The sequence below is a fragment of the Cryptomeria japonica genome, chromosome 5 (assembly GCF_030272615.1).
Source record: "Cryptomeria japonica chromosome 5, Sugi_1.0, whole genome shotgun sequence".
Classification (NCBI taxonomy): Eukaryota; Viridiplantae; Streptophyta; class Pinopsida; order Cupressales; family Cupressaceae; genus Cryptomeria; species Cryptomeria japonica.
Window position 1 is genome coordinate 742,644,791 of NC_081409.1, and position 72,089 is coordinate 742,716,879.

The following is a 72,089-nucleotide window of genomic DNA, read 5'->3' on the forward strand; positions in this document are numbered from 1 at the left end:
AGGTTTGTTTCATGTGCAGGATTAGGAAAAAGGACAGCTTGCTGGTCATGAAATTCACAAAAATGAGTGGAGATGAATGAGGCTCCCACAAGGGTTGAGCCCAGCTCATGTGAAACGATAGCAAGGTCTCATACAATGAAAGTATATTAGAGCTGATGATAAAAAGAAAAAGAGTAACAAAACGCAAGTATGCAATCACATGATGAGCCAATAAGCATGATAGGACTGTCCTTTTTGAAGGACGTGGACAAGGTATTCATGCATCCTAATGAGATATGTAGTGCATACAGAAAGCTGTACACTAAGTATAGAAAATGCAACATTCAGTTTTTCAGTTTCAGTGGGCAGCGAATAATGAGGAATACAATGCATTTTCGGAATCATGACGAAGACATTTTCTAACACAATGCAAGATACCATTAAACACAATTATGGAAGGAATGCATATAATCAAAGATACAATCACAGTGATCAATTCACAAAGGCATGCAGTCATATTTCAGAAAATGATACAGACAAGAAATAAAGTCAGTATGGACAGCAATCAATCACAGCCATTTAGAGTTTTTCAAGACTGTTATTTAAAAAGGGCAGCATGCATGAAGATAGTCCACGTGAAAGTCTGAAGGACTTAAAGGTCACCCAAGGAGCTCAAACAAGCACAGAAAGGTTCAGTCCTGAAGCTTGTAGAGGATAGCAAATGAACACACTGCCAAGCAAAATTGTTAGATGGATCGAGGAAGCAGTCTTAGGTTGTGAAAGGAGTTTTTCCTCTTAGGACTGTGATTATCCAGCCTTCTTATGAAGCATTGATGCAAGGATCATGGGTTGTTGGTTAGTGTAAAAGAGTTTTATTATCACTGTTATACTGTGCATCTTTTGCTTAGTTGGATTTCAACATATCATCTGGTGCAATCACCTTAGATTTAGATTTCAGTTTTACATGTTCTCCTCCTTACACTTTTCCCTGAAGAAATTGTTAGTTTAGGTGCAGAATTTGAAAAGAACCAGCTTACTCTGGAGGTTCACTCCAATTTTTAGGCAACCCACAGGCCTAGGAGGGTTGCCATGTGTCACAAGCCTGCTGAGTTGATAGCTTAGCAAACAAGGGTGCAGGTTCAAGTGATAACAGGAGCTTTTGCAAGCTTCTTCTATTTTCGCGTTTTACCTTTGAGTTTGGCGAAATTCGGCCTTTATCGCTCTTTTTGTGAACTCTTTCACTTTTAACGTTTTGTCTCTTATCGCCAAACTTCAAGCTATATGGATATTTTGCAAACTTTCTTTAAGTTTCGCATTCTACCTCTTATCATTGAACTTCGGCCTAAAACGTTTTTTTGCAAACTTTCTGGAGTTTTGATATTTTGCCTTTGTTCGCCGAACTTCGGGCTATATGGATATTTTGCAAACTTTCTTTAAGTTTCGTGTTTAGCTTTTAGCCGCCGAAAATCAGCCTTTATCTCTCTTTTTTTAACATTTGACATTTTATCTCTGACCCCCGAAAATCGACAAATTTAGGTGCTTTGAAAAGGTTTTGAACTTAGACGCTTCACTTGGGTGGCGAAAATCGGTCTAAAGCGGGATTTTTAAAACTTTTGAAGTTTGCGTTTTCCAGAGTTTAGGCGATTTTCGGCCTAGGGATAACTTTTACAAAGGTTTCAACTTGAACGTTTTACTTCAAAGCGAAAATCGGCCTCCTGAGGGATTTTGCCAACTCTTTATTTAACTTGTCTTTTCGGGTCATAAGGCCTTTTTTGCGAGCTTTTCAAAACTTTAACTTTGCCCTCAGATTTGGCAAAAATCGGCTTAGAAGTGATATTTGAAAAGTTTTCAAGTTAAGCGTTTAACTCACCTTGCAGATTCCAGGCTTATGCTATGACTAGATCTCCCTTGGACTGAATTTGGGCATTCAAAAAAAATGAAATGTGAGACCCTCCGCACAGAACTTCCAGGCCATGCAACTCAAAAATCCAAACATGCCCTTTCCTCAACGACTGCAAAGGTTACTGCTTCACCACTTCTCGAATCCCAACGAGAGGGACGACTGACAAAAATCAAAATTCTAAACTCAGCAGGATGAAGGCTGAAAACCAAAAGAGGAGGACCCTTTCGGCGACAGGGAGTGTGTGCAATGCACAACACTTCCCAAGATGTGTCTCATTGTTCTCTATCTCATAGGATCCCTAAAGACAATGTTTTGCTCTCAGATCATTGAGCAAATGACTTTAGGAATGACAACTCCAAGAATGAGTGATATTGTGATCTATATGCATGAATGCATTCTAAGATCTATATGATATGTTCAAGCTATGATATTAAGCTAGGATGAAGATAATGATATGATAAAGATATTAACAAACTATCCTAACATGATATACTAACATGGATATGCTTTGATATGAAATGCTTCTAAATGCTAAAATGTTATTCTAACAAAGAGAGGCTAAAATGCTTGATATAATTAGACTATAATGAAGATGCATAAAACTTGGATAAGGAGAATGAAGAAAGTGAGGTCTATTTATAGGAAAAATAGGGCAATGTATGGTTAAGATTGAGAAATATTAACAATGTTTGGGATTCAAACTTACTCAATCCATGTTTACAATTTTCACCAATGAAATGGTGACAGTTGTCAACAAGAGGCGGCTTGAGACGAGATCTAAGAGGCATTAAATGCCTGAGAAGACATGAAGGTCACCTTAGGAGGCTGCGGTTAGGGTGAATTAGGATTAACCAATGGATAAAGCTTTTACCCAAAGGGTAAACTCTTGTGCAAGGGTTAGATGGGATAACTAGGGTCAAAGCCATGAGTGCTTGATGAGACCCCTAAGGTAGATGAGAGTTAAGTTAGAGAGAAAGTTTGTAACCATGAGGGAAGGTTGAATTGACCATTAATGGTTAAAAGGACTTTGGGGACAAATTTGTAAGAGTCCTTACAAATTTGGGGAACTCAACGAGTTAACTTGTTGAATGAATAAAATCTTTATTACATTTAGAAGACTTTCTTCCAAATTTGAGAGGTGACCTCCTCAAATTTAAGGATGTGATATGATTGGAATATTTTAAGGCTAATTAATTGGGATTAGAAAGATTCTAGAAGAATGATTAGAAGGCAAGTGGGAAACGTAGGAAAGTGTTGTTGCGACATGGACCAGCTAGGACTCAAACCTAGGACCTTCCATATGATGCTAGAGTGCTCTACCATTGAGCTATTGGCCCCTCTTGGACCAGTCCATCGTCGGTCCGGGTGTGGCTTATTTCCAACACCACCACCCCGCCTTAAGCCACACCTCTCGTGTGCTTGGGGCTCCTAGCCTGGACCTGGCTTTGATACCATGTTGAGACATGGACCAGCTAGGAATCGAACCTAGGACTTTCCATACGCTGTTGGAGTGCTCTACCACTGAGCTACTGGCTGGCTTATTTCCAACACCAACAAGTGCAAGCGGGAGAAATAGGATTTTAATTAATATAAAATGTTTTATTTCAACTAAAATAGATGCAACTTGCATTTGTAGGAAAATGCAAGTGGGTGGGGGGGTTATAAATAAATTTGATATATTTATATGCAAGGATGAATTTAATTAAATGTAAATTTTAATTAAAATGGTGAAACAGGATTTAATTAAATAAAGTGATTTATTTAATTAAAGGCTAGAAAGGGTTTAGATGAATTTAATTAAATAAATTGAATAATTCATTTAATCAAATAGATGAAAAATGGAGAAATTAATTAAATAAAATTTAATTAATAGGGGGATGTGGCTTAAATATTTATTTAACTAGATGGTCAAATTTATATGTCTACTGGTGTAATAGACCTATTGGGTGGCCTTGTTTTGTCTTATCTTTTTGGCATGTCATACATTCTTGTGCATGCTTAAGGACATCCTTCTTTAATCCTTTCCATGAATATATTTCCCTAAAGAGACAACCTGGCATAATCCCCATAATCAAAATCATAGTAACTTTCAAGGCTAGGATTAAGGAAAGAGACAACCTGGCATATTTCAGGCTCAGATGGCACTGCATTGTCGGAAGCGAGGTCACCAGCTGCTTCAGGAGGTCGCCATTGATGATGAACTATTCCACGAGCATCCACAACATGTTGATCCTGATGTGGAAGTTCTTGAAACAGGCCCAGTGCCCCTTCGAATAGCTCAACATTCTTTGTTTGCATGGAGATATCTTGTATAAACCAAGCATCTTCATGGAATTTTGTTAGCATATCCTCAAAAATGAGAGTCTCCTTGATGGATTGAGCTTCGAACATCTCCTCTAGCTGATCAAATATAATCTCTGGTGGCCTCTCTTTTCCAGGCATAGTCTCAAGAGGTCGGAGCTGATGATGGATCATATCACTCACAGTAACTTGCCTATCTTGAAAAAAATTTGGCAGTGATTCCATTTGTACTTCTTCTATAAGGTCCTTCAATGCTTCCTCAAATAGTATGATGGTGATGAAATCTTTAAGCGCCCCTTTGAATTGTTCTTCATACCTGGGCTCACTTATGATGATTTGTATTTCTTTGTTCAACATCTCAACTTGATTGTCCTCTTTAAGAATGCCATTTGAGACCCCTTGCAATTCAATCTCAAGGATCTCCTTTTGTAGCATAAACGAGAATTCTTCAAGGAATGGGTCATCTTCTCCTTTAATTGCTTGTTCAACTCCTGGATCTTCCTTTATCACTGCTTGAGTATTCTCAACTGATTCTTCAACTTTTGTTTCATGGTATTCCTTTTCAGGTGGAAGGCATGGCGAGCTATCTATACATTGATCATCAAGTGTATTTGCATCGTCAACTTGCAACTAGTCCTTCTCACAATCAGATGCTGGAGCAATGTCCTTTTCATAGGTTCTTCTGAATTCGGCTGCGAGATGTGCACCCCAAGATCTGTTCACGATGCACTCTTCCTCGGACAAAGTCGGCATTCCAAACTGATTTCTGACTTGATTGATGGCCATTTCACATACTGAGCAAGTAAATTCAGAGTGAGGTGCATTATGAATCCTACACCATAATGGTAGTAATGTGTTCTCTAAACGCATTTCACCAAAAATGAGTTGACTTTCGATCATCCACAAGAAGCTTAGAAGAGGATCCTTGCTCTCTGGGACACTGAAGCTGCCTTCTTCTGTTTCTGGCCTAGGGACATCTCAAAAGCAGATTTTTCCTTGCGCTGCCGATTCCATCCTTGATAAGTACTTCAAGCAATGCATTTCATCATGTTCATATGTCTCATGGATTCGACACTGCCCTGGCCTTGCAAACTCGGACAATCTGCGTGGATAAAGCTGTGTATCTAATCTCCACCAAAGTTCAAGAAAATCAACTTGTTGCTCCTTGTGAAACTGTAGCCGCTCCATTGAGAAATATTTTCTTCTGATTTTTCGATTTTTTGGTTTTTTTTGGATTTTCACCTTTTCACTTTTTTTGGATTTTCTAGAATAAGAGAGATCTTGAATATCTCAGATTCAACTTGAACGTTCAACTGGTTCCAGCTTGCTTCCTTGTTTTCACAAGTCCAACTGACGATCCAGCGATAACCTTCCTTCTCTGTATCACTTCCGTCGAGCATTGAAAAAGGCTTTCCATTGATCTTCCTTGGATTCAAGAGTTCGTGTTTGGTCACCTTTCTTCTGCTTCAATTTTGTCGAGCATGGAGGAGGGTAAAAAAAATCTTTAAGATTTCTCCTTGCAAACATAAATTGATAAAATTTTGAAGTCCAACTGTTTACGTAGTCATTGCATTCAAGCCCTCCTTCTAGCGCCAATTCTGTTGATGTGTATTTTGTACACGACCAAACACAGAATAAAATACCTAAAAGGTTCCTTATCGTCTCTTGAACAAAGTTCCCGATTGCTGAAGATCTTGCCGAAGGATCAGTCAGAATAACTCCAAGGTTCTTGTATGTAGGTTCTCTACGTGTGGATAAGCTCTTTGTGGTATGATGCGATTTTGCTGGAATCACAAGGGGACTTACACTTGACGACCTAAACGTCTGATTTGTTGGAATCACAGGTCCTATTAACTAACTGGAAGACAAACAAATGGCAAAAGATGTAGGGTTGAGGAAGTCTCTTCTACTACCTAGAATGCGAGAAGATGGATGAACGACTAGGTGCAGTCCTACTAGGCTGAGTCTCACCATCAGGCTTGAACAATCTGATATCAACTCAGTGCGATCTTCTAAGGGATGCTTCCAATACGTTCAAATTGTACACCATCAGACACTGATCACCATTCAAGATAATGCATGAACAATGGACGTGTAACGACTTAAGATTAAGCTCATTTTGTGCCAGTTGACCACGCAGGGTGCACTTACAATCAGTAAGAGGCTAGTGGTATGGACTAGACGGATTCCACATAGGTACATTCAACAACTTCTTTCATTCAATTTAATTTTCTATCATCTAAAATGAAGATTCAACAAGAGACCATGCATATTGCAATGAAACGACATATTTCACCATATCTTCAATGAAAAAGAAGTCTTTACAATTGAGGCAACAATGTCTTGTCTTCTCTTCCTAGTCTACTCTAATTGCTATTCTATTTGCTATTCTACTACCTATTCACAGACTATCAACTATTTTCTCACTATTGTCTATTAGCTCTTTACAAATGAGGAGCCAAGGCTTATATAGTGCCCTCAATACAATTCAATGGCTCAGATCAATTTGAGATCAATGGCCGAGATTTTACAATGAAAACCCTAATTAGGGTTTGTTACAACAAACTCAATTCCGGCCAATGAAATAATTGCATTATTTGGACACATGTATTCTCTGGAATATTTGACCAATGGATAATCGAGGTAGGTACCTCGAAGTTTGTGCCATCTCCAATGAGTCAAGTGTTGGGTCTCAAATCAACAGATTGGATAGGTTCTAAGGAAATGCCAACTCCTATGATCAAACCTTCCAATTGACTTGGCCAACTTATAGAGTGAACCTATTTGGTTACTAACTCTCTCACTTTAGGCTCTGCAAAACCTAGGCGGGTATACCTATTCACTAGTTCTTTTCAATGACTAGTGCTTTTTATAGCAGATTAAGTATCTTGATCTGGCTTCCTCCTATCTCAGAATGGCATAAGTTCCTAGGATGGAGATATAGCAGATGAGTTCAAGATTGTTGTTGTAGAAGCTATTTGATCTTTGTGCTTAGAATTTTATATGTATACACTATTGCCAACTTACTCTATGCTTCTTACTCAATTACTCCTATTGTTTTAAAATAAAATGTAATGAATATGGTGATAAGTTGTGACTTATAAATGGCCAGTGCCTTCTTTGCTGTCTGGGCTACAGAGTCTTTATATTTCCTTAGGACTTACTGTGTGAACTTGTGAGACAGTTTTTAAACCCACCCCTTTATGGATCTGTCAGCTACTATTTCTTATGAGATCAATTGAATGCCTATATCATAAGTTGCTTGAATGAATTTAACCCTACCTTTAAGGGACCATCCAAGTAAGCACTGCAAAGAACAATTATAATTCGCAAGCAGAACTTTTATTTCAACCTTATAACATACAACATAAATTTCACTCAAAGAATATGAATAACCTTATCTCCTTTAGATAATATCACAAGTGACTGCCAATAACAAAATGAAATAATCCACAACACATATGCAAAAAAAAGACGACTGATTACATTATGTATCGGTCAAAATTTGTATAACAGGAAACTTACAAGTTGTCATATATTACTGTCTTCTTCCTACGATATCTCTTGAAAACAAATTACAAGAAACCTCTCTCATATATATATGAGAGCAAAAGCTATCTATGAAAAGACGTTTCTTTTCAAAATACTAATTGTCAATTTGAACACTCCTAACAAACTGAAGTAAAAAGAGATTAAGCATCCCTAAATGATGAATGTAATCATTTCTTTAAAAGTCTTGATCTTGATGCTCTGTTTCTTTAATTCTTCTCCCTGTGAAAGGTATTCAAATATCATCTGGTTGACGGTAGGGGCCATGTCTTTGCTTCGATCCAATCTTGACAGAGCCCGATCCTTGACGCTTATAAGTTCACTCCACCATTCCTCCATTGGAGCTTTTAATTCCTTTGCGGGAAGTACTGTTCAACTGAAATGATTGTGAATCGATTTTTCGATGAAACCCTTGTCTTCGGTTGAATGCTTTAATCTTTCATCGAAAGTTCACTTTCCTCGATATCACCTTATCGATGAATGGCCCTTGTCGAAAAACCATCTTCTAGTCTCCCCGAAGTCATCCTTTCTTCGATGAAATCTTTATCGATGAGTTATTCGTGAGTTTCATTGAAATCATATTTCGATGAGTTTTACTGTTCGGTGAAAGTTCACGCAAGCCCTCCGAAATCCTTTTTTCTTCGATGTCCTTCTTTTATCGATGAAACCCCTCTGTTTTTATCAACATATTGTTGTCGATAAGATTTGTCCTTCGACGAATGTTTTTTAAGTCTCCTCGGCACTTTTATTCCCTCGACTTCACCTTTTGTTGGCCTTTCGCTTTTCGATGAAACTGGAATATCGATGAGTGGTCTCTTTCATTTACCGAAAGAGATATTTTGCCGAAGTCATCTTAACTTATTGTTTTACACTTTATGCTTTATGTCGATGAAACTATTCTTTCGGTGAAACTCTTTCTGAGATGCTCGACATGATATTTTTGGCCGATAATCTTTTAGCTCTCAGGCCTTTGGGAAGATTTTTAAGTTCAAACATATTGTTCAACAATGGCTCTGACTGAGGATGGAGGCATATTGTGTATGTCTTCAAGAATTCAGAATCTCTGGTTAGCGAGGATACATTTTGACAAGTTATGGTATTTACAATGGAAGTGGATCCTAATCTACTGTACATATAACATAATATATCAAGAAAAGAAGTTTTTCAGGAATTGTCCATGTACTGGCAATTTTTGGATCTCCCCTGTTGTATTTTGGAGAAGGTAGGAATCTTCTCCTTTCTTATCCATAATCACATATGGTCCGATCCATAAAGCCTCAAATTTGCCATGCTTGCCTTTGTCTTGACTCCTGGCATTCCACATTAAAACCCAATCACCCACACAAAATTTCCTATTTGCTGTCCTCTTGTCATACAACCTCTTCATCTGATTTTGAATTTTGATATTCTGCTTCTGAGCCTCTGCTCCGACTTCATCAAGCTCCACTAACTACATCATCCTCTCTTGTGAGGGATCTTCAATATCTATCCCTTCTTGAGTCATGAATCTATGTACAGGCAAGAGATTGTCCAGAGGCAATCTGGCTCTTTTGCCATAAACCAACTCAAATGGAGACTTTCCCGTAGATTTCTTCACTGTTATTCTATCTGCCCATAATGCACAACTCAACTTTGAATCCCATGCCTTCTTGTTGTGTCCTAGCATCTTTTTAATGATCTTTAGGATGTTCTTGTTGCTTGATTCAGCTTGCCCATTTCCTTGAGGGTGGTAAGGAGAAGAATGAGATATTTTGATCCCATATTCTTCACAAAAAGTGTTGAATTCCTCAGACCTAAAGGACATACCATTGTCTGAGATGATCTTTGCAGGAACACCGAATCTAGTGATAATGTTCTCCATTATGAATTTTATTACCACTTTGCTAGTAGCCTGTCTAGTGGGTATTGCCTCTACCCACTTGGTAAAATAGTCTGTGGCGACCAATATCCATCTATGTCCTCTGCTGGATTTTTCTGATATCTCTCCTATGAAATCTATTCCCCATTGCTGAAATGGTTCTTCAGCTAGCATTGGTCTTAATGGGAGTGACCCTTGATATTTCATTTTGCCTGAAAATTTTTGACAAGCTTCACATTTTCTGACATTTCTGTAAGAATCATTGAAAACACATGGCCAAAAGTATCCAGCTCTCAATATCTTATGTGCAGTAGTCCTAGCCGAAAAATGACCACCACAAACCCCATCATGCATTTCTTGAAGAATTTTCTTTGCTTGGTAATCATCTAGACATAATAATAATATCCCATCTTTGTTTTTCCAATACAAGTCCCCATTGACAATCACATATTTTGCAGATTTCAACTTTAAAGTTCTTCTTTGATTATCATACCATCCGGACATTTCAAGTGCTTAAGGTAATACATCATATCAGTGTACCATGTTGTATTCTCAATGCTGAAGTTGGCTTCTTCTGACCCTACTTGATTTACACAAGACTTCTCAATCTCAGTTCTTGTCATGAGTTTGGCCAATCCTTGACCTTTGATAACTCGTGAAATTTTGAGTTCAATGTTGAACTCTTGTATTTGGTTTATCCACTTACATCTTCTGCCCGTGACCTCAGTTTGTCTGAAGGTATCTTTCACTGCTGCATTGGGAACATATGCTATAACTTCAGCCCCTACTAAGTATGGTCTAAACTGTTTTACTGATTTGACCAAGGCATAGGCTTGCTTTTTACTCAACTCATATTTTATTTCTGAGGGGCTCAAAGACTTGCTAAAATATGCAATGGGCTGCTCATACCCTTCTTGATTCTTCTATAGTAACACTGCCACTATTGTGTGACAGGAGGCGAATGAGAATATTATAAAAGGCTTGCTAAAATCTGGAGAGATTAGTACTGGTGCTTCAAAAATTGCTCTTTTGATTGCTATAAAGGAGTCGATTGCTTCCTTAGTCCAATCTATTTGGGCTCCTTTCTTTAACATCCTTACTATAGGTTTTATTATGTCTGCAAAATTTAAAATAAACCTTCTTACAAAATTTATTTGTCCCAAGAATGATTGGATGGCCTTGATGGTTCGGGGAATGGGAATCTCATTGATAGCTGCCACCCTTTCAGGGTCAATTCTTACCCCTTCCTTGGATACTATGTGTCCAAGTAACTTTCCTTCTTCGACACCAAAGTGGCATTTTTTAGGATTCAAAGAAATCCCATACGCTAAGGCTTTCTTGAATATCTTTTCAAGGTGTTCACAATGATCATCAACTTTCTTTGAGTATGCAGTTAAGTCATCTTGGTATACTACCATGATTACATCAATCAGTTCTGCAAAAGCCACATCCATTGCCCTCTGAAATGTAGCACCAGCATTTGTCAATCCGAATGACATTCGTGCATAGACATAAGTGCCCCATGGAGTTGTAAAGGCTGTCTTATATTTTTCAGTTTCTTTAACTTTCACCTGATTATAACCTGAAAACCCATCCATCATAGACAGTAACTCACACCCTGTCACCTTCTGCAACATGTTATCCATATTTGGCAATGGATAATTGTCCTTTAGAGATGATATGTTTAGGTTTCTAAACTCCACACACAATCTAATATCCCCACTCTTCTTTCTGACCAGCACCAAGTTAGAGACCCATGTGGAATATCTGCAGGGTTCAATAATCCCTACGTCTTTCATTTTTATGATCTCTTCCCTCATTTTTGGTAACAGTGTTGGATTAATAGGTCTCTGCTTTTGTCTGAATGGTTTAGCTTCTGGCTTAAGTGGTATCTCATGCTGAAAAAGATCTTCCCTTTAAGCTTTGAGATCTTCATAAGACCACGCGAACACATGTTTATACCTCCTTAGCAATGTTATCAGTTGTTGCCTCATGGCAGGAGTTAACCTTTTCCCAATGAAAACATTTCTAGGAGTTTCTTCACTTCCTAAATTGACTTGTTCCACATCACTTTCTTTAATAGTTGATCCTTTAGTCTCAATCACATCCTGAGTATTGAAAGCCCTTTCCAATGCTACTAGGCCTTTTGGTAATTTGTTTGACTTCAGTTGTATGATCTCATGTCCAAATAAAGTTTCTTTACCTTCAGTCTCTTCCACAAAGTCATTGAAATTTATCGCCTAAGTCTGATAGTGATCAACACACTGTAGGAATTTCAGCAGGTCCGCATCATCTTGAAACACTTGCCAATTATATAAGTTGTCAGGAACAGATGGTCTTACTTTCATCTCTACTTCAGATATCCTAGTTAGTGTTATATCATTATCCTTCAATGCAATACTGGCCAAAAAGTCTGCCATAATGTTCTTTGATCTGTCTATCCAGTTTATTTGAAAGGCATCAAAAAGTTCTATAGTATCCCAGACAGCATTTCTATACTGTTTCAATCTTAAACGCTTTGAAGTATACTTCTCCTTTACTTGTGAGACTATTAACTCTAAGTCACCAAACACGCTGAGTAATCTAATTCCATGTTTAACTACTATATTAAGACCAACGAGTAAAGCTTCATACTCTGCAATGTTATTTGTGCACTCAAATAACAATTTGAAAGAATATTTGTAGGTTTCCCCTGTGGGTGAAATAAATAGGATTCCAGCCCCACTCCCTTCCTTGCTACAAGACCCATCAAAGAACATTTTCCACACTAGACCTGATTCAATGGGGATCCACTCGTCAACCTTAGGTTTTGTCAGCTGCACTCGGAAATTGTCCATATCAATTTGCAAAAAGCATATTTGATTTGCTGATTCTTCCATGTCTTCTATGATATATGTGGACCGGGGTTCTCTATCAATTTTTACCTCCTGTCCATTGACTGGAATCGTAGCATATGATAAATCTAACAAGCTGCCAATTTGAATTCTACATCCTTCATGATACCAACCACTAGGACCGACCTGTTATCCATGGCATAACACTTCCCAAAGGTAGTATCAACTTCCAATCCAAGCTCTTTCATCACTCCAACAGGCATAACATTTATGGCTGCTCCTGAGTCGATCATACAATTCTTCACTTTCTTATTGTTCACCACCAAAGTGAGATAAAATGGGTCTACCTGTGTTGGGTTTTTGGTTATGGTGGACCCTAAATATATAATTGGGGCCATTTGTTCATTATTGTCACCTTTTGGAACCTCTTGTTTTTGTTCATTTACCTTTTCCTTTTGGACACCTGAAATCATCTCCAGAGTCTTTTCTCTGTATTCAGGAAACTTCATTATTTCCATTAATGGAGCAAAAACTTTTAATTGTGTTAATGCATTTGAAATATCAAATGAAGTGGAGTGTTGTGCTAAAGGAAATTTTGCTATTTCTTCCTTTTGGACATCAAGACCCCTCATATTATTCTTTGGTACAACTTCCTTAGTCTTAGTTGCTTTATTTGTTTGCTTGGGTGTCTCATTAGTTTCTTTTATAAAAAGACAAGCAAGTTTACCTTGCTCTGGATTCACCATTCTATTCCTCAAATCGTAAGTCCTTTTTGCTTGTGCAACGGCATAAGCTGTAATTCTTCTTTTTTCTTCTTTAGTGGGGATTCTGAGCTTAACACCTTCACCTATGTTGGTGATTATGGGTAACACAGAGCATTGATCAATGTTCATGGAATCTGATCCTCCTTCTTCTGCAAAGGATATCATGTTAACAGTCGGGTCGCCCATATGCTCTTCATAACTATTCTCTTCCTCCTGCAATCCTCTTGCTACAACACACAAAGAAGGAGCATGTGGCATATTGCAAGCATAACACCACATGTCATCATCTTGAGCATAGTTTACTATTCTTTTCAAGGGATCTGGGACTTGTTGGTTGTCTTTGTGGTTCCTGTCTACTGGTTTTCCATCTTTCCATGTAGTGTTATAGGGCATGTCATGCAGCCTGGGCCTTTCAGGACGATAGTATTGCTGCTTCTCTGTTTTGTTTACCCTCACAAATAAATCTTTTAGAGCATTCAAAACTTTGTCAAGCTTATCCTCATCCTTATTAGTTTTGGGTGCTTTAGGATTGTACAACCTTGCATCTTCTCTTTTTCCTACTTTACCAGCGGCCTTCCTGTTATTTTCTATAACAATGGCAGCTTTCATAACATCCCGGAGGTCTCTAGGATTTCTTGTTCTCAGCTCATAGTTTGTTTTACTATCATAAGTATTGATGTAGTATAGAATGCTTACCTCAGGTACCAGCTTCATCCTATTGGGAATTTTGTTTAGAACCCTGTTAAATCTTTTGTTAAAATCTACCACTGATTCATTTTGCTCCTTCTTGATGCTGATGATCTCATGCAAAGCAAATTCAAGGCTGTTATGGTCTCCATACTGTTCAAGGAATAAGCTTTTGAATTCTGCAAGACTTCTAATAGATGCATCAGGCAACGCTCTAAACCAATCTCTTGCATCTTCTGTTAATGACTGCATAAATAACCTGATCTTAACATCTTCATGCGGTAAGCCAAAATCCTCTATTACTGCATCAAAAGCCTTACAATGAGCTTCCCCTGTAATTGCATTACTTCCAGTAAATCTTGGTATTGCAGTCCTAATTTCATTCGGGATAGGATATGGGTACACCATTATTCCTGAGAAATCAAACTGCCTCATTCGTTCCATATTCATTAGCCCATGCCCCCCATGAGGATTCCTAAAGTTTTGGTTCATGTTATCATATAAGGGCATTTGATTTTGATAAGGAAAAGGGTATTGATTCTGGTATTGATATTGAAATTGATCAGGTGGTGGACATTGGTTATAAAATTGACCTTGAAGCGGAAACTGGTTATAAGCAGCAAAGTTATTATGTAAATTCGACTGGAATGGTGGTGCACTCGATTGCACATGATCATTCCTTTTGTCACAAAACAAGGGGTTCTCATAAGCCTTAAAATCATTATTCTTTGTTTTACTCACTCCCTGATCTGTCTGAGCATATTTTTTTCTGTAATTGTTTACATCTTGATTAAAGTCGTCCTCGCCAACATTTATGCCTAATTTAGCACATAGCTCCAAACATTCCTGAGTCCTTCCAGAATCTCTCATTTCAGCAGCTGCCTCCATCATCTTTCTAGTTAAATTTGTAAATCTATTTGCAGGATCTGCCATACCTGATCCCGATGAAGGCGATGTGTTTTGTCTGGATCGTGCTTCGTGATATTCAAAACCAGGGGGAATTTGATATCGCATTTGAAGATCAGGATGACATTCCAGACTTCATCACTCACCTACTTGACCTAGCTCAAGCAGAGCCTGCTATATAGGTGATCCCCCTAGCGACACTCGAAAAGAAAAGGCTAACAGACAAAACCCTAAAACCTAGAAAGATAGACCCCAGAAAGCCAAAAAAGCAGGGGTCCCCATTTGCAATGGGGCGATGTGTGAATACGTCACAACAGGTTGAAATTGGGAATAACTAGAACTGGGCATGAACTCATGGTTTCTTTCAACTATTGAAATGGTTGTTGTGGTTTGTCATTCCACATGAAGGCTCCTTTCTTGGTCGGGTCTATTTGTGAGCCTGCAATTTTGGAGGATCCTTTTACAAAGCATCTATAATAGCTGCATAATCCCACAAACCCCCTAAGTTGGGTCAAGGTCTTGGGTATGGACCACTCCTTAATAGCTTTGATCTTCTCCTCATCAGTGCTCACATCGTGTTCATTAATCTTATGGCCTAAGTAGAGTATTTCCTTCATGCCAAATTCACATTTTGAAATCTTAGCATATAGGGATTATGTCTATGATATGCTTCAAACTTTTTCAATGTGTTGGAGATGCTCCTCCCAAGTTTTGGTGTAAATGACAATGTCATCAAAAAAGACAAGGATTTCCTGTATTGATGACAAAGAAATATTATTCATACAAGACTAGAAGGTGGCTGGTGCATTTGTAAGACCAAAGGACATAACTAAAAATTCAAAATGTCCATAATGGCACCTAAAGGTTGTCTTGGGTACATCTTCCTTATCCTTATTTGATGGTAACCTGACCGTAAATCGATTTTTGAGAAATACTCCATGAAGCTCATCAATCAGTTCATCTATCCTTGGTATAGGGTACCTATTCTTAATTGTTTTTTTGTTGAGGGGCTTGGTATTCTATGCACATTCTCATAGTGTTGTCCTTCTTCTTGACTAGAACAACTAAAGATGCAAAAGGGCTACAACTTGGTTGAATGTGTCCCATTTCTAGTAGCTCCTTGATAGTTTTCTCAATCTCTTCCTTGAATCTTCGAGGATGCCTGTAGGGAGGGGTAATCACTGGCTTGGCTCCTTATTCAAGTTCTATTGAGTGTTCAAAACATCTCCTTGTTGGAATAGTTGGTGGGATATCTTCAAAGACCTTATTATGCTTCCTCAAAATGGGTTGAATGTCTATATGGATCATGGGTGTGTGGGGGGAAGATTTGTCTAAGACCACAAATTGTGCAATCCATTCCTCTTGTCCATGTTGAATGATTCTTTCCATTCCTTTGCATGAAACTACTCGTGGAGCTCTATTCAGTAGTCCCGTCAATGTTATCGCTCATCCATCATGTTGGAAGCATATCTCTAGATTTGGAATATCCATGGTGAAATGCCCCAATGAGTGTATCTAAGGTGTCTCGAGTATTACAGCATTTCCCAATGTTACTACATAGAAGATTCCTTGTATTGTATGATCTCCCACCTTAATTTCTAGTTGGGCAATCATTGTGGTATAATGTGCTATGGATCCATTTTCTAAGACCACCTTGAACCCCTTAATTTTTTTGATTTTTAGCTTCCTCTTTGCCACTAAATTGTTATTTATGAAATTGTGGGAGGCCCCACTATCCACCAAGGCAATTACTTTTTGCCTTTTTAGTGTCCCTTTAAGTCTTATGGGTCTATGTTCATGTTCTCGTGAGATAATTGCTAACGTTCCATGATTTTCCTTTTCAAACCTTGCCCTTTTGTATATGCTCCCTTTAGTTCCTTCATCTTCGGTTTCTTCTATTTGATCCATTTGACCTCTTTTGCATTGATGGTCAGGCATCCATGGTTCTTTGCATTTGAAACATAGATTCTTCCTTCTTAAGTCTTCCCTTTGGTCTAGGCCAGCTTTTGTTTGGCGTCTATGTCCAGGTTCCCATATTTCTTTACAAAAACAGCATGGTCTCCCCTTCTCTTTATAGTCCTCATCTCTACGAGGGTTCTTTGGATATGCTTTGGATATATATTTTGGTTTTTCTTTGGAGTAGTTGTCTTCAACCTTAATAGCCCTTTGTATTGCTTCACCCAAACTTTGGGGATCCAAGGGGTTCACTATTTTCTTAGTTGACTTTTTGAGTCCTTCCGTAAATGGATAGGTAAGACTTCCTTAAGAGATGTCAGGTACCATGACTGCTAACTTTTGAAATGCATTGGCATAATCTTCTATAGTCCCTTCTTGAGTGAGTAAAGTTAATTCTTTGAAGTACCATTCTGGGTGCCTTTGATCAAACCTTTTGATGAGCTTTTGAGTGAATTTTCCATAAGTCGTGATGTTTTGATGCCCTTGAGTGATAAGGCCATGATGCCACCAATCATGCGTTGTCCCGACTAGATGAAGAGTAGCAAACTTGATGGCATTTTCCTCCATCATAGGACTTAATGATAGATATGTGTCTAGTTTTTGGACCCATGACTGGGCGATAGATTTCCCTGAACCATCAAAGTAGGGTAAGGACATTTTACTTATCCTTGCCTTGAGGTCTTTGTCGGTGTGTCTTCTTCTTCTGTTGGAGTTAACTGGTGTCTTGACCTCATAGTACTCCTTGAAGGGAATATGTTCTTGTACTTCGGGATTCAATCTTGCATAGATTTCTGCTATTTCTTCTACACTATTGGTCATTGGTTCTTCTCCTTTAGGCATAGGTTCTTCTCTAGGCAAAAATGTTGGCATAGTGGGTCTAAGAGTGGGTACTTGGGTTGAGTGTTTGTTTACAGAGTTATTGGAGTGTGTATCTCTTCCTTGATTCTGATTAGTTCTTGTATTGTTGATGTTCATGCCTTGGATAGCTTGAAGGATCAGTTGGTTTGTCCATTCAAATTTTTCATTAGTTTGCTCCATGAATGTTCTTAGTTCATTAGCCATTTGCTCTTCCATAGTGGATTGGCTCCTTAGTTGATAAGTTTGCATGAATTGGATTTCCACATTTGCATGAATTGGATTTCCACAAGATGTCAGGATTATGGCTCTAATACCACTATGATGTCCTCAATAGAAACACCTTTTCTTGATTGATTGAAGAAAGATTATTTGAAGAGAATAGTTCTAGTTTAAGCTAATTTAGAGACTGATATAATCTAATAATATGAAGTCTGAAAAAAAAAAATTTATTATATGCAGAAATAAGTACATATGTAGATATGTTGATCACCCACTATATCACTGTCTGAATTTTATTGTTTACAATGGACAATATACCTGAATTGAATGGGCTATGATCACAATATAATATCATTCAGTAGTTGTGTTACTACTGCACCTGCAGGGGCTGATGATCCTCTATGTTGACTTCTAGTATTTGGGCCAATAGCATTTCCAGATTTTTCCTCCTATCCTCTTCGAAATGATCTTACTCTCCCTAAGTGCCTTCGGAGTTTGAAAAGATGCATCCTTCTAATGTAACCTTGGATCGCACCGTTTGACTTAAGGAATGGTTAATATTTGTTTAGTTCGTGCCTTTTAATTAATACGTGCTCTTAGACAAGTCCTATCTCTTCTTCCTTAACCGTCTTTGTTCATTCATGTTTGTTAATCATCCTCTTGACCTAATCGCTTAAGATGATAATAAATCACGCCTTAATCAACCTTGCTAACTTGTCTTCTTTAAACAATGCGTTTTAATCCATAGCGGTTGTCTATAGTGGCAATGTGTTAGACAGAAAGACTGCAATTTTGTCTCTTAGAGACTTCACAAAATTGGTTTGCATGTTATAAGTATGGGGATATCACAAAACTAAAACCTTTTTTTTACAAATCGCCGGTGAGAAGGAAGGAATAAAGAGTTTTATTGTTTTTTTAAGAGAAAAAAACACATAAGCCAACCCCCTTGAGAGAAGACTTGCAAGCTTATAAAAGAGACTTAAGGAAGAGCAATTTGACCATTTAAGTTCCAAGATCAATTGTCTCTAAGGTAGAATGAAGATCATAACCATTAGGCTAGCAATTTTCAAAGGGAATTACACGAGTTCAAATAGCAAAAAAAAGAAAAGGAGAAGGGCTGATCAAAGAACAAAGTCCTCATCATTTGCAAACAAGGATTATCAAAGCATCCTCCCAAATTTCGGCAATCAGATTTGAGGATAAAATCAGACCTTTGTTAAATTATTGAATTTCAGGTTTTTTGAATTTTATTTTCAAATATTGCTTTGTTATCATGTCTTCTCCAAAACCAAGAATCACAGATGTAAAATCAGAACTTAAACAAGTTTGGAATTGATAATTGATTCACCACTCTTTACAATGCAATTATTATTCAAAGTTATTGATTTCAAGCTTCATACAGGCACCATATCTAGGCCAAAGAATATGGGAGGGGGAATTAGGAAGACTCATTTCAAGGAGGTCCTTAAGGGATTTTATCGTGAATCCCAAATGTCATCCAAATGGAAGAAGGTTGGAGACACCAACCTTAAACAATTCAATATGGCTCAAGACAAGAAAAGACTATTTGGCACACATGATGAAATGCCCTCATCCATAGCAACCAACATGATCAAGTGTGGACTTCATCAAGCAATTGGTTTCCCACTAGTAGTTCAGTGTAGTGAGTTAATGGTTGAATGTGCCAAGAGGTATGATCCACAAACAAGATCCATCAAGGCACCCAATGGAGAAATCTTGGCCTATCTCACCGAGGACTCGCTTAGGGAGTTATTTGGTATTCCTCGCCACCAAAAGATGTTGAGTAGAATTCAAGAAGAATCGCAAGCAATGTTGAGTAGAATTCAAGAAGAATCGCAAGCAATGTTTGATCAAGCACAGGAAGCCTACATTGGTATAATCAACACTAATTGGGTGAAGGAACAAAATAAGCATCATTCCAAGTTACCCAAGAGGCTTATCTGCACCAACTTCAAAGGAGAATATAGTGATATGATTCACATGTTGAACAGGGTCATGGGCACCTCCCAAGGTGAATTTTTCGAAGTATGGATGTTCTCATACATAAAAGAGATTATATTGGGACTGGAAATGATAGATTGGGGTAAGTTGATAAGCGATAACATTGACATCCAGTTAAGAAACTTACAAAGGACAAAGGCCTTCAAGGTACACGAAATATAAAGGGCTGATATGTAAAGGAGAAATGGGGCCCTAGGAGTAACCAATTCAAATTGTATGATTGCTATCCTCACCTACAGTTGCATTGTAAGGATGACTACAAGATAACTAATGATGCCTTTCTTATGTACACCACCTGATTGATTCAAGGAGGAATTCATAAGAGGTTATCCGAGGAGGCCATGGCATTAATAGAGAAGTGTGAATCGTGGTTTATTCAATTTCCAACCTTCACCTACATAAGGATCCAAGGATTTTTGAAGGCTCCATACAAGCTTCCAAGATAAACTATAGATAAGGTAGTCATCCTCGAGGTAACAAGATAGTTGATTCACTTGGACTCCATTCAAAAGAAGGAACACAAGCTAGGGGTGCATTTTCCTATTTTGATAGGTAAGATTTTAGAGGCATGTCTTTCACTTCAAGCAGCCAAGACATCTAATTCAGCATTGCAGTTTTACAAGCTTGGCAGGTACAAAGCAAGATCAAATTTTGTTCTGCATCTAAGAGTTCATGGAAAGAAGAAAGAACATGTAGTGGAATTGGAGGACTATTGGTCCAAACTGATAGATGAATTTGGGGTAAGGAAGAAGATGTGGTCCAGAATTCTAGTGGATTTTGTAAAGAAATGTGACTTGTTTCCTATTCCCAATCAAGTAAAAGATAATGGAGACTATGCGCATCCTCAATATGAATAGGAGAAAACTAAACCCATCTCATTACCAAGTTGGATACAACCAGAGTTAACGGATTTGAATACATTGATGAAAGAGATCATAACTAGCTCCAGGGAGTGGGTAGATCTCCAAATTATTAGGTTGAGTGTGATGTCCCCTTCTAGCTAGAGACATCACTCTAGCTTGTGATTAGCCTATCAAAGACCCTCGTAGGCTAGTAGGATCGGATAGAGGGTCACCTTGGCGTGGAGATCTTTCGGGGACAGAGCAGAGTACACTTCTTGGTTGCCAGAGTTTGTTTATGATGAGTTTTGCTTTGAGTTTGGCTTGGCTAGGCTATTTTTAGCAGTTGGAGATGGACCCCTGCTATTTTTAGCAGACATCACGGTCAGATGGGTGGTCAACTGGTGAGCTCCAGTTTCAGACGGCATAGCTAAATTTAAAATATTCATGGAGTTAGACAAGTTTGAATAACTTAGCATTTATTATTAAGTGATTTAATAATAAATTTATAAAGTGACTTTATATTATAATCACTTAACTTGAGGGTCAACTCATCATCAGACGGGGCCATGTTTTTAATTAAATTATCTGAGTCAGACTATTGAAATATAAAAATTAAATGCCCATTTAATGATTAAAATCGTTTTGACACCCAAAGTGAAATTAAATGAAACTACAAGCAAAATTGTAATTAAGAGGATTAGGGTACGATTTGCAAAAAAAGGATATATAGCGTTGAGTTTGGAAAGAAAAGGATGGCTATTTTTATTTTGACATTGTGAAATTGAAAGGGTTTTGCTCTAGAGACTCGGGTTTTCAGCCACCATTGGAGGACGTAGTTGCTTCAATGTTCACCATCTGAGCTGATGAAATATTCAGTGATATTTGGTTTTAAGAAGACTTCATTCAGAGGTCTTATTTACATCTAATTGCGCAAAATTGAAGAATAAATTCACGAGAAATTATTGCAGATTTATTGAAGAAATTTTGGTGATTAACAAGTACGGTACGGATTTTTACAGTACCGTCGTACGGACTGCTACAGTACCGAGTGAACGTGCCATCGTACGGACTGCTACAGTACCGCGTTAACAGTAAAAAAATTTAAAAATTAAAATTTGCAGTTTTGCAGATTTTTTTCATCTACTGGGACAGCAAAAATCAGGTTTTTATCTTACATTGTAATGAATTTGTTTTTTCAGGCATATTGGCCATAGAACAGAACAAACATTTCCTTGATAGTTTCATAAATTATTTCCAGCAGTAATATTACTGTTTCAGTATTTTTTTTAAGCATAGGAGTTTATTTCAGTATTGTATCTTTGCTCATTATGACCAAAAAAACACAAAAAAATCCATAAACATTAAAAAACCAAACAAATTCAAATCTACTGCATTCAAAAGAAACAGTCAGCAGAGGAGAGCCAAGTTGGGTTCTTACATTGAGGAAGGAAGGTACCCCTCTTACCTACACCAACTTAGGCAATGTTGAGGTTCTCTCTAGCCAGAATGAAGAATGTGAAAACAGTGAAGGACAGAATAGTCAAAGCAAAGTTCCAAGTTCCAGGAAGAGGAAAGAGATGGTTGACGGCTCTCAAACAAAAGGAAAAGAAGTTGCAAGTGAAGAGTCTGGGTATAGGAAGAAAAAGGTTAGTGTTACTCAGTCAGCTACGAGCACCTCATCCACTAGGATAGTGGACGAAACATCTATTGCAAAGAATGAATCGTACCATGAAAAAGAAATTGAACTTCAAAATAAGGAACAACTAGAGTCTTTTCAAGAGCAAGCTTATCCAATTACAAATTACGTGGAAGGAGGTGATACACTCGTGTTCGAAGATGCAAAGGATACTGAAATCCTAGACACCAATGATGAAATAGATGTGGGGATGATTTCCACCTTGAGGGGAATAAATGATAACATTCGATAGGAGGGTGGAATGGAGCTATCTGTTTTGCCAAATTGGTTGGCAAAGAGTTTGATGAAAAAGCCCAAGCCAATAAATGAGGTGCAGCAAATCGAGAATATGCATGACTTCTTAGATAGGATTGATAAAGATAAAAACAAATGAAAGCAAAGAAGTATATTCTCAAATCACCAAGGATGATACCGGATCTAGGGTCTTGCAAGTGGCAATTCCAAAGGTTGGCAAGCCTAGAGATGAAGTTACCCCCATGGATTATGAGTTCACAACACTTGACATTGGACCAACCACAAAAGATCAAGACTTCCAAGAGTTAGCTGATACAACAAGAGATATTAAGGAGAAGTGAAATATCCCCTGTTGGTATTAACTATAAAACAAGGAATATTTGCTGTCCTAGTTGCGTGTTATGCGGTTATGGAGTTTTGTGTGTCATGCTGACAGAGTTTTCAGATGGTAGTAAAGACCAACTTATATGGATATTTCAATAAAAATAAACTCCAAATGACTCTTCTTTAATTGATAGAGGACAAGAGATGCTTAAGCAACAATCTATGGATGATATTTATGAATCTAAGTCATCAAACCATATCATACAGCAGACTGACATTATGACAATCATATATATAAAGGTGATGTAGATGCAAACCCATATTCCTTTCTTCTTATTCCATTCGAAAATCCAAAGACATTACATGGGCACAAATTGTTCAAATATAAGGACTGATGTTAGAGACAGTCTGAAGACAAATGACAGTCCTAATCTTTAAACATTCCAACTGATAAGTACAATGAAGTATTATTAGCAAATGAACCTGGGATAAGGCGATGTGAAGAAGCAAGCAATATCATAGTAAAAGGAGCCTCCAAATTGCCAGTTTGATCCTTTCATAAGTTTGCCCCTGCTGCTGCTGGATGGAGGTATGGAACATCAGTGACAGCTGCAAGTCCATCATACATCTACCAAAATGATCGCCCTTCCTTGACAAGTGTAGCTCTGCATATCTTGTTGAATTTGAATGCCAAATGAGAGAGAGATGAGCAAAATCGATAACCTTGGAAGCTGACTGGTTCGATTCTGATCAGATTGGTTTATGACTGGTTTGTCCAACAAATTCCCCTCCAAATGTCATTAAAAAGAATCGCCTTACACCTCCAAATATATCGCTGGCCTCTATAATGGAATTTGATGCTTCAATGCTGAATAATGAGTGAAATCGTGGGTTTCTACTGATTTGATTCAGACCTGAAAATCAGTCGATCTTCACAGAATTCTATCTTTAATCACCAGCTAGTGAAATCGCCTCCCTATTTCAATGAAAGTCAATGCGAGAATGGGTACTCAATCTGAATTTCTGAAGATGCCATGAATACCCTATCCACCATGAAAGCTATAGAAAACTCATTAAGCACAATTAAGAAGACTGTGGTGTCTCCCTCTCACAATAGCAACCCCTCAGAAGATCTCTCACTTCCTCAGTTATGCCAACCATCGGGAGTTTTCGTTCCCAAATGATTATCTACAGAAAACCCTTCGGCTCCATAAGTCTACACAAGAAGAGATATTCAACAACTGATGATCGACAATGAATCATCTCTCTCTATTTATTTCTTTCTTATCCAATCATATGATTCTTCTAGAAGATCCTTTCTTATTTGGTAGGTACACTTTATTATTATTTTCTTACACATTAATTTAATTGCACTTTATAAAATATTATTATATTATAATTAAAGTGCACACGTCCCGTAATACGTGTAATTTCCTTATTTCGCCATAAAACCACAGATATAAAATGTGAAACCGTAAATCATTGCAAATCGACCCCCTCAACAATCCTCTTGGCCTATGAGTGTCGGGTGATAGGCCAATCCCGTGAATATCTGAGGACTAATGAGAAGGGGACATTACAAGAAGTTTGATAAAACAAAAGAAAAGGATAGATTGGAGGTGGAGAACATGAGGCTTGCAGAATTCATTCAACGGAATACAACTCCAATAAGACAAGAGAATGAGACATTCGTTCCACCACCTTCCCTTCCTTAGGAATCAGTTGACAACCTCAAAGTAATGAGGATTACAAGTCAAGCAACAAGGAGATGAGTTGGAAATATCTCAAAACAAGTGGAGCAATTCTTAGAGAGGTGTGTACAAACCTATGATAGAATAATCATGTTCATGAATGGAATTCATCAAGTAGAAGAGAATTGGGAAGATTTCCAAAATGTAGAAGATAAGATAATACCTCGTCTTAGGGTGGTGAAAGAGGTGTCTATTCAAGGATTGGTTCAAGAGGGTTTTATTGATGATAGGGCTTCATATGATTTCAATAGATGGTACTACTACTGTTCTTTGATAGTAGAGAAAAAAACATTTGATAATATGAAGGAAGAGTGCATGGATATAAAAAAATTACTTGGAAGGATATGGCTAAGGATCCTCACATCACTTGAGGAATTATATAGACAGGAGATCAATGATGCAAATGGTTTAAATTTTGAGGAATTGAGGGAGGGTGTGAAAAATGTGTATCTCAAAGAAATGGAGACTATCAAAGAAAATCAGCTAGATGACATGTTTTCCGTTAAGGTTTACATAAACAGTTTACAATGGCAAGAAGGTAAGTGGGAGGATACTTTTGGCCGATGCATTGAAGGCTTGGATGTGATAGGAGTACAATTGGATGCCTTGCCAAGCATAGCAATGGAGGAACTCAATTTGTTGATGGCTAGGTTCATAGCATTTGCAGACAGAGAACGGTACAAGGGGAATCCCATTTTGGAAAATTGTTCTATGTGTTAGTTTGCAAGGTTTTAGTATCATCTATGTTCCAAGTGGCTCTTCCTCCTTGCACCATGTGTCAAAGTTAAGTAACCAATCAATTGAAAGTTAGTTGGGCATTTGCAATAAACCCTAATTAGGTTTTATCTATTAATCTTGGGCACTGATCATAGAAAAATGTGGACCGTTGCTTTGTATTGGGGTGCCTATATAAACCAGAGTTCCGTGACTCGCGGCGAGTCACGCGAGTCAGTGGGCCGGGTGACCCCTGCTAGGTCACGGTGCGAGTCACGCGAGTCAGTGGGCCGGGTGACCCCTGCTAGGTCACGGTGACCTTGACCCGGGCTCGGACGGGTTAGGGGGCATGACTCGCCTGACTCACCGAGTCCGAGGGTCGTGACCTGGCCAACGTCATTTAAAAAAGTGCAGTAAAAAAACAAAAAAAACATAACATTTTTTAATGTTTTTTTTTGCCATTTCCCTTTCTTATAATCCTAAAAGGGATTGGCCAGGCAGACAAAGAGGCTGAGGCTGTGGCTATGGCAGAGGAGGAGGATAGAGCACGATCAGGCACAACACCTATGGCTACTCAGACTGACACATCACAGGCAGAGACTATGGCTACTTAGTCATCCAGGGGTTACCTTAGACGCCTTTCTAGGAGGCAGATAGACGAGGCTGAGCCAGAGCCTGAGCCATAGACTTGTTTTTGTTTACACTTTATAGTTACATATATGTTTGGGAACATTTGAAGTGATGGATTTTATATACATTGGACGACATTTATAACTCTGTATATCTATATTTTCTAATTCCTTAAGCTACAATTTACATTTCTACGCATGTGATGGATGTATGTTTATGTATGTGATCAAATTAGCTTCTATTTGATGATGTTATAGTGTCTTTAAGCTTAATTCAATAATGGGTGTATGAAACAAGTTTTAAATCGTTAAAAATCTCTAAATTTCAAGGGTTTTCTTATTTTGCCGAGTCGTTGCCAAGTCCTTGCCGAGTCCGAGCCGAGTCCGAGTCTAGGAACTTTGATATAAACCCTCTTGTTTTCATTTGTTAGGGCGAATTCCAAAGAAATTGTTGCAAAAATACTAAATTAATAAACAAAGTTCATTGAAGTTTGGTGAATACTGAATACTTGTTTTCTTTTGCAAGCTAGCATGGTTTCTTGTTTCTCACTAGAATAGATTTATTTTGCAAGTTGTTAGTAAATGAATGAAGGATTGATAGTATTTCTTATGGAGAAATTGTTAAGTTCATACCTTTTATGATTGGATGATTTTTAATTGTAGTGTAAGGTTAGCCTGAACTCTTGAATGATAAACTTAACTTCTATTACTTTGTTCATTGTTCAAAATATTGGTGAACCTAAGTAATATGAAAATCTATTAGGTACCTTAAAATATTGGACCGTCTTTGTAGAGTTGTTGAAATTGGCAAAGCAAAGATAGGTTTGATTTCAACTTTGCAATATTGGTCTCTTGTATTCACAAGATTAGTTTAGGGTTAGAATTGTCTTCCAAAACTCTCCTCTTTTGCATTTTATTTTAAAAAGATTTTGTAGAAGTCTAAAGTACTCAAAGAAATATCATTCAAATTCAAAGTGATGAAGGAAATTGGCAAAACTTGGAATTGAGCAAGAATCTGAGATTAATTACGTAAGTCCCCTTTGGGTTAGCAACATACATCAAACCAATTGAGTCTATCTCAAATAGAAAAAATGCTCATTTTGGAACCTTGGAGTCTACATTGGGATCACTTAGTTTAGCACATTGGAGATTTTGTTAAAGAGAGGATAGAGTACCTCTGGTATTTTATTCTATGTTGACGGTCATAAAACACTTGTTGAAATTATGTAGCAACAGTCAGATGACTCTAATTGTTCAAATGTCTAATTGGCCTAACAGCCTTAGACATTTGTACAATTATTCCTTATTCCTATCCTTCACTGCAAATTAACATTCTGATCATAGATTAAAATATTGTATGATAATCGATTTAATCATTGTGATGACAATCAGATTCTACATATAATCGATCATATGTATAATCAGTAAAATTTTATATTACTGATTATACATAGCATCGAGTGTATTATATACCAATCTGTGTATATCCAATGATTAAATATTGTCATCATAATCTATTATCGTTTTCACTAATTGCTAATGGATTGTTTATACTATGTTTATTAATCGGTTTAGTTTATCGATTGTGTTTGCATGTAATCTAGATTATACAATCGCTTTTGACTGTTTGTTATACGTTGGTGATTATTGGTTAGCATGCCTCCACATAGAGTCATGACTCTATGTGGAGGCATGTAATCTAGATTATACAATCGCTTTTGACTGTTTATTATACGTTGGTGATTATTGGTTAGCATGCTTCCACATAGGAGTCACGACTCTATGTGGAACCATGTCGGTTCCACATAGAGTCATGACTCTGTTAATCGCTATGCTTATAAATCATTGACTATCACATTAAGTCGATGATACATACAGCGAAAAAACAAATCATAGTACACAGTCGACATAAAGGAGTTGATACTGATATATATCTGTGCAAAGGCAATATCATTCAATATATATAGTGAAGCAATCTGCATTTCATAAGTCTGTGATGCTGTTGGGTGATTGACAGTACTTGACTAATATAATCAAACTGTGGATAGTTTGATATATAATGTAAACAATATTATAGTATATATATATATACTGCTGAGTATAATTCAACGTTACATTGCAATCTGAAAATTATCAAAGACATCAGTGATCCATTCTGTATATATTCTACAAACTGAAATATATAGGAAGTTACAGTGTTAGAATAAAACTAAGTGACTATAAAATTTTGAAAATTACTATATAAAAAAATCTGATCCAACTTTAACATGATATCAGAGCAGGATTGAGCAAAGATCAAGATCAGATTGATATAAGCAAGATTATCTTCTATTATTGTCTTCAAGCTCTTCTATTAGAGTTGAGGACAGACTTGAAGGAGCATTAGGCTTCGTATCTTGGAAGTTTAGAGTTATGCCTGCCTTGGGGGAAAATGAATTAGATGAATTCATGAAAGATGTCGTACCGGAACCAAAAGAAGAGGATGAGAAGCTTCAATGGAAGAGAAAGAACAACAAAGCAATGAAAATGTTGGTTGATTCTATGAAAGATCATATTGTGCCAATCATCTCCAAGTTGACAAAGGCATGTGACATGTTCAAGTCATTAGAGGAGATGTATGAGATCAACAACACAAGTCGAGCTCTCGCATTGAAACAACAACTTAACCACATCAAGATAACGAAAGAAGAATCCATCATGTTTTACTTCATGAGGATTACTGAGTTGAGAGATCAACTCTCCACCATTGGACACACTATCAATGGTAAAGAATTAACCATGTTGGCTCTTGATGGTCTTCCTTCATCATGGGAGTCATTTATTCAAGGGATAAGTGCAAGATCAAAACTCCCTAAGTTTGATCGATTGAAGACAGACTGCATTCAAGAAGTGTCAGGATTGGCTGCAAGAGGTATTGGTCAAAGTTCCACAAATGAAGATATTCATGTTCTTGCCACACACTCCTCAAAGAAGAAGGGTAAGAAAGTACACTCAAAAGAAAGAAAGATGAGGAATCAAATGGTTCTCCTACACACAAAAGAAGGACATTTCAGAAATCCAATGCTTTAGATGTGACAAATATGGTCACTACTCAATGAAATGTCCAACCAGGACTATGCCTCAAGCCTCCATTGCGGATGTTGGTGAGACTATTCCACAAAAGGATTCAGATGGATTCATATTCTGATTTGAAAGAGATAAAAAAAATTTTGATTGAATAATGTTCATGAATTTAATATGTAGTTTTTTTGTTAATTCAGCAATTACATTATGCGTCTTATTTGTGAAACAACTTTGTCAGTAGATGTCCGCTTACGACAAGTTGCATTTGGATATCTTGTGTTTTTTATTTCTTCAATTTACTATGAGAAATTTGCCCCCCTTACATTTAGGACATCTTTAGAATCACAGACTGTTTCTTTTTAGGCTATAGACTTTTGAAGTTGTATTTGTGATGAAGAGATTAAAATTCAAGAGGAATATGCAGAGGACTTTAGTGGAGATTCTAAGATTTTGCATTTCCATTTTTTTTAAAAGAAATATCTACCTGCAAAGGTGCAACAGTTCGCTTGTGAAAGCCATAGAGGAACTTGTGCTGGTAATGATAGCATCTAGGGTTACAAAGCCAAGATTGAGACAAGAGCACTCTCTCAATGAGAGGGAGCATACTGAAAGGGGATTTTGTTCTAAATCTCAAGATGATCATATTCTTGCCTAGGGCTTGATCTTATGATAGTAGATCCATGGTGGTTTTGGATCTAGCACTTCCCAACCGTATGAGAATCATACCAAATGATGAGAGTCTCCTAAAGCAAGATATCTTCCATGATTGGGAGCATGTGAGCAGGGGATTCTTTCGTGACAGAGGGAGCAGCTAAGAGGATGTGCTTCTATTGATATCTGAGGATCTTGGTTATATTGGTTCAGAGGGAGTGGACCATGTCAAGATGGTTTTTCTAGTGATCAGACAAAGGACTATGATTCACGAGATGGAGACCCATTCATGTAGGCTAGAAGGCCTTTATGCTGACTTCTAGGTCATGATATTCTTGGATTGATGAATACTTGGTGATCTTGGAATACACCAAGAGTGATGCAGACTTCAACCTTGTATTTCATGAAAGGTCAAAGTATGTGGAGATCAAGTATCACTATGTTAGAGACATGGTGGAAAGGTATGCTATTCACTTAAGATACTATGTGAAAGGCTTTCTCGAGACATGGTGGAAAAGTATGCTATTCACTAATGTATTCTTCTTTTCAAAAGATGTTTTAAAGTGTAAACTCTTGTGATTGCATTTCTCTTTGAGAGAGACTTAAGGTGAAAGCCCTTATCTACACCCTCTGATATGGTTCATGGTGGATGTCATGTGCGTGACGCCATGACAAACATAACGTGAGAGAGTCCGTGATGATTTTCTTGTACTTGTGTGTTTACCCTCTGGATGAACCATGGTGAATATCATTGCGAGGTGACGATCTCACAATGATGAACACTTGTACATCTCACCATTATTGTGAGGTGACGATCTCACAATAATGGTTGATATCACGTGAGGTGATATCTATTAATAAACCATAATGGTGGATGTCACATGAGGTGATATCTATGGATATGCCATAATGGTTGATATCACATGGCGTGATATATATGGACAAATCATAATGGTGGATATCACATGAAGTGATATCTATGGATATGCCATAATGATTGATATCTCATAATGTGATATCTGTGGATATGTCATGATGGTTGACATCTCTAGAAGTAATATCTGTTGACCACAATAATGGTGGATATCATGAGACGTGATATCCGTGGATAAGTCATGATGGATGATATTACATAAAGAGATATTCATGGTGGATATTTTGTGACCTAATATCCGTGCACATGCCATGAATTAATATCCTTAAAATGCCACAATGGTGGATATCATGAGACATGATATCTGTGGACAAGCCATAATGGTGGATATCATGTGATGTGATATCCATGGATATGCCATAACCTCTGATATCACCGTGAGGTGATATCTTTCTCTCACACAATAAATGGAGCTATTGTGTTTACTATAAGGTGTTATAACCTATTGAAGGATAGAAGGAATTCCTCCCTTGCTAAGTGGGAGTGTTGAAATTATGTAGCAACGGTCGGATGACTCTAATTGTTCAAATGTCTAATTGGCCTAACTGCCTTAGACATTTGTACGATTATTCCTTGTTCCTATCCTTCACTGCAAATTAGCATTCAGATCACTTATTAGAATATTGTATGATAATTGATTTATTCATTGTGATGACAATCAGTTATAATTTTATATTATTGATTATACATAGCATTGAGTGTATTATATACTGATCTGTGTATATCCAATGATTAAATATTGTCATCATAATCTATTATCGGTTTCACTAATTGCTAATGGATTGTTTATACTATGTTTATTAATCGGTTTAGTTTACCGATTGTATTTGCATGTAATCCCGATTATACAATCATTTTTGATTGTTTGTTATACGTTGGTGATTATTGGTTAGCATGCCTCCACATAGGAGTCACGACTCTGTTAATCGCTATGCTTATAAATCATTGACTATCACATTAAGTCGATGATACATATACAGTGGAAAAACAAGTCATAGTACACAGTCGACATAAAGGAGTCGATACTGATATATATCTGTGCGAAGGCAATATCATTCAATATATATAGTGAAGCGATCTGCATTTCATAAGTCTCTGATGCTGTTGGGTGATTGACAGTACTTGACTAATATAATCAAACTGTGGATAGTTCGATATATAGTGTAAACAACATTATAGTATATATATATGCTGCTGAGTATAATTCAACGTTACATTGCAATCTAAAAATTGTCAAAGACATCAGTGATCCATTCTATATATATTCTGCAAACTGAAATATATAGGAAGTTATAGTGTTAAAATACCACTAAGTGACTATAAAATTTTGAAAATTACCATATATATAAATCTGGTCCAACTTTAACAACACTCACCAACAAGTCCCTACCTATATAGGTGGAGCGTTATGTTTTTGCCTCACTAAATGCCTATTAATCTCTGTTCGAGAAGCTTGCCAATAGATAAATGAACCACTTTTCCTACGGTCTAAAATATTTTAATTTTAAAATTGGAATTTTAGATAGATTTTCTCTTTTTCTGATTCGCCCCTCATATTTTTCCCAGTGATTATTTAATTTTTTATTAAAAATTAAGGAAAAAAGTCTTCTCACCAATTAACACGGAGCAGGTAAAATTTGAGACAGTTCCTAATGTTTCATTTCAAGGGTTTTGGTTGTTATGTGGCATTCTACAAACAATTTGTGTGCCTTCTGTCTGCTAACACATTTTGCATGCATGCGTGTTAGGGAGCTCAAGAATCTAGTAGCTCTAAAATGCCAATATTTTTAAATCTACTTTTGGTCTATTGTGAAAAGATTGAAAGCAGTAGCTGTGGAAAGGTTGGTTTTGTACAGAATCTTGAGGTATTGCCATGGTTTCAGTGAGTTTTCCCTTTTATGAATCTTTAGATAGTAGATCATATTTGGTTGTCTTTTATTTCATTCTAGAACAATTCTGTGGCAATTTTATGCATAGATGCCCTAAAATACGTCTCACTTTGTAAGTATCCTTAAAAGTATAGTATGATTTTTCCTCATCAGCGTTGTTTACTGCATGACACAATTTGTGCAAAATCTTGAGGTGAGTCGCTTGCCATGGTTTTAGCAAATTTTTTTTATGGATTTGTACACAGCCAGATCATTTTTAGACCAGATTTATATAAGTTAGTCATTTGTTACATTGCTATACTGCATACCACTTGCTGTGATGTGGGCTTACATGGGCAACATTTTTATTGCATTTGGGCAGGACCCTTCAACAACTTTTGAAACAGGGAGATTTGCCAGATGGTTGATTCCCAGTCTGTTTGCTTATGCAATTCTTCAGACCCTTGTAAAATTTCTCCAGTCTCAAAGCATTGTGTTTCCCATGATGTTATGCTCTGCAATTACTTTGTGTTTCCATGTTCCCATCTGCTGGGCTCTGGTATTTAAATCTGGATTAGGTAGTTAAGGAGCTGCCTTGGCAAGCAGCATTTCCAACAGGGTCAATGTAGCAGTTCTCATACTATATATTAAAATTTCACCTGTATACAAGTAGGCATGGACATGCTTTACAAGGGAGGCTTTGCATGATATTAAAGATTTTCTCAAGCATACCATTCCATCTTCACTGATGATCTGGTGTACCAATTTAATCTCTTGGCTGCAAGATTTGGTTGAAGTAATTTGTGTAACTGACTGTTCAAATTTCATAGCATGGGAGGAACATTAACAATATGATAAATAGACCAGGTCCACTTTTGTTTCATCATACTATAATGCAAGTTGTTAATAATGTATGGTAGATCATCCGGTATGCTTTTCGAGACATATGCTTATCTATGGCCGTCAACAGCTTGGAATATTGGCCATTTGAAATGCTTACTCGCTTAGTCTCTTGTCAAGCCTGTTACCCAATACTAAACTTGAGACATCGGTACTTTCAATCTCGTATGTATGTGTAATATAAGAATCTTAATTATGAAGTAAGATCTGAGAATTTTAATTAGGAATGAATCTTAATAAGGGCATTTGATTGCATCTACCTTATTTTTATCTAAGCTAGTTTGGATATTTTGCAGCCTTAACGCTGGTGCTCTAACATTTATGATTCCCATTGGTTTTGGCGCTGCTGTAAGGTTAGTACATTTTTTGGCTATCTAGAAAATTTATACCAGCTTTTGTTAGTTGTTTTATGTATTAGATTATCAAGGATTTGACACAAATCATTTTCAATCAAGAAAATTTGGTAATGTTTGTATGGCAGTACACAAGTCTCAAATGAACTAGGAGTTGGAAACTCACATTCTGCCCACGTAGCAGTGTATGAAGTGTTCTTTGTGGCAATTGTGGACAGAGTTATGACAGGGTGTCTTTTTTTCTCTATAAGAAAAGTTTGGGGCTATGCTTACGGCAATGAAAAGAAAGTCATTTATTATGATGCAAGCATGATCCCACTCGTAGCAGCCTCCTCATTTTTGGATGGAATCCAAGGCACTCTGTCAGGTTCATATTTACCCTCTATACTTTTATAGTTGGAGCTACGAACATAATGATCTTTAAGACATGATAGTATAAAACAATACAAAAACATTTTCTTTTGAAGTAAGTATAAAATAATATTTCAGGCATTGCTAGAGGATGTGGGTGGCAAACATTTGGTGCTTATGCTAATCTTGGGGAATACCACATAGTTGGCATTCCTGTAGCTGTTCTTTTGGCCTTTGTACTACATGTTGGTAGCACAGTTTCCCACTGATTTGAATTCCAGAGCTCTGAAACATATGTTTTCAATGTTTAAGAGATGGATGAGCACTTAGGTGGAAAATTGAGGGAGTCTAATGGGGACTCTCACCCATAACAAAAATAGAGGAAACTTATTCAATACAAATTTGAAAGCCCTCATCTTTGGTTAAAAAATTAAGTCCATCTTACCTTTGAGAGTGAGATTTTTGAAAAATAAATTATATAAAAACCTTGGGTTTTGAAAATGAAATGGTTATTGAAATTCTAGTTATGACATTCAACTGGCTGGACCATCCCAGTAGAAGTCTCACAATATAAAATATTTCCCCTCTCATACATAAGGCATGCTATGATGCATTCATACTTAAAGATGAGATGATACTCTATTCATTGGAAAATTGTTGATTCAGAATGGGGTATTAGAAACTAGAAAGGGTTAATAATACATTTCTAGGAATTAACTAATTATAGGTATTAAGCTCACTTAATATTATCTCATTGTCCAGACTTCACTGCTCCATAGTTGTATTATGCTTCATCTGAATTCTAACTGTTACAAAGAGGCAAACTATTTTCATTCACAATTTTGACTTGTCTGTATTCCAATTTACATCATATTAGAACATAAAGCAATTTCCAAAGTTATAAATATTTCCATTCCTCTTAGCACGGAAGAATGAATATTGATAGCACATAGAAGCCAGCAATGAATCTTATTAGTATCAGGCCAATTTCAATTTTCTTTTGAGGTTGAAAATGAATGCTTGCTTGGGCTATGAAAATGAATGCTTGCTTTGAATCTAGCTGAATTATCCATGAATGTAGAAATGTATATCTACTCACTCACATGACTGTTGGTTGTCTAAAGGTCAGGCAAGAAATGCTAGAGAAAGAGTACATACATCAGCATTACCCATAGTTACTGATGGTACAATAAAGGTATGTGCTTTCTATTCTGCTTGTATGAAAAAGCTGAGTTTTAGGAAATTCGTTTTAAATTGAGAATGAAAATTTTATGTGAGATTAAAGGCATGGACAAAAACATCTAAATTAATATGCTTTGACGTTTCAAATTCTAGGAAAATCAATTGCTGCATTGTAGTAGAATAACATTGACTTGTCATGAATGTTTGTCATCAAATAGGGTGATATTGTGTAGTGTGTAGTCTTGCATAAATGTTCTTACAATATTTCCTTTAGCAAACAAGAATATTTGATGATAAGGCTTTAAGTTCTATGTTAAATAATATTTTTATTGATGTGTTGAAAACATAGCAAGTTAGAAAAAGAAAGAAAATATTTAATGAATTTAAAAATATAGATAAATAAAATTTATGGTATATTGGAATCTTCTTATGTATTAATAGATTAATTTCTACTATATTATTTATTTATATGTTTTTTTCTTATGATTTAGAGTTAGATAAAATAGATATTAAATTACTTTTTTCATGAAAATCTTGAAAGGAATGTTTATATGATAACTTGGACAATTTTATTGCAAGGGTAAAAGAAAATCTAGTTAGAAGTAAAGAAAAATTCGGCATGCTTTGAAATAATCATTTCTTTTGTGGTATCAAAATTTTGATATCTTTTCTATAAAAGTTGATTCTAATAATGTTGATCATAATGTTTATTTTTAACTGTTTAATAATCATTTCTTTTATTATCTTACATGTTTTCATTAGAAATGGTAGGGGAATGACTAGGGAACTTAAAAAATAGGCATGCAGAATTGAGGGACTAAGAAATATATTTTGGATATAGAAATTAATAGAGACAAAGTTAACAAAAAGCTTATCTTAATCAAAGTGTGTTGACGCTACTTGTATTGATTTGGTATGCAAGAATATAAGATAGTGAGTACTCCTTCACCTATTGGCACCAAAAAAAATCTGGAACAATGTCCAAGATTTAATGATAATTTTAAAGATATGCATAATTTTTTATGCGCTATTTTTTTGGATGCTTGATGTATATTATGGTACATACAAGACTAGATATTGCCCAAGCAGTGGAAATTCTTAGTAGCTTTGTGCCCAACAATAGTAGGGAACATTGGACCTATGTGAGGATGATATTTAGACATTTCCACAATAATTTTGATTATTGCATTTTTATCATGGGATGGATGATTTGCAGAAATTTTTATTTATATAGGAATTTGTTGAACTGAATTGTACTAGTAATTTAGATAGTCAAAGGTCAATAAGTGGTTGTGTGTTTACCTTGTTTTGAGGTGTTGCAAACTAAATACCTGTGAGGAAAACCATAGTTTTTGTTTCTGCTAAAAAATAGGGTGGATGAATATGTAACATTCTTTAAGTTATGTGGTTATAAATATTGTCTTTAGATATTAGATTTGAGAGAAAGATGGGGAAGATCAATTCAAACAATTCATGTATAATTTCTTTTGTGAATAATCTTATGTATCATTCTTTTACCAAAAAAAATGAATTTTAGTACCACTTAGTTCATGAGATTACTTAGGATGGTAGGGTCTTAATAGAGAAGTTGATAATGTTGGCCAATGGGCACAAAAGAATACATTGAAATAGAAAGGATATGGGCCTTTGACATTTTAGTACTCAATTATTTTATGTTATTATTGGATGTGTTATTAACTTTGCAAATACTAAGGTCTATTATAACCTAATCATACATTGTCTTTTAATAATTATAGATGGTAAATAACTTATGTATCTCCAAACATTGTTGAGTTGGAAAAATGGGATTCACATGTTATTATGGGGATGCATTTATTTATTTATTGTCCAACGTCTAGAAATATTTTTGTAAGTAGGCATCAAATAGGGTTATTGGAAAATTCAATTAGCACGATAGTGGAGCATCATTCTTGTTGAGTGTGTGAGTGGAGTAATCAATGGTTCATGGTTGATCACTTGGCAGTCAATTTTATTGGTTATAGTATCTATTATCATAGATATTTGTGGAGGAGTTACTATGTATTTGTAATATCCCCTTTTTAGCGCCACATGATATGGGGTGTCGTTAGCCTATTCTGACACGGTCCCGAAGGCTAACAAGGACATTGATGGGATCCTGAGGTGTTTTGGCCTAGGTGTTTTCGATTTCAGGCCAATCGGTGCTGCTCTGACAGGGTTTCTAGACACTTACTATTTATAGTAAGTTAGTCTCCAAGCAGTGACTTGAAATTTTTAGTGTTTCCCTGGTTGGCATAATTATCAGTAAAAAAATATTTGAAGGCGACAATGATTTAAAGGGATTATCAACAATGTTTTAATATTTAACGATAAAGTGTAAAGTTAAATTAAATATTTAACTTTATCGTTATATTATAAGGTTGGGAATATAAAGTAATGTTTAAAATATTAAAAGTTCCCTTTAATGTGTACATTGTGGGAAATAATATTTTATTCTAAAATGTATTATCCCACATTTAGGAAATGAAGTGTTTGCAAACAGGAAGAAGATATAAATGGAGGTTGAGAGCTCTCTTTTGGGATATGTTGGGATGAGATTAATGTTATGCTGTTGGATTTCGTAGAGATCTGATTATTGGGCTTGGAGGACGGAATCCCTCTTTGCTAGCATTCTCTTCGCTGTTGAAAGACACAGTCAGGAGGATTAATGGTGTTTTCATTTAGGAAACACATTGGGCTTCATCTGGTGCTCTCGCATGAAATTTTTACAGGGGTTTGAAAGTGCAGATTTGAAGATAGTGTTTTTGCTACAGTACCGCGTGAATAGTGTTTTTGCTACAGTACCGCATGAATAGTGTTTTTGCTACAGTGCTGCGTGAATAGTGTTTTGCTACAGTACCGCATGAATAGTGATTTGCTACAGTGCCGCGTGAATAGTAAAAATGCTATAGTGCCGTGAATAGTGCAGCTACAGTGTGTGAACAGTGTTTCAGCAGGTTCTATACTTGTGGATTCAGGTTTGAATTTGTTTATTATCATATGGTCTATAATGTTCTTCAGATCTGATTTGTATGCTTGAAGTTGGAATTAAATAAATACCATCAGCATTAATCTTCTTGTTTTTGGTATTTGATAGGTCTGGTTGTTTTTATATTGAATAAACTTTGAAAGCTTTACAATAATATATCAGTTTATCCAATTTATCCTATTGCAAAACAAGAACCAAAAAAATCCAATAGTCAGCTTGCAAGCCAACTGTTTGGCAAAATTACACTAAGTAAAAGGGACATAAATTTAGTGCCGAACAAGGGGTGCCCATTACAGTGGTATCAGAGCTATTAGTCCTGCCATCCTGTGGAAGTCTTACAGAGACTTTGGAATAGCCGGATAGAGCGAAAAGTGTTTGACAAAATATCAACACACTAAAATCAGAAATTAATGAATTAAAAAACATGCTTAGCATGCATGTTTAAACATGCAACAGGGGCCTTATAACTTCCGCCATACCAAAGCAAGACAAAACAGAAATTTGAACTCACAGAGCGAGCAGTCTAGTTCATCCGTGCAGGTGGACATAGAATCTAGTCATACAGACATAGAGGAAATATTCTTTGATCGGGACAGTAGTATGGGTGACTGAGATGATAGGAATACCGTTCCAGATCAGGGGGAGGTAATGTTCAGACAGTTACTGGGTACGTTAGAGCAAAGGCAGCGTATGCAGCAGGAGCAGAATAGGCGAATGGACATGATGTTGCAGCTTATGGCTCAACAGATGGGCGTCAATATTAATCCAGGTGATGCCAACAATGGAAACAATAACAATGGGGGAAACGATAACAATAGGGGCCGAGGCAACAACAATGGCCCTGAGAATAACATTAATGGTAATAATGGACACGGCAACAATGGGAATGAGGCAGATAACTTTAGACACGTTGCACGCCCAGCTCGAACAGCGAGCTCGAGACCTCTTCTACCCACCTTCCCACCTAGGGATCCGGTTCAACCAGTGAACGAACCGCAGATTACAGAGTTACAGGGTCAGTTCAGAAGGGACTGGGAGGCCAGTGGACCCGAGTTTCAAGCAGACATTTCCCTCAGAGATTATATGGACTTGAGGATGAGACATATGCCTAGAGCAGGAGGGAGGAATCAGAATTTTGAGCTGAGAAAGAAAGTTGGAAAACTTTCCTTGCCTTATTATGATGCTTCAAGGAAGATGACCGCATGAGCTTGGGTGCAGAAGGTAGATACATACTTGTAGCTAAATCCTATGCCTGAGGATGAGGCTATCAAGTATGCGGCTATGCATTTGGACGGCGTTGCACATGAATGGTGGCATCATGGCATGGTGACTCTGGGGCATAATCAGATTACATCCTATGAGGAATTCACAGAAAGATTGATTGAGAGATTTGACACTAGGGATCCCGAGTTACATTTCAGGGAGCTAGCACTGTTAAAACAGTCAGGTTCAGTGGATGATTACATCGCCGAGTTTCAGCGTTTGTTTGTACTTGTTACTGATATCTCTCCTAGGAGATTGGTGGTGTTATTTTGTGATGGGCTTGCTGATCCATTACGTGGTTGGGTGAAGGGACATGATCCACTCACCTTAGCAGAAGCAACTAAAAAGGCACAAGATTTAGCCCCTTCGGTATACAAAGGAAAATACCATTCAACAGATTCTTCCTACCGCAAGGACAAAGACAAAAAACCATTTCAGAAAGAGTATAACAAACCCAAAGAAGGATCAAAAGGACTAGACAGTGAAACCTTGAATGAACTTCGAAAGAAGAAACTGTGCTTCCAGTGTAGAGAGCCTTGGGACTTATCTCATAAATGCCCTCTCAAAGCTAAGGCAAATCAAACGGAGTATTTTTCAGCAAAGGAGTCAGAGTCAAAGGGGGAGGATCAGCACTCCGATTCAGATGAGGGTAACACGATAGAGGAGAGCAGCATTCCTAAGGATGATAGATCGTTGGCACGCTTGACAGGAGCCCAAAAGGCAATCACATTTAAGTTCAGGGGTACTATCCAGGGGTAGAAAGTGATATCTCTCATTGACACTGGGGCTACACATAACTTTATAGATACACAGTTGGTAGCAAGGAGAGGTTTACAGACAGAGGAGCATGATGGTTTTAGGGTCATGGTGGCTAATGGCCAAAAGCTATTATGTACTCAGAAGGTTTCAAATCTTCACATTAGATTTGGAGATGGCTATGAGTTGGAGGATGATTTCTACGTTGTGGACATGGGAGATTACGACGTCATCCTCGGTATGACATGGATGGCATCGTTGGTTGAGTTCACTTTCAACCTAGCGAAGTTGGAAATGAGGTTTCAGCATGAGGGTAGGACTGTTGTTCTCAGGGGACATTTAGATGGGAGTTGCAAGGTAGTCTCTTTAAAGAGAATGGAGAGACTTTTTCGACATAATGACATAGAGTGGGCAACAGAGTGCTTAGTTATGCCAACTTCACCGGAGCCTCGGGTGAAGAGTCATCCACCAGATATATAGGAGATTCTTGACAGGCATGCCAAGGTATTCAGTGATATTCCTCATGGGGTTCCTCCTGACAGGGGTGCAGAGCATGTTATTGAGCTCGAGGAGGGAGCCAAACCAGTGATGATCACTCCCTATCGTCATCCTAAGAATCATAAAGATGAGATAGAGAAGGCAATTAAGGAGTTGTTGGACATGGGGCACATCAGGCCTAGCAAAAGCCCCTTTGCTTCAGCTGTAGTTTTGGTAAAGAAGAAGGATGGGACAATGCGCATGTGCATCGATTACAGGGCACTGAATAAGAAAACAATTAAAAACAGGTATCCCATTCCTAGGATTGATGAGCTGATTGATGAGTTGCATGGGGCATGCTTCTTCACCAAAATTGATTTGCGATCCGGATACCATCAGATCAGGATGAGAGTAGAGGACATTGAGAAAACAGCCTTCCGATGTCACTATGGCCACTTTGAGTTTATGGTTATGCCATTTGGACTAACCAATGCACCCGCTACATTTCAGAGTTGTATGAACCAGGTATTCAGGGAGCAGTTGAGGAGATTTGTCTTGATCTTCTTTGATGACATCTTGGTCTTCAGTAAGACCTGGGAGGAACATTCACAGCATTTGGAGGAGGTATTATCTTTCCTAGAGAGAGAGTCTTTATATGCCAAGGAGTCTAAGTGTGAGTTTGGTATGACAGAATTACCATACCTTGGGCATATTATTAGTGCAGATGGAGTTCGAGTAGACCCTGAAAAGATTAGAGCTATAGTTGATTGGCCTACTCCTACAAACCTCACACAGCTTAAGGGATTCTTTGGTCTTTGCGGATTCTACAGAAGGTTTGTTAAGGGTTTTTCACAGATGGCAGCGCCTTTGACAGATCTCACCAAGAAGGGGGCCTTCGTGTGGACAGGGGCAGCACAAAGGTGTTTTGAGCATTTCAAGCAGGTAATGTCTTCATGTCCAGTTCTAGCTCTACCAGAATTCACGAAGCCTTTTGAGCTTCATTGTGATGCATCGGGTGATGGGATTGGAGCAGTATTGATGCAAGAGAAGCATCCCATTGCATTCGAGAGTAGGAAGCTCCGGGGAGTTGAAAGGAGTTATTCTGTCTATGACCGGGAGATGTTGGCCATAATGCATGCATTGGCCAAATTCCAATCATATTTGGTAGGTGGGCGTTTTGTGATCAAAACTGATCACAACAGTATTAAATACTTCATGAACCAGCGTGATCTTAATGACCGGCAACAGAAATGGGTTACTAAATTGCAGGCTTATGACTTTGACATAGAGTTTGTCAAAGGTAAGAAAAACGTGGTGGCTGATGCCTTATCTCGGAGACCTCACTTATGTGCTCTGGCAGAGATTTTAGGAGATTGGAGAGATCAGATTATAGCAGAGTATGTCGGAGATGCTTGGGCTTCTGGAATGATTTCAGGTACTATACAGGATGATCGCTATGAGGTGATAGATGGATTGATCAGAGTTCAGGACAGGGTTTATTTGATTCCGTCATCACATTTGAGAGAGGTGATACTAAAGGCATTTCATGATGCACCCACAGCTGGGCATCCGGGGATCTTCAAGACCTACAGGCAGATCCGAGAGCGGTTCTCATGGAGAGGGCTCAAGGATGATGTTCAGAGGTATGTCAGGGAGTGTGCGGTTTGTCAACAGAATAAGGGAGAGCACACATTTCCTGCAGGTTTATTACAGCCCTTGCCCATTCTTGATAGGAAATGGGAAAGTATTTCGATGGACTTCATCACTGGGTTACCACGAGTACAGGGAAGGGATTGCATCTATGTGGTGGTGGACCGCTTGACAAAGTTCGCTCACTTCTTTGCTATTTCGTCCATTTACACAGCAGCACAGGTGGCAGATCTTTTCTATAGAGAGATATTCAGGTTACATGGGTTGCCCAGATTCATTGTCAGTGATCGGGATAGTAAGTTTATGAGTGTTTTTTGGCAGGAGTTGTTTAGGTTGTGTGGTACAGATCTTACACCTAGCACTAGTTATCATCCGCAAACAGATGGGCAAACAGAGATTGTGAATAAATGGGTGGAGGGATATTTGAGGAACTATGTAACTGCACAACAAAAAGCTTGGGTCAGATGGTTGCATATGGGAGAGTATTGTTATAACACCATTTATCATATGTCCATCAGGATGACTCCTTTCATGGCACTCTATGATTATGATGCACCTAGCTTCATGGATTTAGTTTTGGGGGACAGCAGAGTGCCCAAAGCCAAAAACTTATTGCAGGATAGTCAGGACATCCTGAAAGTGCTCAAGGAGAATATATAGCAGGCCCAGAATCAACAGAAATTGTACGCTGATCAACACCGAATAGAACGCAGTTTCGAGGTAGGGGATATGGTTTACTTGAGGCTACAACCATATAGACAGTCATCACTCAAGAAGAGCGGAGCTGAAAAGTTGAAGCCTAGATTTTATGGTCCCTAGAGGGTGATTCGCAGAGTGGGCGAAGTCGCCTATTAGCTTGAGCTTCCAGAGGGCAGTCGGGTGCACAATGTGTTTCATGTGTCTAGGCTTAAGAAAGCCATTGGTCAGAGTGTAGTGCCTTCTGCAGATTTACCCCCTTTGGATGAGGAGGGGAAGCTTGTGTTAGTACCTGAAGCTACTCTGGATATCAGGGAAAGGACACTCAGGAATAGAATCGTTAAGGAACACTTGGTGAAATGGAGAAACCTGCCAGATGAGGATGCTACATGGGAGAATGAGCAGGTATTGCAACATTCAGGACCGAATTTGCTTGAGGACAAGCAATTTCAAGGGGGGCGGACTGTAATGTCCCCTTTTTAGCGCAACATGATATGGGGTGTCGTTAGCCTATTCTGACACGGTCCCGAAGGCTAACAAGGACATTGATGGGATCCTGAGGTGTTTTGGCTTAGGTGTTTTCTATTTCAGGCCAATCGGTGCTGCTCTGACAGGTTTTCTAGACACTTACTATTTATAGTAAGTTAGTCTCCAAGCAGTGACTTGAAATTTTTAGTGTTTCCCTGGTTGGCATAATTATCAGTAAAAAAATATTTGAAGGCGACAATGATTTAAAGGAATTATCAACAATGTTTTAATATTTAACGATAAAGTGTAAAGTTAAATTAAATATTTAACTTTATCGTTATATTATAAGGTTGGGAATATAAAGTAATGTTTAAAATATTAAAAGTTCCCTTTAATGTGTACATTGTGGGAAATAATATTTTATTCTAAAATGTATTATCCCACATTTAGGAAATGAAGTGTTTGCATTCAGGAAGAAGATATAAATGGAGGTTGAGAGCTCTCTTTTGGGATATGTTGGGATGAGATTAATGTTATGTTGTTGGATTTCGTAGAGATCTGATTATTGGGCTTGGAGGACAGAATCCCTCTTTGCTAGCATTCTCTTCGCTGTTGAAAGACACAGTCAGGAGGATTAATGGTGTTTTCATTTAGGAAACACATTGGGCTTCATCTTGTGCTCTCGCATGAAGTTTTTACAGGGGTTTGAAAGTGCAGATTTGAAGATAGTGATTTTGCTACAGTACCGAGTGAATAGTGTTTTTGCTACAGTGCCGCGTGAATAGTGTTTTGCTACAGTGTCGTGAATAGTGCAGCTATAGTGTGTGAACAGTGTTTCAGCAGGTTCTATACTTGTGGAGTTCAGGTTTGAATTTGTTTATTATCATATGGTCTGTAATGTTCTTCAGATCTGATTTGTATGCTTGAAGTTGGAATTAAATAAATACCATCAGCATTAATCTTCTTGTTTTTGGTATTTGATATGTCTAGTTGTTTTTATATTGAATAAACTTTGAAAGCTTTACAATAATATATCAGTTTATCCAATTTATCCTATTGCAAAACAAGAACCAAAAAAATCCAATAGTCAGCTTGCAAGCCAACTGTTTGGCAAAATTACACTAAGTAAAAGGGACATAAATTTAGTGCCGAACAAGGGGTGCCCATTACAGTATTCCCAAAATGGTGCATTTTTAATGGAGGTGTTAAATTTTTGCATGAGGTATCAGGCACCCTATTTTGAGCCTCTTGTAGAGTGGTGGTCCATATTGGTTGATTTAATTATTTTCACCAAACTCAAGTATGGTAGAGTGGTTGTCCATTTTTATTATTGAGAAGTGTAAAACACTTCACTAGCTTTAACTCACAATAATATGGTTGCTAAATTGGACGAGCGAGTTGTTGAACTTGTCGGTGTGATAACGACGTTGCTTGACAAAGTGGATGATATTGAAATTCAACAACTTCCTAGTCTTGAAGGCTACTAACCTCCAGCCAAATGTGAGGTCAAGATCTATGATGGATCTCAAGGTACTAATGTGCTCTACACTTGGATTCTGAACGTGGAGACATGGTTTGACTACAATGAGATCCCTAATGATGATAAATTTTCATTTGTAAAATTGAATTGCTATGGTGTCACTAAGGTTTTGGTCACTAAATGACAATATTCTCAAAATCCAATCACCACGTGGAATCAACGTGTCACAACTTTAAAGGATGCATTATATCCTTTTGACTATGAGCAAGATTTTTACATCAAGTGGCTTCGCTTGGAACTAGGATAATAGATGGCAATCCAAAATTATATCTACCAATTCAATTGACTAAGGATGCTACTCCAAGTTCAAGATCCAACTATTGTTCTAATCCTAAAGTTCAAGAGTGGATTACAAGAACACTTGTTTAGGGAGTTGAAATATACTACCCTAGAAACACTTGATGTTGCATTCAACCATATACAATTGTACAGTCTCATGATGTGGAAAAGAAAAATGTTCTAATCGAGAATTCTAGTGATGATATGGCATATGATGAGTTGAAAGGTAGACTTAATAAAGTCACCTTGATGGACCATCATTATACTCTAGGGAGACGTCACAATTTGTTTGTCACTCGTGCTCACTTAACACATGATTTTTTTGTGGATTATATTGTCGATAACAACTAACAAAAAAACTTGATTGTGAAGTCCATTATCGACAAACTTCATTTGCCAATAGATCCACATCCTCATCCATATTCACTTGGATGGAAGGATAATGAATCATCTTTTAAGATCAAACACACATGCACTATGTCTTTTGTATTTGGTCCCAAATTCATTGATAAGGTCACTTGTGATGTGACCATCATGGACTATTGTGGTCTGTTGTTAGGAAAACCCCATTAGTATAATAGGAAACCTATTATGATGCCTTTAATAATACTTATACATTTCAACAAGGTAATAAGACAAACTTAATCAAATGTACTAAGAGTGTCACAAATCTAATACTTAGTTGCAGACAAGCACACAAATCTATCAATCAGGCACAAGAGCTTGCACTAATTTTCATAAGAATACTTCTAAAGAAAAATTCATTATGTCTAAACCACATGTTACTTTTAAAAAAATGTTGCAAGAATATTCACATGTGTTTCAAGAGCCAGGACACTTCCCCTAGAATTAGCAATCAATCGTGTTATTGAAATTGTCCTTGTTGCATCTCTTCCTAATGCCCCATTGTATTGACAATCAATTCTTCAAAGTGAGGAGATAAAAAGACAAATTCAAGATTTATTGTCCAAAGGTTTCATTAAACCAAGTATCTCTTGTGCTTTGCCAATTTTGCTTGTGCTTGAGAAGGATGGAACGTGACATCTTTGTATTGATATCCAAGCATTAAATAAGATCACCATAAAAAATCGATATCCACTTCCACATGTTGATGACCTTTTGGACAAACTCCAAGGTGCCAAATTCTTCTCCGATATTGATTTGAAAATTGGGTATCATCAAGTCAGAGTTCAGGAAGACTACATATGGAAGGCAACTGTCAAGACCAAAATGGGTCTTTTTGAATGGCTTGTAATACCATTTGGTCTCACCAATGCTCATCCCACTTTCAAGTGATTGATGCATGAGATATTTTGTGATTGTTTTGTAAAAATTGTTATCAGCTACTTAGACGATATTCTTATCTTTTCTCACACTTGGAAAATCCATCTTCAACATTTGGAACATGTTCTTCACACACTTCGGTACAATAGTTTGTATGTCAACCTTCCGAAATGTTCTTTTGGCCAAACATCCATCTCTTATCTTGTGTTTGTCATTGATGCATGTGGTATTAGGTAGATCCTACAAAAGTGGAAGTTCTTCTCAACTGATCTAGTCCTTCAAATCTCATTGAGTTACAGAGTTTTCTCAGTCTTACAAACTTGTATTGCAAGTTCATCCTACAATACTCAAACATTGTTGCACCTCTGCACCAATTGACAAAGACCAATGTTTCATTCAAGCGAACATAAATCCACTCCCATGCTTTCAACACATTGAAAATACGTTTTGCACCTATTCTTGTTCTACTAATTCTCTCACAACCTTTTTAGATTGAAACGAAGGCTTCACGATATGCACTTGGAGTTCTTAACCAAAATGGTCATCTTGTGGCCTATCATTCAAAAACTTTTTCTACTACTAAAAGGAACTACTTTGCACATGATAAAGAATTAGATGAATTGAAACAAGTCATCAAGTATTGGAGACATTATCTTTTGGGGAAAAAAATAGTTGTTCACTCTAATCACTTGCCTCTATAGTTTCTTCAATCTCATAACAAAATTGAAGAAGCTAAGCATATGAAGCAACTTCATATTTACAACAATTTCACTTGGTCATCAAGTATAAGAAGGGGAACACCAACAATGTTGCAAATTGTTTAAGTCATCCTCCTACAGGACATGTGTTAATGATTGTATCCACTTCTCATTTGGGATTTCAGACACGATCTTCTCAATATGCTCAAGATCCTAATTTTGGCACCACATACACAAGTTTTCAGAATCCTTCAACTTCAAATTTAACAGCTTTTCAATATTTTCGTATCAATGAAGGGTTACTCTACAAGTTGGATGAATTTTGTGTCCCTCAAGATCACTGAACTTCACTTATCAAGGAATCACATTCTACTCTTTATGGTGGTCATTTTGGCAAACAAAAAAGCCTTCATCGTTTGTAGTGGTTCTTTTATTGGCCACATATGTAGTGCAATGTTTTACATCTCCCCAAGAGATGTGTTGTTTGTTGCCGCTCAAAACCAACCAATAGAAAGATGGGCTTGAGTATTCCTTTGTCTATTACTTCTTGTCCTTGGAAGAGCGTTTCCATGGATTTGGTTAGTGACTTTTGATTGAGTGTTTGCCACCATGATTGTGTTTTTGTAGTTGTTGATTGATACAACAAGATGACTAAGTTCATCCTATGTTGAAAGACAAATTCTACACATGACTTGGGGGTGATCACATAATACTGGGTTACACTATGTGGCCAAACTTGACATTGAAATCATGTAGTGCCCCTCCATGATTCATACTCTATGTTGGTTATGATAGATACTGATGGACTCTTCTCATGTCTTGATACTTCTTGTTTTGTGCTTTTCTCTTTCTTAGTTTGAGATACTTCTATATATTGGTGGATACAGTATGGTATTTATGATGATGATTCAAGATTTATAATACTAGATGATATTAGGGTTTACTATTTGATGGGATTGGTGATAAATCATTTCTTAGATGATATGTTTTATGTTTACTACTTATGATGTTATATCGTGTGCTAATCCTAACTCTGATAGTCTTATTGGATATGGATGATGGTTGTTAGATTATGCTATGTTTATGTTTATGTTGTTTTACTATCTACAAGTGTGTAAGGGATGATATCACATCACTCATCATTAAAAGGATGTGATGTTGTAATTCTCTTTCACCTGACTATGTTGATTTGATGAATATATATATATATGTTTGTTTTTGGATGATGTTGTGCAGGATTGTAATTATTAGGTGTTGTGTTCGTGCACGACACGCCCCATTTATATCATGAAATGGGGACCCACTTAGATTTTCAAAACCAAGCCTAAAAGCCCAAGAGGCGAGCAAAAGATTAAGTGAAATGACTATCGTGGGAAGGAGGAAGAAGCGAAGCTTATCTTAGCAAAGTGTGCGTGTAGGTAAAAAACGTGAAACATAGTATTGCTTGTTGTCCGCAAAATGGGATTATTAATTCATGAGTCGGGTAGCCGAGAGCTTTTGATTCTATTGTTATGAAAGTGAGCCATGTTGAAGGGAATATGAATAGGACGGACTCGCCACCCGCAAAGTTAAATGAGAAGTGTTTCGGAAATGCATAATTGTGGAGAAATTACGGAAATGGTTCACTGAGAAGGCTGGAAGAATTAAGAGATCGAGATTCACTTAGCCCTTTAGCGGGGAGCAAGAGCTTTATGAGAATTAACCAAATGTTTAATAGAATAGGTTGAAGCCCACAATTTGAAGATTGTGAAAGATGAAGTAAAACCGGGCAAAAATTTCAAAGAAAAGATGAAGTTGAGGAGAGACACGTGTCATGATCCTTGGAAAAACTACATTCTAACAAAGATGTACGAGATGCATTGAAAGAGTTGTTGGATTTGTCCTATTAAACTAAAATATGTAATATAGGGTTTTTTCTATTATGAAACTAGAGTAAATGTTTTGTTGCTAACCTGCAACTTTTGTAGTGCTTTGATGCGAAAAGAATGCACCGGTAAAATCCAATAGGCAAGCAAGGGTGTAACAGGTAAATCGCAAGTGGGATTACATGAAGGTGTTAGAGACATCTCAACTCATACCTTATTCAACCTCTGAAGGCAATTCTAACAGCGACACAGGTAAGAGTCAAAACTTAACCTCATGAGTAATTCAGGTACTGGAAAATTATTGTTTTAATATTACAGTATTGTTTATGTAAATAAATTAGTAATGTACATAGCAATAATTGTGAAATTCATTACGAAGTATAGAAACTGAAAGCATGGGTACTAGAAAAGTGGATTTCAGGCGAGAGTTTGAGTGGAAATTGATGCAAGTGATACCCCAAGGAAAGTTCTACACAGATAGACATTTAGGTGACTCAACCTTAGAGATTTGATCGATAGAATAAGGGAACCTATAGCCATGAATGAAATGAAAAATTTAGGGAAAATTGGATTGGTGCAAGCTGTAGGGTTTCCTATCGGTGCAGAAGCTCATGAATTGGTGAAACAATGTCTTCGGTGCTACAATACCAATCAACAACAGGTGGTTAAAAACATTAGGGTATATGCAAACTTGACACTATGAGGGATTATGGAATTATTGGGGATACTTGCACCCACATCATTAATTTATAGGACAAGAGCCCATACAAAGGCTAAGTTCAATAATGCCAAACTAGCTTGTGAAAAAACTATGAGAGAGGAATGGTATGCTAGAAAATAGGGAAAGGTGCTATCGAAATTACCAAAGTTAGTACTGAGGTAGGACATGCATCCTGAGGTATATGCAAGGCCATAAACTTTTTGAGTAGAATTGCAGGGTTAGAGGTTAGTAGGCAATTTCAGGAGTGGATGTTCATTTACATATAGAGCATCAGAAGGGATATGGGGTCCTTTGACTGGGCCCAATTCATTAGTGATTCTATATATCACTTTGTTGAACAATCTTTGAGCAGTTTCTTCATGTGTTCTTATGTGGTGTATGCCTATGCTATTAAAGAAAATATTCAGGGCTTAAATACTGAAGGGATTATGGGTTCAAGTCCTGGAATGAATTTGGTATATAATTACTACCCTCGGTTCGAAAGAGACCAAGGTATGGTGCATTATAAGGAGGTGAATGATTGTTTTATAATGAAACTTATGAGGGAGTTGGAAGGAAGAGTAAGAGATAGAGTACCAAAGGAGGTGTAGAATGTGATTAAATATTTTTGTAGATGGTAAATCTAATTTCCTTCTTGGTCCTATTTAAGAGCACAGGGATTCCTAGGTCAACCCTTTAAGTTACCTAGATACCCTTCCACATGGGCGTGGCTACTATAATTTTGCATGCAGATGCTTGAATTCCATGATGCATACTTAAATTCTCGTTGCAAGTTAGGGTTTAAATTCCCAGTGAAAATGGGAAATTTTGTATGTGAGGCATTATAGAATGCAAGAAAGGATGAAGAGGACCTATTGCCCAGGCATTTGTCCTATTTTTAGTACAAGCGAAAGGACTATGACCTCTTGGAGAAAATAAAGGCATACATTGCTAAGCAAGTAAATCATGCCCATGATATGGAGAACTATTGGATAGATTGTAAAAATGAAAAGGAAGTAAGAAAGAGAAAGTAACAAAGGTCAACCCTACAATAATTATGGACACTTGGGCCAAATAGAACAAGAATTGAACTACCACATCAAATAGTGGATGATGATGAAGAAATTTTAAGACCTGATTATGTGATTGGTGTAGAAGAGAGACCTGTGCCTAAGCCACAACCTAATAACCCTGAAATAGTATCTCTAGAACAAGTAAATCAACATGTCTTGAGAGAAACACAGAGATGGATAGAAGAATACAAGGTGGAGTTGAGAAAGTAGGGGTAGAAAATTACTCCAAAAAGGAACTAGAAAGGAAAAGATAGTGATGGGTAATGATGATTTCCTAATACATAAGAGAAACATTGACATGACAAAGATAATAGATCATGCAACCTTGGAGGAAGATCCAATGGTTTGTCAGGAAGGGGTCGAAGTGGTAACTATTGATGTCGATTTGAATCATTTAGCGTGAAGTAAAATTATGGAACCTCAAGATCGAGGGAGTAGGAATGTAGAAGCATCAACGTCTGAATTCATCAAGGCTCTGCAAGATAAAGGACCACAGGAACAAATGTTGTCTGCCATGCCCATAGTTGCTTCTTAGTTTTCAACGTAGCTATTTGTTTCACCACCTTTTGTGAATAATGCTTTAATTACTTTAGTAGGTGCGTTGAATATACCCAAAGAGGATGAGTCCTATGAGAAGTTCTATCAACAATTAAACCAAGTGCTTGCAGAATTCAATAAAGGGAATCTGAAGGATATGCAAAATAGGTTGGGAAAAGGAAAATCTCTACAAGAAGCAACATTAGAAGACCCTGCAACACTAAAATAAGCCACTAGTAAGAGTATGGTGGATAAATTTATAAATATATATGAAGAGTCTGTTGATTCTGAAAGTGAGGAATTGAGAAATGAAGAAAGCAAATTTTTTCCGCAAACAGGAGAAAATTTTCTCAATCCAAAGAAAGGTGAAGAGGAGTTCATAGGCCAAACCGTCATTCAAAGTGGGCAAGAAGCACAAGTGCTAAGAATTGAGGAAATACAGGTCGTGGATGGAAAAGAAGAATAGATTCCAGGAAATGCAAAACAAGTTATAAATCTAGAAATAGAAGAAGCTCTGCAACAAGAAACACGAGTAGTTCCTTAGGAAGAGCATCAAATGGGAAAGGAGAATAATACTGAAGAAATTGCTCCTAATGAAGAAACTAGGCAATAGGAGATCCCAATGGAAATAGCAGATAGCAGACCAAACCACGAATTAGGAAATACTCACCAAGATGTGGAAAAGCCTAAAGATAATCAAGGAAAGAATGTTGAAGTGATTGTGGATGAGAATATGGCTCAAAGAAATGAGCAAGGGATGAATAAATAGGAACATGAAGAAAGAAGGGAGACATCGAACAAAAGAAAATTCCTAGCTAGCACAGGAAGCGGGAACATTCTCGATTGGTTGCAACAACAAACACTGTCGAGAGAGAATATAGAGGTGGTACCCTTAGATTTTAATAGTTTATTAGCACAAACTCCTAGTGCAAAGAAGAAAGATGAAGGTTAGATACGTCACACGTCTTAACCCTAAAGGAGAGTAGGAGTTACACATTGCAAAGCCGATAACAAATAAGGACATTGTAGAACTAACTGCTCAAGATTACCAGATTACGACAGTTGAATTGGGGCGACCTTCAAGGTTTGAAGGTGCTAGAATCACCAAGTAGGTTATAGCCATCATAGAGGATGAATTATGGAGAGACGAAAAGAAGCTTATAAAAAATCCAAATAGAACTACTAGTACAATTTATTAGAGGAATTATTCAACCTGGAGCAACCCTGTAGGCAATTCCACAACACCTAGTCCTAATGTCCAAGGAGGAGGTAGATGCGGTTAGTATAATGAAGTGCAAGGAAAAGTTAGTGGATGAATGGATAAACAAAGTTATGACCCAAGCTAAGTCTTTGTTGCAGACTATGAGTACAAGATATTTTGCTTGGATGAAGTTGATGAGGAGGATAACTCGAACCCAAAACAAATGTGAACAATTGCTTGAGCAGGTGGAAATGGAAGCTATTAGTTTGCAAGAAATGGAAGACATGTCCATGGATGAACTTGTCAGGAAATAATCAAATTAGAACAAATGAGTGAAATGAGGTCATGTATAGCAGTTAATACATGGCAAGAAGAAAGGTTGCAGGAAGGACAAACAAAATTGCAGAAAGTCGAAAGAGAGGCCATTGAGATTCGAGGGCAAAATGGTACACTTACACAAATTCTGATGGAGAGATTGACTGAGGGTGCAATCTATTTGGGAGATGAGGGAATAATATTGGAATTTGAAGATATATGGAACAAAATGCTATCTAATCCCACAAAGTATACCGACCCATGAATTTTAAGGGACATTGGACAACTACAAACACTAGTAAAGGAGTATGACAAGAATGTTAGTCTAGATGAACAATATATGGAGCCCCTAGGGAGTATTTGTCGATTTCAGGAACTCAATTTGTTAGCTATTGAAAATTGTGCAAACGATGAGGCAGTTCGAGTGTTAGCAGTTTTTGAAAAGTATTTGTTGCAACAACAAAAGACTGGAGAACCCAGTACAATAGGAGCTAGGAGCTGAGTTATTCAAATATGTAAAATTTGTTGTACATCAGCCAGTTGGTGAGTTTGTTTTATTCTGTAGTGATGCTATAAAAGAAGCATCGGGTCTTTGTTTTCATAATGTTTGAGAGTTGTAGACTTGAGCAAGCTTTGGTGTTTCAAAGACTTTGTTTCTTGATTCTCATATTGTCATAGTTATCTCAATTAGTGTTCTTTCATTGCAATTAGTTGATTTGGTAAAGCTTAAGGTCAATCGATTGATGCATATTAGACTATAAATCATTGTTTTGATGAAGGAATAATTATATGCAACATTTCTGGTGTCTTATGTCCCTTTCTTTTTCAATAACAATTCTCATTTAAAGACTGCACAGTTTTGCGAATAATTGTGAGAATGTTCTAATTGTTTGCAAAAATTTGTTCTTTGTGATTTCAATCATTTTAGAGGAACATTTAGTTGCGAAGCTAACCCATAGACTGTTGGCATTTCAATAGAAGGAGATTATTGATATAACTGAACAAGGATGATAACTATCTTTATAACATTATTTTGTCATTGATGTCAAGAAATTGATATTTTGATTCAGTATGATGTTTCCATATCTTAAGAAGATTGATTTGAAGAGAATAAAGATGTCGATAAAAGACACAGAAAGAATGTGATGAATAATGGGAGAAATAAGTTATTCAATGGGCAACTATTACCGAGTTAGACAATGATGAGATCATGATGTTTAGATTGTTTTGATATCCTACATATGTTGTTAATTGTAAGATTAATACTATACTATGTCACCGAGCAAAGAACCTAGTCGATAAACCCTAAGGTTATCGATATCAGTTAATGAAGGCGAAATGTCCACCGAGTGAAGTTTAGTATTTACCGAGTTGTAACCGAGTTATGACAAACAACATAGAAGGAATGAAAGCGTTATTTAATGAAGGAAGTTGATTAGCTAGAACTGATTAAATGATTGATATGACGTGCAAGAAATTTGTTAAGGATCTACGGCTTTGAAAATTCAGGAGCTAGATCTACAGCACAAATTGAACCGCTTAACCTAGCACAAGTTCCAAGGATGGAATGCAAGTTCCTAGGCGAAGTAAAACGTTTTTCAGATCGAAGGATACATTGAACCTAGTCAAGATTGAAGATCTGATGGCTATGATTGATCATGGTAAATGTGATCAAGGAGATTCAGCGGTTAGCAAATTGTTTATAAATAAGAAATTATTGATGAACAATGCATGCGGGCAAGTGTAAGCACATGGATGCTACATAGTGATTACCGAGCACAGAAGCTTGAAGATCTGTTTGAATAACATAGTAGGGAGCCCAGCAGAGGGACAAGATAAGTCCTATGACTAGACAGTGTAGAGCAAATAAGAATCTTCTTTAGCATTTTAGATGCGAAGTTGTAGATATATTTTTATTACTGTTATTTTGTAAAGTGACAGAAAATCTCTTAATTGAGTGGACCTAACAGTCTTATTTATAAATCCTCTAGAAAGGTAACGTTCTAATTGAGTGTTTGAAATCCTTTGACAAGGTCACTTCTAACAAAGTGAAGATCTTAACAGATCTGAGGGAAATCCTTTAACCGGGTCACATCTAGCAATGTGTTTGTAATCTTTAATAGGATTTGCTTTTAACCGAGCATACTCTAAAAGAGTATATTTCTTAGTGGGTCCGAAATCCCACAGTGGTTTTTCCCTTTTTGGGTTTCCACGTTAAATCTGGTGTTATATGTGTTATGATGATTATGTGCTTATAAGTTAGCATGTTTAGCAGTTTTTGGTTATATTGCTAAAGAATAAGTTACTAAGGTTGAATCTGTTGATTTTATGAAAGATTAAGTTTGTATGATTCACCCCCCCCTCTCATCTTGTTAGCTAGTGGCATCAGAACTTTACAATTGGTATCAGAGCTTTGGACTCCAGAAGAAAAGTTTGAAGGTACTTGAGTTAAGATCCGAAGATGTATAAGAGGGATGCTCCAAAGCTGAACAAGTCAAGCTTTTCCACATGGCATAAAAGGATGAAGTTGCACCTATCAGGAATTGGAGAATATGCTACATATTATCTGGAGAATGATTATGTTGCATCGATCACCTACCCGATGACTATGGAAGAGATAAGAGCAAAGCAAGAACACACTCAAGCAATGATTGAAATATCATCAGCACTGACCGACTCAGAGTTTAATGATCTAGAAGGCTGTATTGATACAAATGCAATGTGGTCTAAGCTTATATCTATTTATGGCGGTGATGAACATGTACAAAGAGCAAAAGTGGACAGTTTAAGAGGACAACTTGAATCTATGAGGATGAATGAAGGAGAGAACATAACCTATTATAGTACAAGACTAAAGGAAATTGTCAATCAAATCAAGGGAGCAGGAGGAACTATTGAAGAGAAGGATGTCACAAGTAAGTTATTAAGAGCCCTTCTACCTGCTTATGCAATCCGAGTCTATGCAATCAATGAATTGAGGTTTGTACCTAACATGCCAGTTTCTTTAGTTGCTACTATCGGTAAGCTACATGCATTTGAGTTAAGTAATTTTGATAACAATGGGTCTTCGGTAAATAAAGTTGAATCTGCATTCAATTCTTTTCATCTTGGTGAATCTAATGATTACAATGATAGAATGAGTAAGTATTCTGAAGGGAATCACAATGGAGCAAGTGAAAGATTTCGTAAGAACATGGAAGAAGTGCACAAACTGTATAAGGAAATCAGAAATCAAGAAGAGTTTGAAGCATTGTTGACCAGGAGGTTACCAAGAGGCAAAGGTAAGTATAAAGGAAAGCTACCTTTGAAATGTTTCAATTGTGATAAAATAGGACATATGGCCTCTAACTACCCTAACAAAGAATCTAGTGAAAAGAGAGAATACCGAGATGACAGATAGAAAGACAATCACTACAGAGGATACCAAGATTTCAGAAGGAGAGATAGAAAGACATGCCTAATTGCCGATGATGAATCCAATGATGATAAATCTGATGAAACAGACATAGAGGAAGTTGTTTATGTGGCTATTAAGGATGGATTTGATGAAGAAAGGTATGAAAAAAAAGCCTTAATATCTCACCTAAATAATAATGATTCTTGGATCATAGATAGTGGATGCTCACATCACATGACAGGTGATAAACACAAATTTGTTAAATTAGAAGATTATGATGTAGGCTATGTAAGATTTGGTAATGATGCACCATGTCCGGTAAAAGGTAAAGGCTTTATCACACTTCTTGACAATGCAAAATGTGATGATGTTTATTGGGTTGAAGGTTTGAAATACAATTTGTTGAGTGTAGCACAACTAAACAACACAGGCTACATAATAGAATTTTAGAAAGGAATCGTCAAAGTTCATGACAAGCATGGAAAGTTAGCAGCTACCGAGACTCAAACAAAAGGTAACACATTTCACCTCGACTCAACTCGGAACAAGTGTCTTTATGCAAAAATAGATGATACCTGGTTATAGCATAAAAGGTTTTGTCATGTAAATTTTGATAATTTGATCAAAATAAGTAAGAAGCACCGAGTAAGAGGTCAACCGAGTTTGGAGAAACCTAAGAATGCTATATGTAGAGGATGCCAAATGGGTAAGATGACAAGATCAAGCTTTACAAGTAAGTCCTACACTTCTAAGGGAATTTTAGATCTTGTGCATACTGATCTTTGTCGTCCTATGAAAGTTCAGAGTTATTATGGTGATAAATATTTCATATTATTTGTGGATGATTATTCAAGGATGATGCCAATTGTGTTTTTAAAAGAAAAATCAAAAGTCTTTCAAATGTTTAAATGGTACAAGGCAAGAGTTAAAAATGAAACAGGAAGACAACTGAAATGTCTTAGATCTGATAGAGGAGGAGAGTTCACCTCTGATGAATTTAACTTATTCTGCAATGATCATGGTATAAAAAGACAAGTCTTTGCATCGAGAACTCCACAGCAAAATGGGATAGTTGAGAGAAGAAACATATCTATTGTGGATTGTGCTAGAACCCTGATAATTGAAAAGAGAGTGTCACAAAAATTTTGGAGAGAAGCAATAAGCACTACTGTTTACACCCTGAATTGAGCACAACTGATGAAAGGAACTTTGAAGACACCATATGAAATCTGGTATGACAAGAAACCTAATGTAAGTTACTTTAAAATCTTTGGAAGTAGATGCTATGTACACAAAGATGACAGAAATGGAAAGTTTGATCAGAAAAGTGAATAAGGAACATTTCTAGGCTATTCTTCTAAAAGCAAAACATTTAAATGTCTGATCAAATCAACTAACAAAATAGTAGACAGTGCAAATGTGAAAATTGATGAATTTGCAGAAAGAAATGATGAAGGAAATTCCAAGGAACTAGTAGATTATGAAGAATTTGTCTATGTTCAACCGACAAGTCCTACCGAGAGAGTTACTAAAGAAAATGAAGAGAATATCCAGTTACCGAGTGATGAAGAAGATCATACCGAGGCTACCGAGCCTGTATTAGCCAAATATGTCAGAAGGAATCATGCATCAAGTCAAATTATAGGAGATAAGGATGATCCAGTGATGACAAGGAACAAACTGAGACAGAACACATGTCTGATATCTGAATTTGAACCGAGAATAGTAAAAGAGGCATTTAATAGTGAGATTGGGTAAATGCTATGACAGAAGAGATTGATCAAATCAAGAAGAATAACACATGGACACTGGTCCCAAGACCGAAGGTCAAAAATGTAATCGGTACAAAGTGGATTTTCAGAAACAAGCTAAATGAAAAAGGTGAGGTCATTCGAAATAAAGCAAGACTAGTTTGCAAAGGATATGCTCAAGAAGAAGGAATAGATTATGGCGAGACCTTTGCACCTGTGGCTAGACTTGAAGGAGTAAGAACATTGTTGGCATATGTTGCTTTCAAAAATTTCAAGGTATATCAAATGGATGTCAAATCTGCATTTTTGAATGGTATACTAAAAGAATAACTTTATATTGAACAACCTAAAGGATTTGTTGAAGACAAGAATAAAGATCAGGTATGTAAATTGAACAAAGCTTTATATGGTCTGAAACAAGCATCTAGAGCATGGTATGAGAGATTGCACTCTTACTTAATTAAAATTGGTTTTATAAGAACAAGTGAAAACAACAATATGTACATGAAGAATGATGAAGATAATGGAATACTGATCTCGGCCATATTTGTTGATGACATTATATTTTGTGGAAATGATTCTCTATGCAAAAACTTTGGTAATGAAATGTGCAAAGAATTTGAGACGTCACTAATCGGTGAGATAAAATATTTTATAGGTTTAAAGATACTTCAAATGAAAGATGAGATTTTCATTACTCAATCCAAGTACATAAAGGAAATCTTGAAGAAATTTGGAATGGAGGATTCAAAACCAGTAAGTACTCCTATGACTACCAACTGTAAACTATCAAAGAATGATGAATCTGCATCTGTTGATGAGACACTTTACCGATCCATGATTGGAAAGTTACAATATGTTGTGCACAGTAGACCGGATATAGCACATGTAGTAGGTATTGTTGCAAGATTCTCTGCAGATCCCAAAGAAACCCATATGACAGCAATCAAGAGAATTTTCAGATACCTGAGAGGCACTGAAGATTATGGCTTAGTATATGAAAAGAGAAATGATTTTGATTTAAGAGTTTATACTGATGCTGATTGGGCAGGCAACATTGATGACATGAAAAGCACAAGTGGAGGAGCTTTCTTTTTAGGAGAAAGACTAGTGAGTTGGCTTAGCAAGAAACAAGGATGTATTTCACAGTCAACAATAGAAGTTGAATATGTTGTTGCAACATTGAATTGCATTAATATAGCATGGATAAAACAACTGTTGGAAGGTATAAATGAAAAGGTTACCGAGCCAGTAACTATATTTTGTGATAATACGAGTGCCATTAACATTTCAAAGAATCCGGTAATGCACTCTAAGAAAAAACATATTTCTATCAAGTATCATTATCTCAGAGAAGAAGTTCAAGAAAAGAAAGTTGTGTTGGAATATGTTAGCACAAAAGAGCAAATTGCAGACATCTTCACAAAGCCACTACCAAGAGACACTTTTGAGTATCTCCAAAGCAAGTTAAGGGTCTTACCCCTATCTTCTACTCACTAACAGAGTTCGGTGAAATCATCAATTCAATGAATCTACAGAATATTATGTTTGAATTGATGTTGATTTACGCACTTTAGGAAGTTTTCTAAAGGTGTGCAGAAACGTGAACAGGGAACATGATACAAGAAATAGTATTGAAGGAAAGATTGCTCTGATCGAGTTTTAGATGTTACATTTGCATTTGTAACTCAGCAAAGGCAAGCACATCACAGCAGAAGAGTTCATGACTTAGTTCTTTTACTTTTTGGCATTGTTGTCAAAGGGGGAGAAGACTAAATGGTAAAGCCCTAAATGAAGAAGATAACAAAAGACTAATGATAGGAGGAGAAGATTACTGAAAAGGGGAGAAGACTAAATGTAAGATCAGAGAAAGAGGGAGAAAGCCTAGAAGACTTCAGAAGAAGAAAACAGCTCAAGGATAACAGGAGAAGTCTCCACAACAATCTGAATCTGAATCAATTTGAATATCTTGTTGGTATTACCATTTAAAAGTTGGTATTGCCATCAATGCCAAATGGGGAGATTGTTGGCATTTCAATAGAAGGAGATTATTGATATAACTGAAGAACGATGATAACTATCTTTATAACATTATTTTGTCATTGATGTCAAGAAATTGATATTTTGATTCAGTGTGATGTTGTCATATCTTGAGAAGATTGATTTGAAGAGAATTAAGATGTCGGTAAAAGACATAGAAAGAATGTGATGAATAAGGGGAGAAATAAGTTATTCAATGGGCAACTATTACCGAGTTAGACAATGATGAGATCATGATGTTTAGATTGTTTTGATATCCTACATATGTTGTGGATTGTAAGGTTAATACTATACTATGTCACCGAGCAAAGAACCTAGTCGGTAAACCCTAAGGTTATCGATATCAGTTAATGAAGGCGAAATGTCTACCGAGTGAAGTTTAGTATTTACAAAGTTGTAACCGAGTTATGACAAACATCATTGAAGGAATGAAAGCGTTATTTAATGAAGGAAGCTGATTAGCTGGAATTGATTAATTGATTGATATGATGTGCAAGAAATTTGTTAAGGATCTACGGCTTTGAAAATTCAGGAGCTAGATCTATAGCACAGATTGAACCGCTTAACCTAGCACAAGTTCCAAGGATGGAATGCAAGTTCCTAGGCGAAGTAAAACGTTTTTCAGATCGAAGGATACATTAAACCTAGCCAAGATTGAAGATCTGATGGCTATGATTGATCATGGGAAATGTGATCAAGGAGATTCAGCGGTTAGCAAATTGTTTATAAATAAGAAATTATTGATGAACAATGCATGCAGGCAAGTGTAAGCACAGGGATGCTACATAGTGATTACCGAGCACATAAGCTTGAAGACCTGTTTGAATAACATAGTAGGGAGCCCAGCAGAGGGACAAGATAAGTCCTATGACTAGACAGTGTAGAGCAAATAAGAATCTGCTTTAGTATTTTAGATGTGAAGTTGCAGATATATTTTTATTACTATTATTTTGTAAAGTGATAGAAAATTTCTTAACCGAGTGGACCTAACAGTCTTATTTATAAATCCTCTAGCAAGGTAACATTATAATTGAGTGTTTGAAATCCTTTGACAAGGTCACTTCTAGCAAAGTGAAGATCCTAATAGATATGAGGGAAATCCTTTAACCGGGTCACATCTAGCAATGCGTTTGTAATCTTTAACAAGATTTGCTTTTAACCAAGCATACTCTAGAAGAGTATATTTCTTAGTGGGTCCGAAATCCCACAGTGGTTTTTCCCTTTTTGGGTTTCCACGTTAAATCTGGTGTTATATGTGTTATGATGATTATGTGTTTATAAGTTAGCATGTTTAGCAGTTTTTGGTTATATTGTTGAAGAATAAGTTACTGAGGTTGAATTTATTGATTTTATGGAAGATTAAATTTGTATGATTCACCCACTCCCCCCTCATCTTGTTAGCTAGTGGCATCAGAACTTTACATAGACTAATTTATTTCATTTTTCATGTCCAAAGTTTGCAAAATCATCTATGAATTCTAGTGAACTATCTGGAATCCTCTCATAAAACAGTTGATGCATGCTTATTGAGTGAAAAACACAGGGTCAAGTAAAGACGTCTCGAGCCTTGGGATTCATTTCCATCTTTTTATATTTTTTTTTCAATAATTCAAAGAAAGATAAATTTGAAGAAATACTCCAGAGTTTGCAAAATCATCTATGAATTCTAGTGAACTATCTGGAATCCTCTCATAAAACAGTTGATGCATGCTTATTGAGTGAAAAACATAGGGTCAAGTAAAGACGTCTCGAGCCTTGGGATTGAGATTTTCTTAATATTTCAAGTAAATAAACCTCATTTTAAGGTGAGAGTTTATTAATGTTGAGTAAACTCAAAATCCGCATCAACAAATTTTGGCGCTAGAAGGAGGGCTGAAATTTAATTTCTCTAGATAATTTAGTCAACTTACGCTGGAGCATAGAAGAGTAACTAGATCTAGGTCTTGTGAGCCTAGTTTTCAATTTGTTGAATTACCTAACTGAAAAAAATTATTGAAAGCCTAGAGATAATTCAGTCAGTCTTGTTCCTGGATCCTATAATAAAGTTTTACCCTAAAGTCATAATAATACAGTCAGCTAGGTACAATTACCACCTCCACCCCAACCAATGTATTTCTTGAATACCAATTGTCCATCATATTAGCTAATTATCATGATGTGATAAAGAATTTGGATAAATTGTGTCCTAAGTTTCAAATTCACAACGAAGTTGAGAACCTCTGTATTTTCAAGGATATGTGTGGGAGAGAAAAGATTCAACACGAAGACGTGGTTTGTAGATTGTTCCCTTACACCTTAAGTGATTATGCTTACATCTGATATATTAACCTACCTACCGAATCAATAACTTCTTGGGATCTATTAGAGAATGCTTTTCTCTGAAGATTTAAGGCTCGTATAGATCCCACAACTCTAAATCATTAGTTTCCTTTAATTCGTAGAGAGCAACATGAACCTATAAGTTGTTTTAATGACAGATTCCATAGAGCCTATTCCAATCTTGAAGCCCCATACACTATAGCAAAACCAATAGCCTTATCCATATATTATGTCGCCTTAGATCCCTTAACCTCGATGTTCATGACTAAAAAGGTTCCTATGGCAATGAATTTATCCAAAGCTTATGTTGAGGCCATCGGTGTAAATAAAGGAAAGAGGCAAATAGGATATGGTCCAGCAACCAGATCAAATAACCAAATGATACAACCAATGGCAAATCTAATGACACTTGTTGTACAACTACAATTTATTATACCTAATGTACCTACCCAAACCATATTTCAGAATCATACAAATTCTGATAATAGTATAGCTATGGTCTTATGCCTTGGACCAACTATTATTAAAATTCCATCCAATGGAGGTTTGTTCTTCTCACAAGTCTCTGAGCCTAATGATCAACACAATGGCAACACTAAAGAGGAAATCAAAGAAATTACTAAGATGTTAAGAAATTTGGGCATTATCCACATTTGCGAGGAATCTATCAACTAGATTGTCTTGGTTATCCATCTTGTCAAGTTGATTAACCATGGTATCGTCAGAGACAACTAGATTAAGAGAATCATAACTAATAGGAATATTTCTTGACATGATAGGGCTGACGCCCGAATCAGGATTCAATTGAGGGTCTGAAAATCCTACTCTAAATTGAGAATCTTTTTGTTCTGTAGCTTGTCGAGATCGAGATCAAGTGGTGACGGGCATGAACCACGGGATGAAATGATAAGGCAATAAGAATACAAAACTGAAATCAAGGATTGGATTAATTGTCTAATTTGATCAATGTTTATGAGAAGGACTTGAGAAGAAAGCAATGATTGATTTGAAGATAAATCAATTAGGGAATTGATACTCAAATCATAATTGGATGACATTTGAATGAAGCAATGTGACATCGAAGTTATGCAAGATGATGCACTCAAGTAACAAGATAGATCAAAATGAATCAAACCTTTGGCTTGAGGTGATAAGACCGCATTGAAACAAGAGATAAAACTCTAGACATGATATAGTCAAAGAGTTAATGATAACCATTGCATAAATACGTAGACTGTGTTTGTGATTTGGTAAAGTGAGACTAGAAAAATAATTGTTTGATTTGATTAGCGTGATAAATGTTGATGACAGATTGAATTAGAGGATCAACCGATTAATCAAAAGAGAAGGATTGATTCCATTGAAATTGCATAATTCAGTTGGTGATGCAATTGAAGAGATTGGACTTCAATTGAAAAATTAATCCCTGACTTAAATAAGATCTGATGATGACAATGGGCATAGAAGCACGAAGTGGTGACGATAATGATGCAAGCTAGAAATGGTGATTGAGATCCAACCAACAAATGAGATAACAAAAGTGATGAGACGAACCATGAACTGGGTGAATGATAATGACGATGCTAAAGTGACTTGTAACCAAGCTTGGGAAACTCACAAACCCGCTAAAATGACAAATGCACCTGGGGGTTGATCCCATAATACTAGGTTACACATTTTGGCCAAACTTGACACTGAAATCAACATTTTGCATCAGATCTTTACTTTCTAAAACCTATAGCAACTAAACCATTAATAATTTGAAGATGAAGTAAACTACTAATTTGTGAGATTTTTCATATAGATTCTATATATATTTTTCTAAAAATAATAAAAAATTAATTGTCCATATTGTTATGTAACTTTTAATAACTCGATATTTACAATAATCAACATTTTTTCATAAGTGACATTTATTTGGTAATGCATAACATTTTTTTATAGCAAGAAGGAAATTCTAATTTTCAAAATATAGAATTGTCACACCAATATCTAATGAATGGATATTTTTTCATAATTTTTTGTTACATACATACATACATCCATACATAATATATATATATATTAGTTAATTTTTTAAGACGGAGTAGTTGTAATTTGGGCAAAGGTGTATTCCATAATGCATAATTTTTTTGTCTGCATTTGAATTAACTTTTTCATTTTGTGTTGAAATGAGGATATCAATACCTGGGTAAAAGATATTTTTTACAAATTTTTTTTCTATTTTTCAACTTTTCCACTTGTGTGAAACACAATCCTTAATGTTCAATGAAAAACCTACATTCATAAGAAATAAAACATAAATATATTAATGAAATTAAATATCTTAAAAATTATACTATATGGAAAACTTATAATAAGTACTAAATACTTAAAAAAATAAAACTTCTAAATGAATTCATTTGGGCCCCCAAAAGCTAATGTAAAAGTGGTTTTCTATCAGCACTTTGATAGGTGTAAAGGAGACTCCATTGCATGTATGTTTTAGAAGTAGAGAGGTTCTATCCAAGAAATTTTGATCTAAGAGCCTTTGATCTAACTCTTAATTAATTACTTCAAATGGGACCTCTTAAAGCTTAAATCATTATATTTTCTAAAAAATGTATGATGTACCAAAAAGAGTAACCAAGTATAGTGGGATCACCCTTGGTTATGTGAAAATTGGATAGCATAACAAGGAAAGTGGTGTTCCCACCACTTCTATAAGCGATCCCAACATTTGATGAGGCGATCTCGCGATTACACATTACGTTCTCACAGTTACTGATAGGCTAAGCAACTAAGGGCCAAAATGACAACGACCCCACCATTGCAGGGTGCAATCTTGCTATCTCAGAAATGACGCAAAATGACTTAGGTTTTGATGCAATCCTGCTATTTTGACAAAAGTATTGAACTGACCTAGTAATCGCACAACATTTTTGTCATTTTGATAAAAATTTAGCAACTAACGTGACAAAGTAACAATGTTCCCTTCGTTGTAGGTTGCAAACTCACTATTTGACAGATGTGGTAAACTGACATGAGAACAAACAATGATCTTGTCATTTTGAGTAGCAATCCCACGGTTTTGGATTAAAGCAAAAATAAGTTTTGAAGGGGCCCCGAAACCCTTTACAAAAATATTCTAGGAGAGTTACAATCAGAGATTAACATAAATCCAAAACAACACAAGCTGCAAAAGATAGACATTACAAACAGCAGCCATAGAGACAGTAAAAGCCCAAACAGGCAACGAAAACAAACAAAGAGAAAAAAACACAGAACCAACAAAATAGAGATAGCACCAACCATAGTCAACAAAGCCATAGACCAATTACATGAAGTTCTTGAGGGTCTCAACCAATTCGGCATCAAGGACACTCATATTATCAGCAGCAGCTTTAATTTCTTTGTAGTCCACCTTCTGAACGGTTGTCTTCTTCTTCTTCATATTGCCACGTGTCCTTTTGCTAGGTCCTTTTTCAGCCCGAGTCACATCAGTTTCTGATGCAGGAGCATCCGGTGGTGCAAGGGCAATCTTGCATCACCCAAAAATATTTTTATTTTCTGTTGTAGTTTCTGGATTTTACCTTCCTTATTTTTGCAATTTATTCATAGTCAAATTTGAAGCCCTTAGAGGCTCTGGATGAGCCCAGAAATTGGTGGAAATCCAAAGTAGCTGGCCTTTAGGCCTAATTTTGTGCTACATCATCTTTTCAAGACCTTTCCGAAAAGGTATTATCATTGAAAATCCGACAGTTAGATCAAAAGTTGCAACTACCAGAATTTTGACATTTATTTTTCGAAAAGCTTCTAGTTAACGAATTTGGCTTTAGTGAAATTATGCAATTTCTTGTTCTGGTGCTAGTTAGTCTGCCAAGTTTCTATTTCAAATGTAATCTTAGCTCCTAAGGAAAGAAAGTCTATTTAAGACTCATCTTTGAGGAAAATAGTTTAGTTTTTGGAGTTGAGTTTTTGAGAGCTTAGAGTTGGGAGATTGTATTGTGGGAAGGGTATTTTCCAGAATCTATAAGCTACATGTGTGGCAGCCTGTGAGGTTTTAATCCTCTGAAATTGTAATGCATGTAGTGCATATAGTGCATGTTGGTTGCAAATAATAATAAAATTTCTCTTTTGTTTTTCAATTGTTGTGTTTTTTTCTGTTTCTTGGGTGGTTCCCTCATCAGTTTCATCTCCAATGGTGACAATAGCCCTTTACTGTTGCTCCCAAATATTCACCATAACGGTCATAACATCAGCAGTATTCTTCAGGATCTTGTGGCTATTCGACATGATAGCCTTAAGCATAGCCTGGGTCTTATTATATCCCTCTTCGACATTGGAGATGCGGTCTTCAAACCTTTTCTTTATATGATCAACCCCTTCACCTATACTTTTAATGCATTCCAACATCAACTTCTTCTCCTCCGTCGTCCACTGCCCCACATCCATCTGATTGCTTTGATCATTCCCAACAGGGATGGCCTCCATTTTACTACCCAAGGCTCTTTGATTGAGTTTGGCCTCCTTTAATTCATGAAAAAACCATTTAAATATGTTGAATGTGTCAATTGCATGCTCCCGAGCCATATCCGGCACATTATTATAATCTTCTTTTTTATCACTAAGCTCTATACATTTGGGGTGAAGGTCCTCATGAACTACCGCTCCCACATTACTAGATTCATGGGGTGGGGAATGAGGGGTTTGGAGATCATGGTTGTTTGGCTCCTTGCTATGTTTTTTCTCGCTTGTAGAATCCTCACGACTAGCTTTGGTGCCACTAGAAGCAGGGGAATCATTTCCAGCCGAGGTAGAAGGGGAAGAAACCACAATTTTCTTTTGACCTTTTTACTCTTGCCCCCCGTAGGATTGGTATTCACATATTTCTCATGTTTAACTTTTCTCGGAGGGGGATGGGACTCATCTTCAGAATCAGGCCCAGACTCGTCATCACTCGAATCACTTGCACTAGTATCCTCTTCAGAAGAGGTATGAATATAATCATCAGGGGTCGGAAGAGCATGGGAATAAGAGTCAATAAGTACTAACAATCCTTCATGCAATATAGGGAACTTAGAAGGGTTCTTCTCGTGGTCTTTAAAATTGGCTCTCATGACAGACATAAGATAAAATAGGAAAGACATCTTGGCTCTATGACGAAAATGATTCATGATCACATAATGATGCCCATACACTCTATTAAAACGACCATCTAAAGTGAGGTATTCCATAATTTCCTTTAACACCTTCTGGCAGAAGGGCTTGAACGCCAAGATGGAGTAGTAACTAGCAGTCTTTTTAACAATTTTAGCTCTTTTTGCTTCCTTCTTGGGAAAGTCCTTCACAGCTTGCTCCATATACGCTCTATCCCTTTAATATTTCATGCCATCCATGGAAAGCCCAGTGACTTGGGCAATGAGGCTTTCATCCACCAGAATTTTCCGTCAATGGAGAACAATGGTCTCATCCTTCCAATGCTTAGCAAAGTAATTCGTAACATCCTTGTTACAGCCCTGCAGCCTCTCAATATAACAGGTAAAACCCTCCTCCAAAATCCTCCACAACTTACGTTCCTTCTTTAGCTTCACTCAACTAGGAGGTTCAATCCTTTTTCTTGCTCCCCCCATATTCAAATTCTCTCTGTCTCTCTCAAAACAATCAGCTTGTAGAACAAAAAAAAGAGCCAAAAGAATGTCAATAATCACCCACAAAACGTGTGGGATGAAATCGCACTTAGTATTATGTACCCTCTTGCCACCTGCCCTAATAAAAAAGGTTTTGATCTTTCTAGAATCACTTTGAGTCATTATAGCTCAGGTCATCATTAATGTTACTCCCTCGGCTTCGATCATGAAGCAAATGCATCACAAAATCCGAGTCCAACCTGTCACCATTGATCCAGCTCAACTGACTTTTACTCGTGACCCCTTTATTAGCAAGATAGTTTGTCGCCACATTAGCTTGTCTATACACATGGGATATAATGCATTTATCAAAAGTTTTAATTATATCCCTAGCTTTTTTAATCCACATTTCAACATTCCAAGATGGCTTAGAGGTACTCCTTAGGTAGTTAATAATATTTTTTGAATCCCCTTCCACCCAAACACAACTAAAGTTGTAATTTTTAGAAAGAAATAAGCTTTGATAGGCCCTTATGGCTTCAACAATATGGTTGGTCTGAATGCCCAAGGGGAGCGCCAGCACTGAAAGAAAATTACCATTGTGATCTCGCAACACTCCCCTGCAACCAGCCAGTCCAGGGTTCCCTTTGGTCACCCCGTCAAAGTTGATTTTGGCCCACCCTTGGGGAGGTAATTTCCAACTAAAGTTGGTTCTTTTATTTAACTTAGGTTTGGCAAACTGGAAGAGATGGTTTAATTCTCAAGCATTGGCTACTCTAACCTCATAATCATTAACATTTCCATTCTGATTTTGACTCTTGGCACTCACTATAGAAAGATTTTAATTAATGGACCTAGTGATTTTCTTGAAGACAATTTCAAGTTGCAGATAACTCTCCCTAAAAATTCCTTTATTATGCTCTTTCCATAAACCCCACGCCACATGACGAAACACAAAGGATCATAAATTCTTCAAAAGATGATTCCTAGTAGGCGATCTCCATTGATAAATAAACTCCTTAACAGACCCAAGAAAGATCCAGCAAAGATCCCATTTCTGAAGCACTTGGCACGATATTTTAGTAGCATAAGAACAATGCAAAAAGAGATGATCAACCAATTTCGCTTCCTTCAAACATAAGTAACATCTATTCAATATGGAGAATCCACTCTTAGAAAGATTATCCATAGTCGGGATTTTGTTTAGGACAAGAAGCCAAAAAAACATGTTAACCTTAGGAGTAAGACCTTTAATCCACACTATAGACCACCAAGGAACAAGAGGATCAGCACAAAAATCCGTAGAAGCAATTGAAAACTTACCATTAGATGAAAATCTCCATTTTAACGCATCTTCGGATCTATTTTCTAATTTGAAGGAGTTTAAGGACAACTGCAATTGAGTAAGAGATGGGTTAACATTAGTGAGGTTCACCCATTTACCTTCATTCCAATAATCAGCTACCATCAGTCCAATAAAAGCCATACAAGTATCTTTGAAAGCCCCCGACAAAGAATCAGAAGCCAACGGATGTTTCCCAATCCAGCAGTCATCCCGAAAATGAATACTCCTCCCATTCCCCACCTTCCAAACAGTTCCATGAATAGCCACATCCCTGGCTTTGACAATATTATTCCATAGGTGTGATCGAGTAGGAATATGAGGGGAATGAAAAAAATCCTAAAATGAGTGAACATAAAAGAGGTATTTGTTATGCCATAAAGTATTTCATTCTCTTCTACAATCATAGGTTCGCCAAACTTGTTTAGCCAGAAGAGAAAGATTAAAAGTCTTGATACTCTGAATTCCCAAACCCCCATACTTCCAGGGTTTGCAGACACTCTCCCAAGTAACCAAAGGAATTCTCATTCTTTCCTCCACCCCATACCAAAGGAATCTTTTTCGAATTTTTTGAATAATCTCTGTATATTTTGAGGGAACCTTGAACAAACTGAGAGCATACACTTGGAGTATCTGAAGAGTGGCCTTGAGCAACTGAACCTTACTAGCCTGACTAAGGAGGGTTCTCTTCTAACCAACCAACTTCCTATTGAACCGGTCAATCAAAGACAGCCAAAAAGTACCAGAGGGTTTTGGTCCCAAAGGAAGGCCAAGGTAAGTAGAAGGAAGCAAGCCAATCCTGCAATCAAGAATATTAGCAATCTTCTTTCGCCTAGACTTAGGAGTATAAATAAAGTAGATAAGATTTTTAGCTCTATTAACCATTTGTCCCGAGACCTTTTCATAGACGCTGAGGATGGATTTGATAACTCTAGCCTCCCCAAAAAAGGAGCTCCCCATTAAGATTGTATCATCAACAACCTGCTAATGAGAACAAGTCAAATTAGCAAAGGAGGGCCTCAAGCCTTTTAGAGATCCTTCTAACACCTGTTTATGAATAAATCTGCCCAAACTTTCAGCCATGATAGTAAATAAAATCGGGGATATAGGGTCACCCTGCCTTAATCCCCTTGAAGTTCTAAAGAAATGAGATGGTGACCCATTAACAATAATAGCAGTAGAAGTAGTAGAGATAAGTTGCCAAATTAAACTAATGACTTTACGTGAAAATTCGAAGGCATGAAATTTTTTTTTCAGAAAACACCAATCCACCCTATCATAAGCCTTTGCAATGTTCAACTTCAGTAGGAAACCTGGAGATTTAGCCTCTATCAATGAATGAATATTCTCATGAATAGTAATGATCGAATCAAGGATTTATCTCCTTGGGACGAAGCCATTCTGTTGAGGAGAGATTAGAAAGGGCAGAATCCACAATAGAGGCGATGTGAGACCTTTGAAAATGATTTTGTAAAATGAATTGCACAAACTAATAGGTCTGAAAGCCTCCAAAGTGTTAGCTCCATGCATTTTAGGAATGAGAACAATGAAGGTTTGCCTCAATTCCTTAAGCAAAGACTTGGCTCCAAAAAACTCTTTAACAACATTAGAGACATCAATATCCACAATATCCCATAAGTGTTGAAAGAAGAACATAGGAAAACCATCGGGGCTAGGGTCTTTATTGCCATCAAAGGAGAAGACAACAACTTTGATTTCCTCATTTGAGGGAATAGCAACCAAGTTGCGGTTTTGATCTTCATAAAGCACCTTAGGAATAACATCCACCATAATACCTTGGGCATCTGGATCCAACAAAGGATCAGCCTTTAACAGCTTCCTAAAAAACTCAACAACAGCTTCACTAATTTCCTCTTCTCTATCCTTCTACCATTTCTGACAAGGTGATCAATTCTATTGGTTTCTCTATGTTTGAAAGTAGTAACAAGAAAAAATCTTGTGTTTCTATCACCATCATTAAGCCATAAAGACCTTAACCTTTGTCCTTCACAAAATTATCACTCACATATCCTTCTTTCTGTATATTATCATGAATGAGATTAACTCCTCCTAAAGAGATGATTTCTTCTAGAAAATATCCCCAAAGACCCCCTTATTCCATTTTTTAACCATCTCCTTCACAAATCTCAGCTTTTTGGCTATACAAAACATGGTTGTACCATCAATTTGAACACTCCACCACTCCTTCACACTATTGTACAAGCTAGGATGGGATAACCACATCTTCTCAAATCCAAAAGAAAACTTTTTATGTAGCCCCTCTTTGGGTTCAACCATAAGGCTGATAGGGTAATGATCAGAGCCAACTCTTATCATAGAATTCAAAGAACAAGAGTAATGTTGAAGCCAATCAATAGAAATTAAGGCCTGATCCAATCTAACTTGAATCAACTCGGCACCAACTCTGCAATTTAACCAAGTGAAAGAGGCCCCAGTCAAGTCAATATCAATAAGGCACTAATCATTGATAAAA

At 36.9% G+C, this 72,089-nt stretch overlaps 1 protein-coding gene across 1 annotated transcript; it reads left to right on the forward strand.

The window, feature by feature from the left end:
• Positions 1-28,804: 28,804 nt before the first annotated feature.
• Positions 28,805-35,614, forward strand: LOC131028736 (protein DETOXIFICATION 17). Its single transcript, XM_057959078.1, has 4 exons — positions 28,805-28,937; positions 33,723-33,795; positions 33,924-34,157; positions 35,271-35,614. Exons 1-4 carry the CDS (start codon positions 28,805-28,807, stop codon positions 35,287-35,289), a joined length of 459 nt encoding a protein of 152 aa, XP_057815061.1. The 3' UTR covers positions 35,290-35,614.
• The last annotated feature ends 36,475 nt before the right edge of the window (positions 35,615-72,089 follow it).

Excerpts from the sequence above, each read along its gene's own strand:
- LOC131028736 (XM_057959078.1), top strand. The coding sequence starts at position 28,805 with ATGTTGGCTCTTGATGGTCTTCCTTCATCATGGGAGTCATTTATTCAA. Across the intron at positions 28,938-33,722 it reads GTCAGGATTGGCTGCAAGAG|TTTGGATATTTTGCAGCCTT; the intron begins GTATTGGTCAAA and ends TATCTAAGCTAG. Across the intron at positions 33,796-33,923 it reads GGTTTTGGCGCTGCTGTAAG|TACACAAGTCTCAAATGAAC; the intron begins GTTAGTACATTT and ends TTTGTATGGCAG.